At 36.7% G+C, this 51,460-nt stretch overlaps 1 protein-coding gene and 3 long non-coding RNA genes across 18 annotated transcripts; 1 reads left to right on the plus strand and 3 right to left on the minus strand.

The window, feature by feature from the left end:
• Positions 1-1,557: 1,557 nt before the first annotated feature.
• Positions 1,558-3,711, minus strand: LOC113081239 (DNA-binding protein inhibitor ID-2-like). The gene is made up of 3 exons (XM_026253312.1): positions 3,302-3,711; positions 2,929-2,989; positions 1,558-2,313 (listed from the first exon to the last, which is right to left on the minus strand). The coding sequence occupies exons 1-2, from the start codon at positions 3,635-3,637 to the stop codon at positions 2,933-2,935; spliced, it is 393 nt and encodes a 130-aa protein (XP_026109097.1). The 5' UTR covers positions 3,638-3,711; the 3' UTR covers positions 1,558-2,313; positions 2,929-2,932.
• Positions 3,712-23,889: 20,178 nt separating this feature from the next.
• Positions 23,890-40,815, plus strand: LOC113081236 (uncharacterized). 15 transcript variants are annotated; one of them, XR_003282128.1, is made up of 19 exons: positions 23,899-24,340; positions 24,723-24,884; positions 25,993-26,192; positions 26,278-26,318; positions 26,468-26,515; positions 26,765-26,824; positions 27,755-27,948; positions 28,071-28,145; positions 29,070-29,151; positions 30,160-30,230; positions 31,622-31,696; positions 33,799-33,972; positions 34,190-34,282; positions 34,387-34,733; positions 35,011-35,121; positions 35,483-35,632; positions 37,076-37,201; positions 39,290-39,395; positions 40,774-40,815. It is a non-coding gene; the product is annotated as an uncharacterized LOC113081236 (long non-coding RNA). The 15 variants fall into 15 exon arrangements; XR_003282131.1 differs by lacking the exon at positions 27,755-27,948 and adding an exon at positions 35,222-35,325 and having other exon boundaries at positions 23,902-24,340; XR_003282132.1 differs by having other exon boundaries at positions 23,905-24,340; positions 27,944-27,948.
• LOC113081237 (uncharacterized) lies at positions 31,628-33,262 on the minus strand. The gene is made up of 3 exons (XR_003282142.1): positions 32,665-33,262; positions 32,057-32,131; positions 31,628-31,678 (listed from the first exon to the last, which is right to left on the minus strand). It is a non-coding gene; the product is annotated as an uncharacterized LOC113081237 (long non-coding RNA).
• Positions 36,147-39,279, minus strand: LOC113081238 (uncharacterized). The gene is made up of 2 exons (XR_003282143.1): positions 37,972-39,279; positions 36,147-36,181 (listed from the first exon to the last, which is right to left on the minus strand). It is a non-coding gene; the product is annotated as an uncharacterized LOC113081238 (long non-coding RNA).
• Positions 40,816-51,460: the final 10,645 nt, after the last annotated feature.

A 51,460-nucleotide genomic window follows, 5' to 3' on the forward strand; every position in this document is an offset into this window, starting at 1 on the left:
CTGAGATCCTCAAAGTATCCTCTGACACGTCACCTTCGGTGAAGAGCGTGAAAGTATCCTGTAGGCAACGTAGATGGATCTAGAGCAGTCGTAGCTAATTATTGTTTTGTGGTGATGCATGCCTAAATACACGTAACAGTGATTGTGACATTTCTAAATGTTAAGTGTAGTTTAATGTTGTGGGCTTCATTCACTTCCGTCTATCTATTCCTCATCCACCATTTTATATTTACATATATGTGGTGTTTCCATACAGTATTAGTAGTTTAATTACATATTAATATCACCAGATGTATGGCTATAAAGCATTTTGGAATCACAGCTGTAGAAGGACATTCAGTAGTGTCTCCCAAAAGAAAATATTGTAGTATCTTGTCATGGTAAAGCATTTAACACTTGTGTAAACCCCTTAAAAGGTATGAATATGAACATTCAGTCTGGCTTTGTGTTGTATTGCTTTGTCCTGCATGCTCTCTTTGTGCTATAGTTACAGTAGTATATAAGCAGTGACAAGCATGTGTCAGACTGCAGTCCTAAATAGCCAGTAGAAAACTGCATGCCCTGTGATGCTAGTATTTAGCAGTTAACAGTACTATTGGCAGCTGTCCTGAAAAGTAAAACGTGTTTGGTAATGCTTGTCTTCAACGTGGAATTAAATAAACCTGCACTGACAGTATCCATATTTTCTTGAGTCTTTGTTTGAGGAAGAAAATTACTGAAAAAACACTTGATGTTCTCTACACACTCGTGCAGAAATGTGTTCCCACGAAACAATTTGGTAAGTGCAACCTTGAGCAAACTTATTTTTGTACGGTGAATTACAGATGGGTGGCACCAGTAGTTCATGGCATTACAATTATATCCCACACTTACGAGTGGCATTCAGTGTGTGAATTACTTATAAGTCCCCATGAATCAAAATGTACTTTATTAGCGCACATTGGTAGTCTTGATATGAACAATTAATCCGTGCAAGTTACCCCTGAAATTATTTTACTTTTGCTAATCTTTAATCAAAATCTGATAATTTGCTCCCGCTCTGGGAATGGCATTACTTTTCTGATGACGTCAGTTTGACGGCTTGGGCAGAATATCCTTAAAACACGCCCCTCCAACAGTTAGACAGAGGAGGAGCGCAAAATAAACCACGCCCTCTATTCAACATTCCGTTTCAGATGGAAATAAGTCACTACCACTGATCTATATATATATATATGAGGTGCAGCAACTTCCGGTTAAAACTTTTTAATAAAACACCCTTTTTGGTGGTTTGATTTGATAATGACAGTATTTAGTTTAGCGAAATCCCGGACACCAGCTGATTTCATTGGTTAAGGCTCGTAAGAGGGGTGTGGTTAGGGGGGGGGGGGTGCATTTGGTGTAGACATCCATCACTATGATTGACGTGACCTATTAAATCTTTAGGGAAGTTTTTGCTGACCATCGGTTTGTGGAGGGAACCAAGATACATTTTTTTCATCCATGTACCACCCCATATAGAGCCTGACTGTTATGAGCTGGAATATGGTTACCAAACGCAAGCACAAAGGGTACTTCTATTTTCAAACATTTATTTAGTGTGCTTTTGAGTAATTGTAATTTTTTGTGGTTAATGAAACATTGGAAGCTAAGACCAAAGGTATAAATGGGTGAAAAAAATAGAATATCCTATACCCATCCATCCCCGAACCCCATTGTCCCAAACCCCTCATAATCTGAACATTACACCCTTTACAATTACAAGAAGTAGTTTCACAGCCTGAACGGTAATAAGTTAATAAGCTTTATGCATTAATGCATTTGCAAAAATGAAAAATACAACAAAAGCAATGCATTTGTAACTTTTTGTAACATTTGTAACTGACAAGGACACAGCATTTAATTATGTACAGTATAAAAGTGCCATTTACGTTATAATTATAAAACTTTCTGTAATATTATAAACATCACATTTTCAGCAGAAAGAAAACAAAAGTACATTTTTACAGAGTCCGCAGCCTTTGGCGAACTGGATTAATTAACGTTAGAGGAGTTAAAATGCGCGCTCGTTTTGCGCAACATCTTGACAACATAACCGCAAGGTGAAAAAAAAAATCCTGCTTTGTGAGATTTCTTGCTTAATTACGGTTTTCTTTTATCTTTCCAGTCTTTTTCAGTCTTGCTTTGGAAGAAAGAATGTGAAAGTCCGTGTATAACTAACTCTTTATGTCCGTTCGAGGGAAATCCTTTGTCATTCAAGACGAAGTCCAGGCGAATGACATGAAAAAAAAAAAAACACAAAAAGGCCCTGTTTTTGCTCCACGACCGAAACACCTGCAAAAGATTGTGTGAGAGAAAGAGAGAGAGAGAGAGGGAGAGAGAGAGAGAGAGAGAGAGGCGTGTTTAGAGAAGGCAAAAGGACAGAGATCCGGACAGACTGGCGCCAGGGAGGAAGCCACAGGACGGTTTTTTTCGGACTTTTAACCAAACAGTAACGAAATACCGGGTCCACACGAGCATCTGACCTTCTTGATAGTACTTTAAAATAACGTAGCTATAAGCAAAACATGGTATTAATAATAAACAATCAAAAAATTAAGATAAAGGTCACTCATCTTGTACGACTTTCTTCTGTGCACCACAAAAAATATTTTTTGCTCTTTTTGTGCGTCACAGAAAACATTTTGATTGTTTTGATAATCAAACTTTAATGACATTTCCTCCAACTGTAATAAAACAACGTGTTCTATATTAATCATTAAACCATGTCTGAATTACTTAAAGTATTAAAATGTATCTTTGTTTTAGTCCCGTACATAATGCATAATAATAATTATGCGCAGGTGCACTGCACAGCTGGCAAACAGCCCAATTGCCCCACGTGCAAAAGTTTAACTTTGTTACAGCTTCTCACGTGATACCATCAGTTTCGTAAAGCATCTAACTTACCGTTTCAACGAGACAGGGCTATGAGGTCATCTGAGTTGATCTCTCTTTGAGGGTTACTGGGCTGTTAATTAACAGAGGTAAACAATGATTTTCATTGTCGCTGCCAGCACAAGTTACATTTCAAGTTGGTGTTATATACATTATGCATTTTTAAATTAATGCTGATTGCATTGCATACTGTTTACTTTTTTCTTTTCTTATTGTCTCTTACTGATGCTGAAATAACACTTCATAGGCTACTGCTGTCATTTCACACTTCAATAAATGTATTATAACTGCGATGTACGATTTACCATTAGGGTAAGCTAATATAAATTACTTTGACCAACCAGCACGATAAGTCGGGATGAAATGTTCTATAAACTTGACTTACCTGGAAGGAGATGATGCTGATATCAGCTCCGAGTGATCTGACAGACTTTTTTGAAGGGCTCTGTCCGAGGATCTGCTGTTGCGGGTTCTGGTCCAGTGCGATCTGAAGATCCAGAATGTAGTCTATGACATGCTGCAAGATCTCCATCTTACTCACGCTCTTGTTCTGCGGTAAACTCGGCACGAGCTCCTTCAACCTGCTGTAGCAGTCATTCATGTTGTACAGGAGACTGAGTGGGTCGTCCGAGGAGCTCTTGCTCCGTAAATTGCCGAGATTATGCTCCGAAAAATACAAGGCGGGTTTCCTTATGGACCTCACCGGACTGACTGCCTTCATGGTGGATAACGATGTTGTGGTTAATTTCAGGGCATGCGATTCTCTTACAGATCTGCGCTGGAAGCTTGTTGTCAATGCGTTTATATAGCAACCCAACTGGGTTTGTTAAAAGGCATAAAGAATTAAGCGGATTGGTCGATGAGACGACGTCATTCTGTGAACCGGGGCATCAACATTGGCCAAATTCGCAGCACGTGAGCACCTCCCACATCCTCTGCACTCTTTCCTCGTGCTGAAGAGTATCTGAGCAACTGCGTGCACAGAGGTAGAACATCACATGTATACATAATGGAACGGGATGATTTTTGCAAGGGATTTCCATTTGTAACTTCTCATAGCATCAACAATCAAGTGATATTGAAAAATTTATTAACCCCAGATGTTTTTTTTCTTCTTATATATATATATATATATATATATATATATATATATATATATATATATATATATATATATATATATATATATACTGTTACATCGATCCATAGACACTGGAACTCTGATTTAGACTAGTTTTGCAAGTTCTAGTAGTAACTTTTTACGTCAGTTAGATTAAAAACGTACATTGATCTGATTTCAATCCGAAAAGTAAGACTCATTAGCCTACCCATTGACCTTGGCTAACAAGTTAGTCTGACTAGTTATTCTTAAAACGTAGTCTTAACATATTGGCTAAATTTATGCAACTATATGCACTTGGAATTGTAACGCTGTTTGATTCGTGAACGAACCGTTCTTTTGAGTCGACTATTCTTAATCGAAATGGACGAGTTGAGCGGTTTCGCGGAGATTCAGAAAACGCATAACTTTCGCTGTTAAGCCTATTGAAAACTTCGGGGTTGCGTTTCAGTGTAAACGGACCAAAACGGAGAGTTTCGAAAATGACGGCGTGGCTTCATGACTCCCAATCGATAGCTAATTTCAGCCGCCTTGTAATCATTAGTTACTTTGAGTAAGAATTCCACCTCATCTTCTGCGCCAGGAGCAGATTTCAACCTGTCCCTTTCCCCCTCATCTTTGACTGGGTGTCTTTTTTTAAGCCTCTTGATAATCGTCATCTCAAGCACTAAAGTCAAATACGCATTGTTTACCTGGCTTGGCACTATTCACTCACTTTTTCATCCACAGTAACAGCAGTACACTATTTGCAGGTCAAGTGTAATGCTTAGGGACACAATCCTGATAAAGCAGGATCAGCTGTTGTCTAGTCTCTGGGTCACCCCTACCTGAGACTGAACCTGTAAACACTGTCCATAAAGCGATCTCATAAAAATACAATTCTTATAAAACGAAAGTTACATGCTACATTTTAAAATGCTATTTGTGTGATGGAATATTTCCTATGTACGTCACAGTGACCTTACTGGCAAAAGTTTAAAAATGTAAAATATTTCTGTAGTGTTAGAATGGGAAATGTTTACTGGTTTTATTATGCAAAGGAAGAGTCTGCGATCCATCATGATGTACTAGTATCTTAAAATTACACAGTGGTGAATGTTTTTTGACCTTTTCCTCCTGAGACTATCAGTGGTGCAAACACAAAGGAATGTGTCTAACTTTACATGACTGAATGGCATCCCTTGGAGCATCACACAGAACTAAGAGCTAGCCTTTCTGGCTCTCTCTGTGCCCATTACTGAAGTACACAAGCCAAAAAGAATAGAGTTTCAGGATAATGTTCTTTTCTCAGCTGTTTCAAGGAAATATGAGCAGAAGAACATGTTTTCTCAACCCAGAGTGCTCCTGAAGTCATGCCAATTTTCAGTCAGTGTGTATTCTGAGAAACAGTCATTTCCCATATCAACTTATGATCCCACATTTTGGCTCTGTACCCTCTGTTTGTGTGTATTTGTAGGATGAGGTTGAGTGCCAATAAGTTACCACTACAAAATGCTGCATTATTAACAGTGTAAAATAATCTTTTGTGATTATTTGTAAATCCAGTTCAGTATTTGGGAAGATAGGCCTCGTAATGTAATTAAAAACTTTAAAATAAAATTGTAATTATACACAGTATCACAGCCCAATTGATTATATGTCAACCACATATTAATGCACATTTAACTGGATTTAATTTGTTACCTAAAAAATTTTCAGCAAAGATATCCAGAAGCAGCAGATGCATGTTTCTACATCTATCACGTCAGATCCAGTCAATGGTCATGCCCTCGGGTGCAGTCGTTTACATGCTCTTTTAGTTTGAGTCTGAGAGATTCCTCAGGCATGACTTCACAGGACAGGTGCTGTCTGACTTGCAGCCCCAGAACTGTGTCGAAGCATGAAAGGTGGGAATCAGAAGGATCATTGAAAGAGAGATTTAGATACTACCTCTAAATTGACCTTAGACCTGCATCAGGTATCCATGTGCTTAAAACACATACGTCATTTGAAGAAAGACTGAGGGTTTTGCTCAAAAAGAGTGATGTGGAAATATACTTTCACACTTTAGGGAAGAAGTCACACCTGACTGTTAGTAAAGAATGCAAGAGGAAGCTAATGTAGTTGTAGCTTTCATTGCTGATGATGGTTTGAGCAGTCTTTCTATACCTGACCTCCAAATGACAGCAAATAAATATATATATGGTGCTCAACTACACTTAACTTACTTAAGGGAGGAAACGTTTTATACAAAAAAATACTATGCAAATACTATGTTATGATATTTTATAATTACATCAGAGTGGTTTTAAACAAATGAACAATCCATCAACCATATCTTAAAACAGTATCTTGAATCTTAAATCGGGCAAATTTATTCAAACCAAACCAAAATACAAAAACAAACCTAACTTAAATAAACATCGTACTGGGACTCGAATCGATTAATCATTTTGTAATCTGCTCGTCCGAACGAACCAGTTCTCTATAACGAACGAATCAAATGCCGTATGTCAGAGAGCCATATAGAAGAACCAATTCACTAGAATGAAACAGGCTTCTCAATGCTGCATAAGAGACCGAGAGAGGGGTGGGGGGAGAAGACAGCTTTGGAACCGACTGGCTAGAATTAATTGGATGATTCAACGCTAAGAGGATAGGATCCAGTGATTCCAACAACCTGACTCACTATAATGAATAGGACTTTCCAGCATTCCTTTTGAGTGCGAGAAGACTGTTGAGGTGGAACCGGTTCACTAGAATGAACTGGAGTGTCTAACAATATGTGTGTAAGAAAGTATCTGTTTAAGACGAGATGACTCAATAGAATGAATTTGGTAGCACTTTATTTTACAGTCCTGTTCCCCATGTACATACTATGTACTTATTATAGTAATTACAATAACTATGTAATAACTAGGTACTAACCCTGAACCTACCCATAAACCTAACACTACCCCATGTAGTTACCTTGTATTACCAGAACCTTTTTAGATAAGTACACTGTAAGTACACTATAAGTACATGGAATTACACGTACTGTAAAATAAAGTGCAACCATGAATTTGGTAAATTAATTCACTTAAACGAATTGGAATGTTAAAAAATGACTTGTTTGGATGAGCTGACTCGCTAAAGACAAATAATAGGCTGTCTTTACAATGCAAAATATGACAGATAAGATCCATTTATGTCAAACCAATTCAGTAGAATGAACTGGACTTTTCAGCGGAACATATGAGAGAGAAAGGTGTGAGCGTATGATTATTCACTCAGACATAAAATAACAGCGTGTTAGTAACCCGACTAAAAGTAGGTCGTTACTAGAAAAACTGCATTATTTTGAAAGCAGCTTAATGTCATGCTACAGAAAAATGTATTCCAGTTAGAGACAGTAAGTTATCTACTTCCAGCACTGATGCGCACAAACAAACTCTGCAAGTGCTTCAAATGTGTGCCAGAGTCACCTAAGGCTCTTTGGGTTTCCCCACCCATTTCATCAACAACAAACCAGAAACTTCTGACTACACAAATACTTAAACATTATGACAAAACCACATTGCTACATAACTGTTTCCCTTCCAGAGGTCTTAGCTATACCTTTTGACTGTCTTTGAACACAACTCCTCATACAGTACGTGTCTTGCTTGCGCTCATTCTTGAAGTTTTCCTCCTCTGGTGTTCAGCTTAGTGTGGTAGGTTGAGTGTCCAGGTGGGGAGCCTATATGTGGGTGTCATGGGGAGTGTGCCTAGTTGGGGGGCTGCTGGTGGTTGTTGAAGATGGGGAGGGCGTTGCCCACAGGGAGAACACCTGCTTACTCTGCCCCGCTATCACCCCCCTTCCCTCACCTGCCCCAGCTGCATGCTGCGGGCATCTGCCCACCTCTGGGTAATGGAGCTGTCACTCTTGCTGGCTGCTCACCACAAAGGCATGACCTAATTTATCTGTCCTGTCTTCAGCTCACCAGTACATCCACTGTGAGTCTATGTGTTTCATCAGTCTTAAGTTCCGTATGCTGTAAGACTGCCTTTGTCCTTCATCGAGGTGAAGTGAAGTTTCAGCAATGTTACTGATCAGTCATTTTAATTAACAAGTTGGAATTAAATCCATAGCAGGGTTGGACAAAATTAAAAAAGGGTGCTCCCTTTCAATTAATTAGATATGATTTGAATTGGCCACACCCACAGGAAGTTTAGAATTTGAATTTGAATTGAGATTACAGGAAGCTGGAATTTACTGAATTCCAATGCGTGTTTTCTTTTTCAGGAGCCTTGGTTCAGTTTTTCCCCCAAAGAGATTTTTTTGAACCAACTTTAAAAGTTATAAGCAATGAACCAAACCAATCAGATACTAGGTTAATCACAACATTAAGATCTGTGATTTAGAGCAAAATGGTATTTGAAAATTGGACAAAAATACAAAAAGTTTCAAGTCTTTGTACTTGAATTTCAGTTCATTTTGATCCTATATCCCCACATTCAAATATGAATTATAATTCTATAATTCTGAATTCTGAATAATTCTTTGTATATTTCATATTAAAAACTGAGAAAACATATTCTGTATTAGTGAATGGTTGAGCATTACATATTCCCATTGGATGTCAGACCGGGTTGGTTTTGATGTAGGTGGCTTCTGTGGAATTGAACTGGCAGATAAGGTTAATCTTTATGGCTGTCCTCACAACTGATATCAATACAGGGTCAACTGCATATGACATTAGAGCCTGCAATGAGAACATGCGTTATATTGCTCTTTATACCATAACAAGCCTCTACTTTCCTTCTGTCATACACACACATGCATTCACACACCTTTATTCTCCTCCAGCATTTACAGTAGAGGTCATCTAACAGATGGGCACCAACCTTGAATTGTAACTCTTGTGGTTTTGAAGTCTGTGCTCTGCAGTGTGCATGATACTTGAGCGTTCTCTAATGTCACTGTCACACTGCTCAAGAAAAAGCTTAATTCACACACCAGCACTACTCACAATATGCAACATTCCAGCCTTCAGATTTCCAATCTAAAGATGTTGTGTATTAACAAGAAGGAATGAAATGGAGTAGTGTTACTCACTCTACACCAGAAGGACCAGAGCTCTTCAACTGGGTGTGAATGAAATGTAATAAACTCGGCAGGAGTGGCTGTATGGGCTGCTGGAAGTTTATAAGCAGAGATGATTGCGGAGAGATGAAATTAATGTCAAATCTTCCAGATACGTGGCATCTCTCTGACATGCAGTCATCATTTAGGCAGCTGGAAACAATAAAAACTAATATTGCATACAGTCCAGCCACCAACTTGGAAGGCTGAATGTGTCTCCGAGAAAGCAATAAAGCTGTTGAAATGTTGCCAGATTGTAGTTCATCTGATGGAAAACAAAACAAAGTTGATTTCTGTGGATATCCTAATGTTTTGAAACAAACTTAAATGGTGCTGTATACATATTTATAAAAAATATTTGGGGGCAGTTTGCACCATTAAATCATATTAAACACATCATAGACTTAAATTCTTCCAGTCAACGGCTTCATCCATAAGCAGTTAACTTTGTTAGCAGAATTTCAAAGCTTCGTATAGCCATTATGTTTTCAATTATTTTTCACCATTTTTGCTTGGTGTAATGCCATTTTAAGAGATTTACACTGACAAGAGGTCATATTCTGCACCTGTGATTCACCATTGTCATAATTAGTTAATGGTCTTGCGATGACGGTGAAAGCAGAAGCTTCTCGCTTCCTGAGTAAGTGCCATTAGAAGCCATCTGTGAGGTTCCTCTGTCCTTATGCCATAGAGCGTCTGTCATAGCTCTCCAAAAATCATAGCACTGTTTGAAATCCACTTCTACTGCATTACCACTGCCAGATGATATCAAATGCAATGTGCTGTGCTTACACAGACTAAACATTTAAGTGCCACATATAAGCTACAAAATGCAATTTTATTGCTTATGGCTGAAAAGGCGCATAAACCATTATTATTTTTGAACAACTATAGATGCAGTAAGATTATAATATTTTTGAATTTTAATTCAAATTTATTTCCTATTTAAAATTTAGACAATTATACGTTTTATTTATGTTTACAATCACATGCATTATCTGGAATAAAACCTCACTAAATGTACAGATCTAAGGTGAATCTAATGTTTACATACTAAATCAGGATTAGATGTACATTAATAATTTTAGCTCAAAGCTTCAGGTTCTGCTTTCTGGCATCTCCATTTCAAGGAACAAGGTCACCTCAGAAGTCATGTCTGAGAACCTTCTCTTGGCAGACCATTCATAACAGTTTGCATTGAATCAGAAAATGATGAATTAAAAGTCTAACAAATTAAACAATTTATTTTAAAGATATATCCAGGGTAGAAACTGGAAGTTGATTTAAAAGTTGTGGATTATAGGAGTGAGTATTGAGGGTGAGACCTTGCAAAGACACTGGAGACACTGAATCATGAGACAATAACTCAGATTTCAGTGAAACCCACACTATTATGTCAGAACAGAGAAAGTGCTGGAGATGGTCATTTTGAGGCATCCTGGATTTCTGTACGGACATATTGGGCTCTGAATAACACTGCTTCTAATTAACTGTCTTTAGGGTGAGGTGATTATAAATGCATCTTAGCATCTACATAATAGATTTAAACAGAGTCCAGCTGACTCTAAAGATGGACAGAGTGCTTATCTCAAATCTGTTTTTATTTCCAGGACGATTTGGTCTCCACCCTGGAATGGTGTGTTCATTTCCCTGGGCAAGGACATCCGCAAATGTGTGTGCAGAAGGCATTGAGACAGATAATCTAATCTGCCACTGAGCACAAGGAGGGAGGTCCCCATCCCAGACAGAGTGTTTAAAGTTCTGCCATCCTCTTTTTTAGCATTCAAACCCGTATGGATGTGGTGAACTACTGACATTATCCTTTTTTAACATACAAAATCGTACCTTCTCACTTCTCTGTTTGCTCAGGGGTCTTGAAAACAGTCTCTGTCCTCTCTTTTCCTTCCTTGGACGTTGTATAATGTCCTGTCTGGTGTCTGCTTATCATCCACAGACTGTCTCTCACATTCCTGAGAGTTAGCACAGGCACGGTGGATGTCGAATAACTGCACGTTTTGGTGTGTGTGTGGCTCTTATCTGTGAATGGAGGGAAGCGAACAAAGTGAGGAAATGGCTGGTTAGGATTAACCTTCCTGCAATGCTAAGGAGTTGGGGGGTACTCAACATTTTTTTTCTTCAAATTGCCAAAGGTACGGCTTTGGTACTGCATTTGGGACACCTGTGGCCCTGTTCAAACCTGATATGAACAGTGTTAATTGTTGAAGAACAGGTTCCCTTTCAGTCGGTTACTCTTGACGTCATGTCAGATGACCAACGAATTTGGATATTGCTTCAATAGACTAGTCTACTTCAAGTGTAAATTAAATGTTGCTTACAGAATGAGCATAAAAATGCAGCAGAAGCTTCTGGCTTATCAGGCACAGGGTGTGCCTTGCCCATACAGGTTGCAAGCTCACTCAACTATTCATCCTCCTGGACACTGGCTTGTGGCACCTTGCTTACAGATATTTGTAGAGCTGCAGACTGGGTGACCCCAAATCATGTTTGCTAGATTCTATAGGAGTGTCCGGCACCAGGCTTTCACTTGCTGAATCCTTGAAAACCGGTAGAAGGCTGGGTTCCATATGTAGGGGATGGAGATTTCGCAGTGTCCCTGTTCCAAGTGGAATGTGTACTATTCACGACAATGGTGAACAGAACTTTTTGTTGCAAGCCCTGGCCTACACCAAAAAGGGGCGCATGGTGGTTTGCACAGGGCACTGGAAGGGGCAGCATCCATGGCACTTTAGTAGGAATCCCAATTCGTTTGTCATCCAACATGAAGTCGAGAGTGACCGACTGAAAGGGAACGTCTATGGAGTTCCCTGAAGGAGGATACGGGGATGTCATGTTGGATGACAAATGAATTTGGCTTCCTACTAAAGTGATACCAATTCATTGGTCATCTGACGTGACGTCTCCATTCACTCCTTCAGGGAACGAGGGTAACCATACATAACTGAGACGTTCCTCCAGATCTAATTCACAAGAGAACACTTTCCCAAATTTTTGGATTTCCCTTAAATAAAGTCCTATTTAAGAAATACTTCTTTTAATTGCCTTTAATGAGCTGTAATGATTTCCATATCTGATAAACTCACTAAATGATGGGTATTTTTTCACTGGCTTTAAGCCCAGCCACAAAACCAATATTTTATTTCCTTACAAGATATGTTTCATGTTAAGTGTCTTACATGTTGTTTCTTCTGTCAGTTCCAAGAGTCCCTCCTTTTCTGTGTACTCTGAAAAAGAACCTTCAACTGTTTCACAGTTGTTGTTACACAGGAATGGTTATATTTTCTTAAGCTAGAAATGTGTACTTTCTGCATGACCAGTGTCACCAAATAGAATTGCACAAATAATCATTCAATAAGTTTGCCTTGAATTCAGTGTTGTTTTTGCTAACTAGATGTTAATTTAGATAAAGCTGAAATAGAACTAGATAGTAAAGTTTGTTTTCAAACTTTAAGTTGGCTTGAAAAAGCCTGGCCAGAAAGTTAGAAAAATGTAGAAAGTTTGAAAAGCTTAAAAAGTTTTAAAAATGTAAAAGTTTGAAAAGTTAAGAAGTTTAAAAAAGAAAGTGATTAACATATTACTAGCATTATAAGCAAGTGACTACCATGTCGTTAGCATGATTAGCAAAGTTTTTAACATGTTTCTAGCATGTTGAGAGCATGATTTTAGCATGATTAGCATTTTGCTAGCATGTTTCTAGCATGTGACTAGCATGTTTCTAGCATGATTAGCATGTTGCTAGCATTCCACTAGCATGTTTGTAGAATGATTAGCACGTTGTTAACATTTCGGTAGCATTTTGTTAGCATGATTTGCATGTTTACTAATATGTTTGTAGCATGATTAGCATGTTGCTAGCATGTTGCTAGCATGTTTGTAGCATTATTAGCATTTTGCTAACATGTTACTAGTATGATTAGCATGTTGCTAGCATGTTGCTAGCATTTTTGTAGCATGATTAGCATTGTTGTTAGCATGTAACTAACATTTTGCTAGCATGATTAGCATGTTGCTAGCATGTTGCTATCATTTTTGTAGCATGATTAGCATGTTGTTAGCATGTAACTAACATTTTGCTCGCATGATTAGCATGTTGCTAGCATGTTTCTAGCATGATTAGCATGTGGCTAGCATGTCTCTAGCATGTTGTTAGCATGTTTCTAGCATGATTAGCATGTTGCTAGCATGTCGCTAACATTTTGCTAGCATGATTAGCATGTTGCTAGCATGTTTGTAGCATGATTAGCATGTTGCTAGCATGTTTCTAGCATGATAGCATGTTATGTTCTAGCATGTAGCATGTAGCTAGCATGTCTCTAGCATGTTTCTAGCATGATTAGCATGTTGCTAGCATGTCGCTAACATTTTGCTAGCATGATTAGCATGTTGCTAGCATGTTGCTAGCATGATTAGCATGTTGCTAACATGTTTCTAGCATGATTAGCATGTGGCTAGCATGTCTCTAGCATGTTGTTAGCATTTTTCTAGCATGATTAGCATGTTGCTAGCATGTTGTTAGCATGTTTCTAGCATGATTAGCATGTTGCTAGCATGTCGCTAACATTTTGCTAGCATAATTAGCTTGTTGCTAGCATGTTTGTAGCATGATTAGCATGTTTCTAACATGTTTCTAGTATGATTAGCATGTGGCTAGCATGTCTCTAGCATGTTGTTAGCATGTTTCTAGCATGATTAGCATGTTGCTAGCATGTCGCTAACATTTTGCTAGCATGATTAGCATGTTGCTAGCATGTTTGTAGCATGATTAGCATGCTGCTAACATGTTTCTAGCATGATTAGCATGTGGCTAGCATGTCTCTAGCATGTTGTTAGCATGTTTGTAGCATGATTAGCATGTTGCTAGCATGTCGCTAACATTTTGCTAGCATGATTAGCATGTTTGTAGCATGTTTGTAGCATGATTAGCATGTTGTTAACATTTTAGTAGCATGATTAGCATGTGGCTAGCATGTCTCTAGCATGATTTTCATGTTGCTAGCATTTTATTAACATGATTAGCAAGTGACTAGCATGTCGTTAGCATGTTTGTAGCATGATTAGTATACAACTAGCATGTTGCTAGCATGATTAACATGTGACTAGCATGTGGCTAGCATGGCTAGCAAGTGACTAACATGTTTCTATGCTAATCCAGGTAAAACCAGTTGATTCAGTTAGAAACCAGCTAAGACCAGCGTGACAGTGGCCAAAACTACTTTAAAACCATGTTAAAAGCATGTTTTTGACATGATTATCAAGTTACTAACATGTTGTTAACATGTTTCTATGATAATCGAGCTAAAACCAGTTGATTCAGTTAGAAACCAGCTAAGACCAGCTTGACAGTGGCCAAAACCACTTTAAACCATGTTAGAAGTATGTTTCTAGTCTGATTAGCAAGTTACTTGCATGTTATTAACATGTTTCTATGATAATCTAGTTAAAACCAGTTGATTCAGTAAAGAAAACCACCTAAAACCAGCTAAGACCAGCTAAAGCCAGCTTGACAGTGGCCAAAACCACTTTAAACCATGTTAGAAGTATGTTTCTAGACTGATTAGCAAATTACTAACATGTTGTTAATATGTTTTTATGATAATCTAGCTAAAACCAGTTGATTCATTAAAGAAAACCACCTTAAACCAGCTAAGACCAGCTAAAGCCAGCTTGACAGTGGCCAAAACCACTTTAAACCATGTTAGAAGTATGTTTCTAGTCTGATTAGCAAGTTACTAACATGGTATTAACATGTTTATATGATAATCTAGCTAAAACCAGTTGATTCAGTAAAGAAAACCACCTAAAACCAGCTAAGACCAGCTAAGGCCAGCGTGACAGTGGCCAAAACCACTTTAAAACTTGTTAGAAGTATGTTTCTAGTCTGATTAGTGAGTAACTAGCATGTTGTTAGCATGTTTCTATGCGAATCTGGCAAAAACCAGCTAAAAACAGTGGATTCAGTAAAAACCAGCTAAAACCCAGCTAAGACCAGCGTGAGAGTGGTCAAAACCACTTAAAAACCAGTTTGGGAGACTAGCCAAAACAACTGATCAGCTTAGGCTGGTTTTAGCTGTATTCTCAGTAGAGAGTTTTTAAGGTTTGCCCTGGTAGTAGACAGCTTAAATATATTATAAGCCTTATTTTTCAAAGTTTGTACCCCCGTAATGAAAGTCTATGGGATTTAAGGTGGTTTTGGTAGTCTGGTTTACGAAAACCATAAGCCGAATCAGTTAGAAAAGATATAGCAACCCGAGTCAGACCAGTCTGAAGGTCTGACCCAAGTTTGGTGGTTCTAGCTTGAAAGCTCTAGGAGGAGATAGTGTTTAAAATTTGGCTCAGAAGAATAATAATAATAACTAGAATTAAAAGTTAGTGAACTAACTTTGATGTTGGCTTGGCCATCTTGGCCATGGAGCAAAAGAGCCAAAGTACTTGTGTGCCCAACATTGAGTTGCCCCACTGCAAAATTAATACACATAATAATGCCATAAAAAATACACCTGCAACAGTCTTTTTCCATGCTCCCTTGCTGTTTTCTTTTTTTTAATAAAAAGCCTGGGCTATGATAACAGCTATGACAGGGTTGTCTAGCTGGATGTGAAATAAGTCTTGCCTATTTTTCTCGTGTATGTATTTCACAGTCCTGCCACCGTTGCGTTGTGGGCAACGACACACAAGATTACGGAAACAATGCATTTTAAATCAAGGAGATCATAAGGGGTCCAAGCACAATGGTTTGTATAGATGATGCAGTTACACACTGTTTAAAATTGTTTAATTTGTACTGTATGTTCATTCTATTTATTTATTTGTGCTATTTACATAATGTTTACTTTTTTTAAGTTTGTTTTTGTTAATGTAAAATAGCACTGCATAGTCTTCACTGTAAGATAAAATACACAATCAAACCAAAATGTATTCAGACACCTTCAACATTTCTCACATAATCACAGTTTATTTGCTGTAGTTTAGAAACTGGTAATAATATATGACAATAACTCAGAACAAATTCATCTTGATAATTTCGGATAACTTTGATAAAAAGATATGTAATGGAATCTACCAAAACTTCAGACTGTCAGTATGACAATATTTACACAACTATCAATACTTTGTTGAACAGTTACCAAGCAAGAAATGCTTAATTTGGTTCAGTCTGTGGTGTGAAAAGGTTGCATTAACAATTAAAGAAAGAAACACTTAAGCAAAACATGGGCAGGTCCTTAATTATTATTATTATTAAATCAATTTCACTGGTAGCCTACTGTATGAAGAATTAGTGGGTATAATATTTCACAGATCACTATTTTGCCATACTCACTTACATAAATGAACTAGTGGCCTGCACCCACTAGTAAAACAATTCTATCTTATTTTTGGATTGACTTTGGATAAATTCTTGTACTACAAGGTAATTCAGTCAAGAGCAGTGAGTGATTACTTTCATTTTCATACATTAAAGACACTGACAGCAGAGCTAGTAAATTAGGCGCGGTGCCTTTAAGAGACAAACGCATCCATTATGATGATACACATCCGATTTTTTTTTTGCAAATCTTTACTTTCACTTAAGACATAACCACATACTTATTCGAACACACTTTCCAACACGGGTATTTCGACATATTTTGTATGTATTTGTTGTCGGTACAAAAGCAAGAAGACTTTGAGACGCGTCTCTGCTTGCTCCCTGAACAACACCGCGCTGCTGAATTGAGCACTTTTGCTTTTCGCTCTTTTTTCTGTTTATTTAAACTGCGATTTGAATTTGTTCGTTCAGGTCCAGGAGGAAGTGAACGTCCTGAACGACAGCTCTGTTCAGTGTTGCTGTCCCTGTCCGCGATACGCGCGGCTCTCTCTCGTGCACACGCGCCATCAGCTGCTCAGTTCAGTTTCCCGCAGCGCGGGGCTGAAGCCAACTTGATGTGTTGAATGCTCGGAGCACGTTATAAAACGTATTCTTAAAATACACATTTCTGTTTTAATAAATGGTCATATTAAATCATAGCATAACACATAAGTAGGTACAAAAATAATCAGTGATGCATGCGACCCTTTTGGTCTCAGTGTAGCTCCCTGCTTTACCATGTTATGCAACGCTGAGCAATTGCTGCGACGTTAAGCCTGACAGAGAAATCTCACAAGCACATATAAACACTCATTTTCATATGTGTAATATATTCTTCTAATTGTTTTGTGCCGTTTCGCTGCAGTGTTTTAATGTGAAAGGCTGTAAATGTGTACTTCAAGTGTTCAGACAAATACATCGCGAGCTCATCTGTGACGTTCAGCATGATGATTCAGTTAGAAACCAGCTAAGACCAGCGTGACAGTGGCCGAAACTACTTTAAAACCATATAATATATTATTCTAATTGTTTTGTGCCGTTTCGCTGCAGTGTTTTTAATGCGAAAGGCTGTAAATTCTCTGTGGACTTCAAGTGTTCAGAGAAATACATCGCCAGCTCGCGAGCAGTTGGCTGCCGCGAATATATAATGTTATTACTTTAAACAGTTCAGAAACATCTGAATTTAGCTCTTGGTGTGTTCTAACGTGTGGATTGCGTGTAATCGCGTTTTTAAAAGGTCTTAAATAAGAATGAATTCGCTAGTTCTCGGCTCCGTGTAGACAGCCTGGGCTGAGCAGCAGTATTTTTAACCAGTTTAAAAGTGAAACGAAACCCGACTCCGCCCCTAAATGTCATTGCAACTGTAGGGGCGCAATTTTTTCTCAGACAATGTAAGTCTATGGGTAATGAATTTTGACATTTAAAAATTAATAAAAAACAACTTTAAGTCTGATCAGTCTGAAAAGATATAGCAACCAGCACCGCTCTATCCCGCAGGTGTCTGCCGAGTTTGGGGCTTGTGGCTTTAAAGCCCTAGGAGGAGTAGCGTTTAGAATTTCTGTCAGAAAAATAATAATAAGAAAAAAAAGAAGAAGTTTAAATAGCATAACAGTATGTTGGCTTGTTGCCAAGCCAACATAACTAGAATTAAAAGTTAGTGAACTAACTTTGATGTTGGCTTGGCCATCTTGGCCATGGGGCAAAAGAGCCACAGTACTTGTGTGCCCAACATTCTTGAGTTGCCCCGCTGCAAAAAAAAAAAATAATAATAATACCATAAAAAATACACCTGCAACAGTCTTTTTCCATGGTCCCTTGCTGTTTTCTTTTTTAATAAAAAGCCTAGGCTATGATAACAGCTACGACAGGGTTGTCTAGCTGAATGCGAAATAAGTCATGCAAAAACCATAATCTCCTAAATACCATTCAATTTAATGTTATTTTAATAGTACTGACAACATATTTTAAGTTATCACACTACTGAAAAATTAAAGAAGGGACAGTATATATAGTATACTTCGGTGAGTCAAGAGCTAAACAAAAAGTCCTGTTTCATTACAAAATACTGTAACTTTTATAAACGTTATGCTATCACCACAAAATTTTAATTAATATTTATTAAAAAATAAATATTTCATAAAACTGAAACTTAAATATATTATTTCTATAGGCTATACAAAACAGAAAAGAAAAAAGACTAAATAATAAGGCTGAATAAGCTGATCTATAGCATGTTAAATGGTGGTTGCCTGTCTATGAATGGTACACCCCTCTAAGCACACAGAAGTGGTTTGACCCAAGTCCTCAGCAGCCAATGACACTGACCTGTTCAAACTGATTTTTAAGGCATACTTCACGTGTATTTCACGTGTATTTAACGTGTATTTAAAACGTGAAATATAGCTGATTTTTCATGAGTAAACAACGCGTATTTAACGTGTATTTGACCCTCTTGGCCTTCCATACACATTAGAAGGGAGACGTGAAAAAAGGACATCGCGTACTTTATCACAGAATATTTGTTCGGCAGCACTTGTTTAGTTTAAAAGTAGACATGTCAAACTTTCTATAGATATATCTCTCATGTCTCTTCGTTGAGTATTCATGGAGTTACAGTTCATTTTAATGACGTGTTTGTAAATGAAGATCAGCGCAGACAAGGTTGAAGACAGCACACCTTGTTTGTTATCTTTATTTTATAAGTGCACAAAGTTTTGTTGTTATTGTGTTTGTATCCAAAAAAAGTAGACCCTTTACAGATTCGATTGATGTATTGCTCTTATCTGTACGTTTAAAACTGAAAATGTAATTTAAGTAATTGTCAGGGTTATCAGCAGAAAATGACTCAAAACGCGTATATGCGTTAATCGACTCCAGAGTTAAAAGGCTGTCGTGACTTTTTTTCCTTCCAGTATTCATAAGCTGTATCGCGCTGTCAAATTATATGTCATTTTGCACACATAAACATCTCAAAAACACCTGAATTCTGCTCTTGTTGTGTTCTAATGGGTGGATTAGTGCTGTGATATTATTTTTGGAATCTCTTAAAAAATGCTGATGAAGTGCTCATTTCTCTCTCTTCTTTCTCTCTGTTCTTTGGTCAGAGACATAATTTATTAATGAGATATCTGACCCGGTAATAATAACATATGTTGATTTGGCTTGTCAGAGTAAATGAAATGTGTAGCCTATTTATTTGTCTGATCTCGCCCCAAACGCGGCTGTCATGTGACTTTTTTTTCCCTTCGCGATGTCAAATATTGCATTTTGCACACATACACGGCTCAAAAACCCCTGGATTTTTCTCTTAGTGTGTTCTAATTGGTGGATTGTGTGCATTCGCAGGAATATTTATTTTAAGAAGCTCTTAAAAAATATATATAAATGACTTTACCATGTTGGGACGATGGATAACAATTGATGTGAGGTTCAGCCTGACAGATAAAATCTCACAATCACATATAAACACTCATTTTCATGTGTATAATATATTGTTCTAATTGTTTTGTGCCGTTTCGCTGCAGTGTTTTAATGTGACAGGCTGTAAATTCTCTTCAAGTGTTCAGAGAAATACATGGCGAGCTCGCGGGCAGTCGCGCTGCTGCGAATATATCATGTTATTACTTTAAACAGTTCAGAAACATCTGAATTTAGCTCTTGGTGTGTTCTAACGTGTGGATTGCGTGCAATCGCCGATATTAATTTAATTATAAAAGGTCTTAAATAAGAATAAATTCGCTCGTTGTGAGCTCCGTGGAGACAGCATGAGCTGAGCAGCCGTGATTCTTCTCTCGTCTGTCTGACTGCTCTCTGCCCAGACATCAAGTATTCATAAGCTGTATCACGTTGTCAAATTATATTTCATTTTGCACACATAAACAGTTCAAAAACACCTGAATTCTGCTCTTGTTGTGTTCTAATGGGTGGATTAGTGCAATTCGCTGTGATATTATTTTTGGAAGCGCTTAAAAATGCGGATGAAGCGCTCATTTCTCTCTCGTCTTTCTCGCTGTTCTTTGGCCAGAGACATAATTTATAAATGAGACCTGACCCGGTAATAATAACATATGTTGGTTTAGCTTGTCAGTTTATATAGCTAGCCTATTTATTTGTCCGATCTCGCCCCGAAACGCGGCTGTCATGTGGACTTCAAGTGTTCAGAGAAATACATCGCGGGCTCGCGGACATTTGGCTGCCGCGAATATATCATGTTATTACTTTAAACAGTTCAGAAACATCTGATTTTAGCTCTTGGTGTGTTCTAACGTGTGGATTGCGTGCAATCGCCGTTTTAAAAGGTCTTAAATAAGAAAGAATTCGCTCGTTGTGAGCTCCGTGGAGACAGCAGCAGTGATTCTCTTCAAGTGTTCAGAGAAATACATGGCGAGCTCGCGGGCAGTTGCGCTGCCGCGAATATATCATGTTATTACTTTAAACAGTTCAGAAACATCTGATTTTAGCTCTTGGTGTGTTCTAACGTGTGAATTGCGTGCAATCGCCGTTTTAAAAGGTCTTAAATAAGAATGAATTCGCTCGTTGTGAGCTCCGTGGAGACAGCCTGAGCTGAGCAGCAGTGATTCTTCTCTCATCTTTCTGACTGCTCTCTGCCCAGAAATCAATTATTAATGAGCCCTGACCCTGTAATAATCAGATATGTTGGTTTAGCTTGTCAGTTTGAGGGAAATTGTATTATTTACTTGGTATTTTTAACCGGTTTAAAACTGAAACGAAACCTGACTCCTCCCTTTAATCTCGGTTATTGCAACTAGGGGCGCATTTTTTCTCAGTTAATGTAAGTCTATGGGTAATGTATTTGACATTTAAAAATTTATAAAAAAAAAACTTTAAGTCTGATCAGTCTGAAAAGATATAGCAACCATCACCGCTCTATCCCGCAGGTTTCTGCCAAGTTTGGGGCTTGTGGCTTTAAAGCCCTAGGAGGAGTAGCGTTCAGAATTTCTGTCAGAAAAATAATAATAAGAAAAAAAGAAGAAGTTTAAATAGCATAACAGTATGTTGGCTTGTTGCCAAGCCAACATAACTAGAATTAAAAGTTAGTGAACTAACTTTGATGTTGGCTTGGCCATCTTGGCCATGGAGCAAAAGAGCCAAAGTACTTGTGTGCCCAACATTGAGTTGCCCCGCTGCAAAATTAATACACATAATAATGCCATAAAAAAATACACCTGCAACAGTCTTTTTCCATGCTCCCTTGCTGTTTTCTTTTTTTAATAAAAAGCCTGGGCTATGATAACAGCTATGACAGGGTTGTCTAGCTGGATGTGAAATAAGTCATGCCTATTTTTCTCGTGTATGTATTTCACAGTCCTGCCACCGTTGCGTTGTGGGCAACGACACACAAGATTACTGAAACAATGCATTTTAAATCAAGGAGATCATAAGGGGTCCAAGCACAATGGTTTGTATAGATGATGCAGTTACACACTGTTTAAAATTGTTTAATTTGTACTGTATGTTCATTCTATTTATTTATTTGTGCTATTTACATAATGTTTACTTTTTTTAAGTTTGTTTTTGTTAATGTAAAATAGCACTGCATAGTCTTCACTGTAAGATAAAATACACAATCAAACCAAAATGTATTCAGACACCTTCAACATTTCTCACATAATCACAGTTTATTTGCTGTAGTTTAGAAACTGGTAATAATATATGACAATAACTCAGAACAAATTCATCTTGATAATTTCGGATAACTTTGATAAAAAGATATGTAATGGAATCAACCAAAACTTCAGACTGTCAGTATGACAATATTTACACAACTATCAATACTTTGTTGAACAGTTACCAAGCAAGAAATGCTTAATTTGGTTCAGTCTGTGGTGTGAAAAGGTTGCATTAACAATTAAAGAAAGAAACACTTAAGCAAAACATGGGCAGGTCCTTAATTATTATTTTTTTAAATCAATTTCACTGGTAGCCTACTGTATGAAGAATTAGTGGGTATAATATTTCACAGATCACTATTTTGCCATACTCACTTACATAAATGAACTAGTGGCCTGCACCCACTAGTAAAACAATTCTATCTTATTTTTGGATTGACTTTGGATAAATTCTTGTACTACAAGGTAATTCAGTCAAGAGCAGTGAGTGATTTACTTTCATTTTCATACATTAAAGACTCTGACAGCAGAGCTAGTAAATTAGGCGCGGTCCCTTTAAGAGACAAACGCATCCATTATGATGATACACATCCGATTTTTTTTTGTGCAAATCTTTACTTTCACTTAAGACATAACCACATACTTATTCGAACACACTTTCCAACACGGGTATTTCGACATATTTTGTATGTATTTGTTGTCGGTACAAAAGCAAGAAGACTTTGAGACGCGTCTCTGCTTGCCCTGAACAACACCGCGCTGCTGAATTGAGCTCTTTTGCTTTTCGCTCTTTTTTCTGTTTATTTAAACTGCGATTTGAATTTGTTCGTTCAGGTCCAGGAGGAAGTGAACGTCCTGAACGACAGCTCTGTTCAGTGTTGCTGTCCCTGTCCGCGATACGCGCGGCTCTCTCTCGTGCACACTGCTCAGTTCAGTTTCCCGCAGCGCGGGGCTGAAGCCAACTTGATGTGTTGAATGCTCGGAGCACGTTATAAAACGTATTCTTAAAATACACATTTCTGTTTTAATAAATGGTCATATTAAATCATAGCATAACACATAAGTAGGTACAAAAATAATCAGTGATGCATGCGACCCTTTTGGTGTAGCTCCCTGCTTTACCATGTTATGCAACGCTGAGCAATTGCTGCGACGTTAAGCCTGACAGAGAAATCTCACAAGCACATATAAACACTCATTTTCATATGTGTAATATATTCTTCTAATTGTTTTGTGCCGTTTCGCTGCAGTGTTTTAATGTGAACCCAGATAGCACACGTACGTCGCGGAGACGTCTGTGCGATGTCGTCTTTTGCATCTGGCAGATGTATATTTTAGGGCGTTTGCTCATCTGGCATACGTCGCCGAGACGTCCCTGCCAGCTGTTAAGACGACGCCTAGTCTATGTATTCCAGACGTAAATAAATTAGAACGTCTAGGATCCGCTCTTTAAACGATGTTAATCAGATGTTCATACGTCTGCAAGATGTCTGATTGATGTAGGATAGACATCATTTTATCAAAACTTCCCCCTCCCATTATTTTAATAAAATACCTTTGCGATGTTTTAAATAATCCTCCCTCATGCACGTTACAATTACCAAACATAATAATTAATAAATAAACCACACGATCAACTAAAGAACATACATTTGTTGATTTTATTTATATATATATAAAAAAAAAAACAGGCAAAAAAAAACATTTGATTTATACAAAACAAGATAACAGTTTATGCCAACAACAATACACTATTTGTAACATATATACAGGCATTCCAAAAAAAAAAAAAAAAAAACATAAATTAAATCCTCCCTGGGGCCAAGCGTAGGAAATCTTTAATACATTTTTCCGCGTCTGCTTCGGTTGGAGACAGAAGGACGGGGTTCCTCATAGCTGAAGCTGTATGTTAAAAGAAACAATTACAAAAATGTAAAAAGATCGAGCAACCTGCTTTCACTTATATTGCAATGAACGTCAGATATTTTTTTTCTTTATCTGGTTCTTCTGAATAAATTGGACAAAGTTATCTAAATAGCATAAAGAACAAATAATATTAGCTGCTGGTTCGACGCCAACAGCCAAACAAGAAGAAGAAGCACGTGAACTATGCACGTGAGTTAGGGTGCATGCGTCAAAGCTCTTCCCGCGTTATTCAACTTAACCATGTGCCCTGCTGTGCAGAATACACGTCTAGATTAGTTGCAAGGGAGGATTTGCTTAAGGTACGTGTATATTTTAAAACTAATTGTTGTGTCAGCGATCGGTTTTATAATAGCTTCCAAATTAAGTTGTGTATGATGACTATCACCTGTTTGTTAATTAGCGAGTAACGTTAACGTTATACCATAAGTTGTTTCGCGTGCGTTTTGGTTGGGCAAATGGATTTCTAAAGGGGTTAACTGATGTTTTAAGTCTAATTTAAGTTTTTCACAAGTAATTTTTTCTAAATATTTTTGATAATGGCTGATGCCACGTCAGGTTATGTTTAACCAATTTGAAACCTGTTATACATTATTTTAGTTGTACTGACTAATGTTGTAATGACAGCTCCGCCATTAATTCTATTGCTTGTATTTGTACAACATTATTGAACTTGCCTACTAGGAGTGCTCCGATGTGTGATTTTCGGATGCCTCTCTTGTCTCCCCTCCCGCACCAGTTCAACTGTCGGGCGACGTCAGTGGAGAACACCTTGGAGCAAATCCTCCATACAGTTTTCTTCATGCTCGGCCCGCCACTGATGGATAATCTGTTCACCTTCAACAGGTACATTTTAAAGTAATATTTTAGCATTAAATTGACCTGTATTCTATACACATCCAATTAAAAGATTGGAACAATTAAGATTTTGTAATTTTTTTTGTTTTGTTTTGTTGAAAGAAGCCTCTCATGTTCACCAAAGATGCATTTATTTTATTGAAAATGCAGTATAATTTAATATTATGAAACTATTTATAGGAACTATATTTAACTATTTTAAAATATAACTTACTTTTGCGATGCAAAGCTGAATTTTCTCAGCAGGATATGATCAAATCTATATGCTGATTTGCTGCTCAAGAAACATTTATTATTATTATCAAAGGTGAAAATGGTTGTACTGCTTCAAGTTTTTGTGTAAACCATGGTGCACTGCTAGAACAGTGTTATATATTTTGCTGACTTGTGTACTTACATTATCCGATTCCCAAATGTTTCGAAGAATGTTTAAATCCAGAGAAATAAGCAATTTTAACTAGTGACACAAACCGTGTCCATATGTTTTAATAGACCGGTGATGACCACACAGTAGGATTATAATAGAACTTTCAAATACATCTAGTATGATACGCCAACATAACATCTGATTTTAACCACTGCAAATCAGCGTTATTTCTAATTTTCAAAGATTCCTCTAAAAAATAATTAATTATGGTTTCCATAAAATATAATGAGTAGCAAAAACTGGTTTTGATGATAATTGACACTGATAAGATGAACCATTATTAATAACTGCCATTAATAATTGCTATTAACTGATCAGCATATTCTAATGATTTTCGAAGGGTCATGTGACACTGGAGGCTGGATTAATGAGTATATAAAAATATTTTAAAATAGCTTATTATTGGAATGTTTCAGAGTATTACTGTTTCTGTTATATTTTTCATAAATTTTATACATTAGCAAGTAAATGCAGTGCGCATTAGAGACTTCTTTCAGCAACATTTCAACTTAATCATTCCATGCTTTTGACTGGTAGTGTGTAAACATGCACACACATGTTAGCACACAAACAGTTTGTTTACATTTTGTTAGTAGTTGTAGGTTTGACGGTTTCAGTGATTCTTACCATTCTCTGCATAAACCCTCTGTCTACCAATCTTTGTTCCAGCCTATCTAGGTCTGCAGTAGATGCTAGAGGAAAGACACCACCCTCTTCCTCTTCAGCTATCTGCATTTGGGGTACAACACGCCTGTTCCCCACTAGAGACTGGACCAGTGAAGTCAGATGGTTGATCTTCATGTCCATTTTCTCTAGTGTTTCCAGAATTGCCCTTTCTACAGCTGCAATACATAAGATAATTTAACTTGGTATGTAGCTTTGATGAATGAAATGATGCATTTTGCAACTTATTTAAATTAATAAATAACGTACGTGTACATTGACTTGGTACAGTACTCAAGACTGGATTTTCCTGTCTCCCACCAGAAGTACCTGTAAGTATAAATTTACTGTAAGGTTTTAAATGTTAGATGTAGTGTTACATGCATCTGCCTTGATGTTATCAAAAGAATGTCACATTATTTAGGGTAAAATGTTTACCATTTTCAAAAAAAAATTATCCTGACCCTTATATGCATTTCAGTGTTTTCTGGTTTGCTAAAGAGCCTCACTGGAGCTCAAAATGGAGTTGGTAAGTAAAAACTTAAAGTAAGCTAATGATGATGGTTTTAACATCAATAATAAAAAAAAAAATGGGTAACTGGGTAATGGGTAAAAAATGGGTAACTGGGTAATGGGTAAAACACAATAGCCCTAGGACGTCGGGCTAGCGATTTTGCGAGCTCTGGGAATGTTTTCTGTAGTCCATATCTTAGTTTGATTTGTTCTTGTGCACAGTTACATTAAACCTTAAAGTTAAGATAATCTTTGTCTTGTGTAGCCAGGCCTTCAGGCTGACAACAGAAGGTCTGAACCCCTTTGATTGGCCAAGGACTACCAGGTAAAGCAACCAATGACGATTCATTGTGTGTAGCATCATCTTTAGGGGCATGCAGATGAAAAGTTGATGCCACTCCAGTAAATGACTTAGTTTAGTTTATCATGGTACGCACTTATTGTCAAAGTTATAAATAGGGCTGGGTATAGAGTTTGATACTTTTTAGGCACCAACCGAAATGCCACGATACCATCGAGTATCGATAAAACGTCTTGTCATTCGATACCAAACTTCGATACCTAAGGGGTTAATCTTGTCAACATCAGTGAGCCAATAAGCCTGCAGCACTAGGTGTTTTCGACAAGAAGCGGCAACGCGCAGATCGATTGGTGTTGACATCCGCGAGAGCAATTCAAAAACCTAAAAAGCAGTCTGCTCTAACTCTCTTGGTCCTGCAAGGAGCTGCGTCAAATCGAACACACCTACTTGTTTACTCCGTTTACACTCCGAGAGATGTGGCTCACATGTAAGGCTGCAGCGTGAAAGTGTCCCAACCCCCTTATATAACCTAAAAATTAATTGGAATTTAATACTTTGGGTTTCGTTAAATTAAACCTACAATATAGTAATGTACAACTAACTGGACTCCCTGTGTAATTTATGGCACTAGCTGAAATGTTTTATCCATTAAATAATTTTGGTTATAGTTCATTTAAGAGAGACCAAATTTGTTCAGTCAATCACTGTTTACTAAAGAAAGCAATTTTGATTATTTTTTTCTCCTGCTATACTAAAATCATACCTACCATGACTTCAAAACCAATGGTATGTACCAAATAATTATTATTTATTTTTTTTGGTGTAACTTCATTTAAATTATTTTTGGAATGTGATTAAAATAAACAATAATGCTGTCATGTCCTATTATACCCTAAATTTTTATATAACATTAAATCCATAACAATATTTAATATGATTTGAAATGGTGTGCAGTTTGATTTAGTTCAATTCTACTAAAACGTGCAGATTATTGTACTTTCAGAACAAACTGCTTCCTGTGAATGTTGCAGTCCATCATGTCTGTATTCCTGGACATTGTTCATGTTATCAGACATTGTGTTTTTCCCCTTCTTAACTTACTCGGTGTTCTTCCTTGGTGTGCCCCTGAGGGTCTCAGGACAGAAAAGGTTTGCTCTATGGATTAAACAGATCATGCATCTTATATTATCTGTTTTTAAATGCTGTAAATGAAGTTTTTCTCATTTTCATCTCCTTATGCTAATTAATGTTCTTGTACCTTGTGTGTCAGGTGGATGAGCACTCCAGCCGTCACCATGATGGTCTGCCTGAGAGACGCCCACTGGAGCTGAGAAAGATGGACTTGGTGAGATTTGCTTGTTACTCAGACAAGTAAATGCACATTAAAATTCTAGCTAATTGAATTTCAGAAAATAATAAAAACAAAGAAAAATATGAATTCAAATCTATTTTTAAAGTAAAATCATGGCATCAATGCCATCCAGAAGAAAATAAGTCAGTAAATGGTAGGTAACATGTACACAATCAGTCAAAGCTTTTTGAACAGTAAGATTTTTAATGTTTTAAAGAATTATCTTATGTTCACCAAGCTTGCATTTATTTGATCCAAAATACAGTAAAAGCACTATTACTGTGAAACACATTTTTGCTATTTAAAAAAAAAACTGCTTTATACAATAGTAGGGGTAGAGATCTTTAGTCACCTTACTATCCGTTCCGATTCTGGGAGTCACGATCCGATTCCAGAACGACTCTTGATCTACTTTTCCCACCTTATTAATTAGTTTACCAACTTGAGAATCTTAAAATCCTTTAAATATATAAAATATTTAAATATTCTTACATAAGTAATTTTACAAATTGAAAAAAATAACTAAAACAGTTGTATGTAAAGAATTGTAACCTAATATAACATAACTAACTAGCATTCATTATAGTATATTTATCTGTCTAAATCATCTTGTCTCACTTACAGATTTGACTGGTAAATGATAAAGAATGATAGCCTTTTGTATTGAATTGCATTGCATATCAGGGATGACAGATTGATAAAAAGACATGCTATTTGTGACTAGATGTAACTTTTGATACTTTCCAGTTAAAGTGTCTCTCTGATTGATTTAGCCCTATCAGTACGGCTCCCATGAAAAAAAAGAAATAGTGAAGACCTCTGACAGTCTTACAAACATTTAGTAAGAATGTAGTAGAATTAGTAGAATGTCATGTTACATTTTATGTTATGTAACATTTTCACTGTTTACAATGGCAGGGCCTGCCATCTTGTCTTTTTGGCTTGTTGTTTCTGATTGCACTTTAACCTCAAGAGGGAAATCCCGATCAAATCCCAGAAGGTAAAATCAAAACAAAATTAAGTTATAACTTGTTTTGAACAATTTCTTTGTCATTTGAATATTGATTTTTTTTATTTTTTTATAGGCCATATCACCCAGCCCTACTAGGTTATTAAAAAGCTGACTTTTCACAGTGTATGCTCCTAAACCAGGGGTGGCGAATGTTGGTCCTGGAGAGCCGCAGCCCTGCAGAGTTTTGCTTCAACCCTAATTAAGCACACCTGAACAAGCTAATGAAGGTCTGAAGGGTTACTAGAAATTTACAGGAAGGTTAGTTTTAATTAGGATTGGAGCAGAACTCTGCTGCGGCTCTCCAGGACCATAGTTAGCCACACCTGTCCTAAACCCTTCTTACCCAGCTATTCATGGTAGATATCCATTTTATCATGTGTTCATTTGTGTCATTTCAGATTACAACACCTTTATAGCGATTAAATGTAACTTACTCAGTGTTCTTCCTTGGTAGTCACCTGAGGGTCTCAGGACAGTAAAGGTGTGCTCTACGGATTAAACACAAAATATTATTCCGTTTTAGATTGTGTGAAGGGCTGTGAATGCTGCGGTCACAAGACTTTGAGCATGCAAAGTTTCCTTGGATGCTGCAACAATTGTGATATGATGTCATGCTCTGCAGTGTTGTTTTAAAAACTAAAAAAAAAACTTAAATTCAACACACAACGCATAATAATAAATTTAAAATTTAAAATCACACAGTCTACTCCACTTTCCTGCAGCGCTGCAGTTTTACATACATGTTCTTTTAATTCAGCTATTATGCTGTGATGTATCAAACTGCTATTGGTCATACAGTTTCACGTGATGTGAATTTGCAGGTCAAGAGTTCAGCAAGCTTGAACTTTAAAATGCAGCGAAATGCGAACCTTTTCACAAAAGCTTGCGTTTCCGATTTGATGCATTCGCATGCATATTAATGGAAATCAATGGAAAGAAAAGTGCAGTGTGATCGCCCCTTTATTCTATTTAATGTTCTTGTACCTTGTGTGTCAGGTGGATGAGCACTCCAGCTGTCATCATGATGGTCTGCCTGAGAGACGCCCACTGGAGCTGAGAAAGATGGAGTGGGTGAGATTTGCTTGTTACATTTTGCAAATTAACAAACTAAGGCCTGCAACACACTCAGCAGCCAGAATTCTGTTTTATACATTTTTGGGGTCTAAAATCATGAGCCATGTGAAATCATGCAGATCAGTATAAGAAAATTTGAGGGGAGTGGGGTTGGTGGTCATGATGTTCGAAATCCAGGGTTTTTCCTGGGTCAAAAATGGTCTTCGGTTGTGGCTGACGGTCATCCACACAGTAAAAAGAACTCTATCCACGTGATTTGCAAAATACTACAATACATTTTAAATAAATGCAGTGAAACAGTATGTGAATTTTGCTTATCCTATTAGTTAATGAAATATAAAAATAATCACTGTCAAAAAGGGCTGGAACAGAATATTCGATTATTTGAATATTCGTTTGGTGGGTTGGCATTCGATTTTCAATTTTGAGACTCGAATATTCTTTTTCATTCAACCTTGAATATGAATTGAGTGAATGTCATGATCAACGTGAGGCATGCCGCTTCTAGCTCCAGGGTTCGTACAAGGTGCTTAAAGTGCTTGAAGTACTTGAATTTCACTTTTTGAAATTGAAGTCCTGGAAAACCCTTGAAAACAACCATATTTTTGAGAGGGTACTTGAAAAATACTTGGATTTTTAAAGGGCAGTATATAAGAAATAAGTGTTGAATTAACGGGGAAGTCGTGGCCTAGTGGTTAGAGAGGCTGACTCCTAACCCTAAGGTTGTGGGTTCGAGACTCGGGCCGGCAACACCACGACTGAGGTGCCCTTGAGCAAGGCACCGAACCCCCAACTGCTCCCCGGGCGCCGCAGCATAAATGATACCCACTGCTCCGGGTGTGTGTTCACGGTGTGTGTGTGTGTTCCCTGCTGTGTGTGTGCACTTTGGATGGGTTAAATGCAGAGCACGAATTCTGAGTATGGGTCACCATACTTGGCTGTATGTCACTTTCACTTCACTTCATTCTTTTTTTCAGTTGGTGCAATTCAACATGCTTTTTTGTTTCAAAGACATTTGTCATTCATTTTTTTCCATATATGTGTATGTGTGTGTGTGTGTGTATTTATTTATTTTTATGTGCAGCCTCAGTACATTGTATCGTTAGACACTTGATCGATGTATCTATCCATATCGATGGGTCCTTAATAACTTTGCAGTTATTTTGCAGTAATTATTCACAAAAAAAGATCAAGCACAGATTTATGTGCAATTAACTTACTCTGGGCTCTTCCTAGGTGGTCCTCTGAGGGTCTCAGGACAGCAAAGTTGTGCTCTATGGATTGAACACAAAATGTTGTTCAGTTTTTAAGATTTATTTAAATGTTGTGAATATGTTTCAGATTTCCTTTATCCATGATTATGGTCTTTTACCTTGTGTGTTAGATTGATCAACACACCAGCCGTCTCCGTGATGGTCTGCCTGAGACATACGCAGTGGAGCTGAGAAAGGTGGAGTAGGTAAGTTGAATCAAGCAGTTTAAGTCGGTTTACAATGGTTCATAATCTTAAAGGGACAGTTACTTACAAATAAAAAATGTTTATTGTATAAAGTGATTATGACTCTTCAGAAGATTGGAATTAAACCACTCATATTGTATCCATTATTTCTACAATCTCTGTATGGACTATGGAAATGTAGGAACAGAAATCCCTGTGTTCATTGAAGACATTTTTATTTGTGTTTTGAAAATAAAGTTTGTGGGTTTAGAATGACATGAGTATTCACAGAGGTTTCTATGAATGAACTAACCCGTTAATTGCATCAAATGCTGATCTTCCTTTAGCTTTCCAGCTAGCCAAATACAACTAATTATTTACCTTGAAAGCTGGGGAGACTCTCACACCAGTTCTGCTGTTGGTCTTCCATGTCCCTTTGTTGCTGATTGACAAATGCTGTTGACAATTGGGGGGGGGGGGATTTCACTTTTGGTGTTCTGGCTGTTATGCACCTTTAATCTTACTTATTTCATACTGGGTCATTCTGTGTCAGATCAGCCAAATTTCAGAAACTTCCCTGAATCAAATTTGATATTTCCAATATTTTTTTTCTGAAGAAAGAAAAACCAAAATATTGAATGTCACAGATTATTGTTTTTGTTTTTTTGACATATGCAGCAAAGATTGCTGAAGTCAACAGATTTTACTAATAAAGCTACCAATCTTTATGTAAAAAAATAAAATAGCAATGCTGTTACTTTTTAATTCCCTTGTAATTTGGCTGATAAATCTTAATTTTGACCCCCCTCTAAAAAATCATGGATTACACAGTAGATATAAATCCATGATATTCATTTTTTATTTATTTCAACAGGGAACCACAAAATATATATATATATATATATTTTACTTTCAACCTCTGGTTGAGTCAACATGGAATGTGTACTTTTATTTATAGTATTCATTTTTTTATTATTATTTTTCATTACCTTTTTTGTTGCGTTTTGGAATGGCTGGAGGTTTTGGTGCAGGTGGAACACTTGCTTTGTTTGCAGCTTTTCTTTTTTTAATGGGTGGTTGATCTGCTGCCTCTTCATCTGGCGAGTAGATATGATCGGTACTTGTTTTCTTTCTAGGAAAACAAAGATAAAATAACAACTGCACACATTCATTGCCTCTTTGTGTTATGTAGCTCATAGAAATGTGCTCAATAAATGTTGTGCTTTATTTCTCCTTAAAGGGTTAGTTCGCCCAGAAAATAGAATTCTATCATTAATTACTCACCCTCATGTCGTTCCAAACCCCTAAGAACTTCGTTTCATCTTCAGAACACAAGTTAAGATATTTTAGATGAAATCCAAGAGCACTATAGTGGTTCAGCTTTAATTATGAAGTGACGATAAAACTTTCAACAATTAATTTTTTTCTGTGTCAGTCTCTGACATGCATTCACGAGAGGTGCTGATGCAGGAGACAGCATTTTGACAGAGACCCGAATGCGCTATTTTAACAATGACTTTAATACCTTTCTGTGGTGGTAGTGGCATTGATGTCTATGGGGTGTTTCATCAGTAATATCTTCATTTGTGTTCCAAAGATGAACGAAGGTCTTGTTGGTTTGGAATGACTGTACCAGTCACACTGAAGCTCCTATTCAATAACTTATACCATGGTCTGTCTGGATATTCTGATTGGCTGGCAGGTATGTATTAAAACAGTTTATACTATGGGGCCGTTGAATGCTTGAATCTGATTGGCTGACAAACGTTCTGAGGTGTGCAATTATTTTCTGGGAAATGCACGGCGAACGTAGTTCCAGGCAACTGAAAAATAGTGAAAAATAAAAATAATAGAAAAATACTGCATATCTGAGGTGTAACGCATCACAACCTCGGGTGTGCATTATTTTTCTAATAATTCAACTGCCTGTCGTCAATTATTCCTTAATGCACAGGTAGTTCCAAGTCAGTTTATATCACTGTTCTGTATTAATGCGCTGATTTCATTGACTTTCAGGAGCATAGAAACTTGTTTTTAATGCTGTCCTGTGATTTTTATTAATAAAATAGCTTAGATACTGGATTAGGGTAAGGGATAAGCTAGCTCTTACCTGACTCATGCAGGATTCTTGCTCTGTGTCGGGTCCACCCTTTCTCTGGCTGTGGTGCCTCCATTGTCCTAACACTCTTCAGCAACCTGTCAAGGTCTTTATATGGTGGCCACCAGGAGTAGCCATCTGCATACCAGGACTTGGCCGCTGGGCCAGTCGTCCCTTCTCCCTCAAACTCCACGATTAGGTACATTTTTTTTTTCTTTCTTTTTTTTTTTTTTTGCAAGTCTGAAACCCATATTGTTTATTAACTGATTAATTTTCAACAATGTAATTGAAATGCATGAACTATGAAACAAAAAGTGCTGATAAAGAATTACTCCGTATGTAAAAGAGGAATTGAAACGAATTGATTGTGATAGGGGACAAGAAAAATTTTGCTCTCTATTTCCTCAAACTTGCAGAAATCAACTGTTGTTGAGAGGTCATCCACTAAATGAATGCCAAGTGTAGAGGATGGCAGTGGATAGTCAAACAAGGATTCCTGGTGGTTGAAGGTATTGTAAGCAACATAAATTTCATCCCTTAATGAAATGATGTTTTGCAGCTTAGCAACTTTGCCGGCAATGCAAACGTGACTGTTTGCCTGATCCAATTTCAGAGTGTGTTGGCTTGTTCTCAACTCTTTATAATGTGTCGCCTCATGGAAGGATGCAGGTAGAGGACCAGTCGCATGTGGTTTTTTGAGCAGATGTGGCCTGGTTTTGTGAGTTTTTTTGCAGCATCTTTGCATTTCTGAGAGTCTTTTTACTATTTGACTGAGTGGGCATGTTGGTTTCCTCCGAAGTCTTTTGAGTTTGTTTAGGTGATTCTCATACTTGAAAGCACTGAAGTTGTCAAGGACACCATGCTTTTTCGCATCATCTGCAAGATGTACAAGACAGTGTGCATTGTAGGACAAGAATTGTGGACCATACAGTTGACCAAAGTGAGAGACAACGAGCACCAGTAAGTCATTGGCATAATCACAGTATTCTTCAATCAAACTGTTGTTGCACAGGATGAAGATTCCCTCAAAAAGTAGCAAGAAATTTTTGTACACCTGTGTGTTAAGGAGATCTTTCATCATGACAGGTCCGGTATACAGTAAAAACTGCCTAAACTCTGTTGTCTTCCACCTATCAATTTCTCTCAGTGCCCTTGGTTTCATTGCAAACTCCATGGGCACACTTCTCCGAGCATTTAACAGTCTTTCTGACAATGTGTTTATTTGAAATCCTGACAGCCTACAAGTCAGAGGACCCATCTTCAGCCACAAGAGAAGAAGCCGTCTCATGATGGTGCATGTAGTCGAGGGGGAGACCAGAGACCATGTTTAGGGATGTTTCTTCAAGAGGTGATGGACCATGATGATGATCAGCATCTGTCTTATTTCTGAAGCTCTCATTAGTTCTTAAAGGCATGTCAGTTCTTGGAAATGTCATTCTGTTTTCTAGGTACAAACCATCCTGTGTGCATTTTTCACATCCATGATAGCCTGTGTGACCTTTAACATTTTTCAGGAATGCACGGACAGGTGCATCACAGACCATCGAAGAGAGTATTAAATTTAACATCACTCCATCAAATTCAAATCCTTTAGCTAATTAATTTACTTCAGAGATGAATTCTTGAAGGTACTCTGCTAGGGATGTAGGTTTACTTGTGCCACAAAATAAACCTATTGTCACTGGTTCCTCTTGTTTGATGTTTTGCAGTGTCCCTAGGATGGGCCAGAACTGTGATGCTGAGCTCTTATAAAGTGGCAAACCATCAATGCTGACCTGAAGCTCCGGCGTGTGAATGTTGTGCAGAATGTCAACATTCTGATGTAGCACCTCTGCAATTGAATTCAGCACTCCGAAATGGTAATACTGGCCACCAGCCTTGTCTTGTATTTCAGGGTTTAAACGCACAGTTCCAAGCATTGTCCTCGAATCTTTTGGCAGATTTAAACTGTGTAGCCGTAGAATGTTGAGCAAAGAATTCAATGCCACATGTGTGATTTTGTGTTCAGTAGCCCAGGATGCCAAATCATAATTTAATGAATTTGGATCTGATTCTGATTCTGTGTCTGATTCACTGTCATCAGGAACACATCTTCAGTCTCATCAACATGAGAGAGACAGTCCATGAATGTATCTTCATCATCATTTTGACCTTGACCGGTTTTACTGTGCATCCAACCCAATTCTTTCCCCCAAGTTGTTGCCTGTATTGTCTGCAGTTGCTGATCCACCTTGTCCTTTGCTTTCCGTCTTAGTGTCCAATAGGATGGTTTATTTGAAGCCATAGTATAAAGACCTTAATACAAACAAACCTATTTTTTTGTTGTTTGTTTACTGGCCTACCAAGTCATATGCATTAACATAATGTACATACCTTTAGTTGGTTGACGGATGGTAATGGATAACTTTCTGTAGTCAAATTAAACAAAGGACAGTTAAATGCTGAAATTTAAAATGACTACATAAATATACTATTACATATCTAAATTTTAATCAGAGATTGACAGTCTTCTGTAATTGAGGTTTAAACATAGATTAAATTCTCTTTTCATCACATAGTGTTCTTTTAAAAACATCAGTTGCACCTAAGAGATCTGTTCACATATAATTATACATTTACACAGACAAAAGTTCGGTACTGGTTAGATTTTCATGTGTTTGAAAGAAATGGTATTACGTAAGACTGTTTATTTTATGAAAATACATTTTCACTGTAAATATATTCAATGTAAATCTTTTCACAATTGTGTGCATCAAATCAGCGTATTAAAATGATTTCCAAAGTATCATGTGATCACAGAAAAAAGGTAATATTGTGAAATATTTTTGGAAATTAAAAATATAGGTGTCTTATTTTAATATACTTTGATATATAATATATAATATATATATATATATATATATATATATATATATATATATATATATATATATATATATATATATTAATATATAATATAATTGTTCTGAGATGCAAAGCTGGTTTTTCAGCATCATTACTTCAGTCTTCAGTGTCACATGATCCTTCAGAAATCCTTCTAATATGATGATTTATTATAAGTGTTGGAAATAGTTGTGCAGCTTAGTATATGTGTTTTATGTATTTATTTATTTTCTTTTGAAACCAGTGAACATTTTTCAGGATTCTTTGATAAAAGTTAAAAACAACAGCACTTATTTAAAATAGAAATCTTATGCAACAATAACAATAATGCCGTGCTTGGTGTCTATCTAATCTTCAGGTGAGAGTTGAATGGCGCTTAGTGTCTCGCGAGATTTTAATTGGGTTTCTTCTGTTTCAAGCAAGGCATTCGATTGGATGGTAGGTGCTGATGTCGCGCTGCAAGAACAACATGGCACGGGTTCAAAGCCTTATTCAACTGAGAAAATTGATCAGCGTCATGGTACAAGCGAAGTCTGAATGGTTTGGTAAGGTGAACTTGAAACGAAATCCCGCAACCGTGAGTTTGTTAAACTGTTGTCACTGAACAGGACTTTTTGTGATTTCGTGTATGTTAACTGGACATCATATACGTTTAGTGCTTGTGTAACTTGATCCGGGCCGCTGTTATTACGTTAGCTCGGAGCCTCTGTTCATGGTTGACTTGCCTTACATTTGTCAGAGCTGGTGGGTCTAAATCAATCCGAGATAGCCCATTACGACGTCCAATACTAAAGCAAACTTGTAGGAATGAATGAAAACTAGTGAGCAATTTCGAAAAGTCGCTGAGTGTAAATCTTACTTGTTATTGCGGTGTAAAATAAAAGTGCATTTGATTGTCCACTTAGTTTTTGGACCATCACAAATGGGTGTCCCTGAAAAGTATACTATTTGAGGGTACAGAGCGATGGATTTTAGATTCAGTGCAAGTGCAATGTATAGCAACATTTTACATTTCTACGTTATATTCCTCAGTACCAATAGGCCATAGCCAATCAGTATTGAGCAGGGCAGCGCTTCAGATTATCCCGCCCGACCGATGATTGGATTCGCTCAGAATGGCGTTGAAGTGAATTTGATGACGTACATCAGCTGTTTTCGCGAGGGGAAAAAAGCGCCCTTAACATTTCGGTATTTAGTTTAAGTTAGGTTGTTTGTATTTAAGTGTATGTGTTTACATGTATAATGATTCTTATCTCGAATATAATCAAACGTAAAGATATCAAAAGGCTGATTACTCCAAATAAATGTTACTTACCAACCACTTGACGAACTGACGACAAACTACAAACAAACTTAAAGACGACTAATTAACTTTTAAAACAACAGTAGTAGAAAGACATGTAATGAATGAACAGGAACTTAATATATACAACTGGTTCTATTTACAGATTATTAATGTGGGGAAAATAATCAAAAAATGTTGAGGGTACAGTAGGCTGAGGAAATCACAACGGTCATCTGATAAAAATTACAACGGCCATCGCATATATGTAGCCTACGGTCACGTGACATTCATTCATATATATTTTTTTAAATTTATTTTATTATTTTTCTGAGCTTAATACAAGAAACACAATGTGTTCATGTTTAGAGTTGTTATAAATATTGCTACAGTTTAATGGTTTAATATTGCTTAAATCAGATGTTTGTTTGTTTTTTTAGGGTGAGGGTTACCTCAAGGACATAATGTCAAAGGTTACTTGTTTGCTACCTCTGTTTATTTGTAAATTTAATGGGTGTTTTTTTTCACCATATGTTGAAGATATTTTAAAATTTGTTTATTTTATTAGTTATTATATTTATTAGGCATTTTAAGTTTAATTTGACAGTCAGTACTAAAAGAGTATGAAAATATTGAAATGTGTACATTTATTGTTTTCTCTCTGTGTGTCACATTACACTTGCCCTGAATATTTCAGTGCCACACAATTTGCCACAGTAGCAATGGTAATTTTTATTAATTATTTTTTCTCTATATGAAATTGGATATTTGGCAGTAAAGCGCTCAAGTTAAGTTGGGTGAAATATAAATTTGTTTAAACAACATCTGTGTTAAGTCTTAAAAAAAAATATATATATATATATGAAAATATTTAGTATTCTGACAGCTTCTCCGAGTTGGGTCTTTATAGCTTTTGCTTTTCTTTATATTTGCTCATTAAAACTCACCATATTCCATAGTACTAAACATTTTTTAGGTCATGGTAGCCACATGTAAAACCATGAATGCCTCTTCACTACACAGTAAGAAAAAAACAACTTTTCTCTACAAGTCTGGTAATCATGAAAAACGGTAACCTGAACACATTTAGTATAGAGATAAATGCAAAAATTACCATAGCTTCATAACAAACAATTGTTATTATATTCTATTATTTCTGTAACCATTAATACAGGTCCAGTCCTGTCTTACTGTGGATGTTGGATGTAGTGATTTTTACAATGGCAACCCACAGACTCAATGTGGACACCTTGTTGTAAAACACTTTTTATTATTATTATTAACTGTGTATTATATTTATTCCTTTTGATATATGAGTAATGTGTCTGGCACACATTTTCTTTTTCTCTAGTTTCCCTGTTTCTTCTGCCTTGGCTGCACCAGCTGTGGAAACCAGACCTGGTGAGGATTCTCTCCTCCATCCTCAACTATTGAACCTCTTATATCACTCGGATGAGGTAATTAATTAAAGATTGTGTTGTTGATCAGTGAATAGTTTGTTTTAAGCTGCAAATAATTTTAATATTTCTGATCAATTTGATAACCACTATATTTAACCGCTATATTCAGGGTGTCTGCAGGTCCTCAAAAAGTCTTTAAATGTCTTAAATACTTTTTAAGGCCTTATATTAGGAAAACACTATTTAAATGTCTTAAATTCAGATAAGATGGGTCTTAAATATATTTGGTCACTTCAGTCTGATGGACCTAATGACTGTTTATAATCATTGGACAGACCGAAGATTTTTTTTTTCTTCCCCTGCGTCATCAGAGTGAATTGAAGAATACAAGTTTGAATACAATATGCGTCATTTCCGATTCTTCTTCCTGTATCCAAAGACTCAAAAGACCAAGATTCCTTGCGAATAGAACATGCGCAGAACACACATTTTGATGGGGATATGCCGAAACGCGTTTACAAGACCAAATATTCGGGTTAGAAAAGGGCTACCCCAGGTATAATATCCCGGTTTTTAAAAACCGGGATATGAGCATATCCGGGTTTTTGCCGGTGTTTACATGGCCGTGCGCGACTGGGTTATTGCTAATATCCCGGTTTTGAACGGGTTATTGGCTGCATGTAAACGTAGTCATTGAAAACACCTACAGAGTGTATGCATTACGTGTGTTCATTTAGAATGTGCACTGCATGATTCAGTCTATTAAAAGACATCGGGGGAAGAACATGTGTATATTAATACCTCTTAAATATAGTTAATCAATTTTGGTAAATTTCACATGGCAGAGTGCCTTTTTTTTCCTCAAAAAATTACCATATATAAATGTAGTAATTTTTTTTTTTACAACAGTTTCATAAACTATACGTTCTATTAAGAGACTTACGTTTTTGCACTATTTCACCAAAAAAATAATTCCAAACAAAGCCACAGTGCTGTTTTGCGTGTCTAAGCAACATGAAGGCTTTTTGTTCCTGAATGAATCAACTGTTTTAATTACTCACTTATTAACAGTTACCTGCTGTCACCTACTGGTGGTTTTTAATGTCAGATTTAAAGTATCTTTTTAATTCAATTAAATTCAAGTTTATTTGTGTAGCGCTTTTTACGATACAAATAATTACAAAGCAACTTTACAGAAAATTAAGTTTCTAAAATATTTAGTAGTAGCTTATAAGTGGTGACTGTCAGTTTATGTGCATATGACAGGATTTTTCAGAAAAATTAATCAAAGACGTTGTCAACCAGACAATGAACATTATTAACAGCAATTATTATATAATGCAGTCACACTTGTAGCAATATTTGTTAGTTCTGTTGTTGATTCAGGGTCAGCATCATCTGAGGTCCTCTTAGGGTCAGCATCATCTCTTCTCAGGTGTTCTGGAACCAGACTGGAGCTTGTGTAAATCCTAATTACCACGGGATGAAGATCCCAGCCGAAACAGAGAAACAAATAGAGACATCATAAGCATAGCTGGTAATGTTCCAACACAGTAAAATTAATTAGTTTAACCCAAGCTAAAGAATAATAATGTATTTTATATGATGTGATGCTCTTTTTGTGAACATTGTTACATAAAATGCTCTTACTGTTTCTTTTCTTCACCCAATACTTTAGGACAGACCAGCCTGTGATCTCCTAAGACACCCAGATTCAGCCCTGGTCACGATCTGTCCCACACCTGTGTCTCCTCACAGTCCATCACCAGTGTCTGCACCCTGCATACTGCCAATAATATGGTGTTTTGTTCTGGAGAGAGATGCCATTCACAACATAATCTCTACACAATATCAAACTCAAATAATTTAGTCTTGCCTAACAGTTTCCCTGATTTGTTACTGTTCACAATGTAGCATGGTCTTGCCTACCTTTGTCCATTCAGTTATTAAAATGTTTTTAATATTTGTATTGAATATATCTCAAGGTTATTATTTAAAAGCAACTTCACTTGATCTTTCCCTAGAAGAGATAATAGGTGTGTTTGACTTGAAGCAGTGCTGTGCAGACCGATCGAAGTATGACATCACGGTACCATGAGAGCAATAAGACGGCTTAATATATAGGTCCTTCTCAAAAAATTAGCATATTGTGATAAAAGTTCATTATTTCCATAATGTAATGATAAAAATTTAACTTTCATATATTTTAGATTCATTGCACACCAACTGAAATATTTCAGGTCTTTTATTGTTTTAATACTGATGATTTTAGCATACAGCTCATGAAAACCCCAAATTCCTATCTCAAAAATTAGCATATTTCATCCGGAATTTGAACATTGAACATTCCACATTTTTAATGCTGTGGAGGTAAAGAACTACATGAACTAAAGCCATGAATCACCCCTTAATTATAATAATCAGGGTGATCAATTCTGTCAAATTCAACATTGCTCCAACAGCCCTGTCTGTAATTAAGCAGTGCTCCTGAAGACCACAAATAGCAGGTTCAGTAGTGTTTGAGAAGGCTTGAAGCTGAACTTTCCAGGAAGTTATATAGTTATGTAGACAGGTAAGTGTTGATGGGACTAATTATTGAGTAGAGTATTGCTCAGAATTATTCTGGAGTTCACTTATAGGCAGGATGTACAGTAATTGCATTAAATACTGTATAGACTATTGAACATTTGTCTAAAACAATAGTGAATTTAACAAACATCTCAAGTTTAACATTTAAAAGTGTGTAAATAGTACAGTAATGTTATTACACTTGAAGTACAAAATAATCATACTGTAGTTTATTTGGAGTAACTTGCTCAACATATATATATATATATATATATGTGTGTTAAGTACAATCACTAATCTTGAAATGTTGAACACTTAAAACCTACAAATAGTCAATGATCTTAACGCGCTGTACAAAATAACTTCCACACGCGTTTATCTTCATTAACAGGGACAGTTGGACAAACCGATTTAAAAGTGCATGATGGATTACGTTGTTAAAACATTTTGTTGTGCTTTTGTTCTAGTTTGTTTCCAGTAAAGTATGTCACCTTTTGTCTGATCATTTAGACATTAATGTTAACGAAAGCGCACAGTGTCATTCTGTGCACATAAGTAAAGAAAAAGTGTTTGTGTCTCCTTGAAAACATCAATGGAATATAATACATTTAATAAATAAATGTATGTCTACAAAATAATGTGATGTTTGCTTTTAAACATGCTATATACGTTCTTGTACTAAGAGCAAATCACAGAACATGGATTTTAAATGATCGTTATTTCTTCAAGTATTTCCCTTTAAATTAATCAAGTATAGCAGATTCCAGTTCTCGACGGACATGCCGGCATATTTCGGGTGATAAAGATACGTCGTATAGATGTCATTTAGAGGTAGGGTAGACGTTTAATTTAACAGCTCAAACAGACGATCTACAGACGATCAAAATACGACTATAAAAAAGGAATCCGATGTTTATCAGATGATGCGCTCTTCAGCAGACGTCTCCGCGACGTACGTGTGCTATCTGGGGAAAGGCTGTAAATGTGTACTTCAAGTGTTCAGAGGAATACATCCCGAGCTCATCTGTGACGTTCAGCATGATGATTCAGTTAGAAACCAGCTAAGACCAGCGTGACAGTGGCCAAAACTACTTTAAAACCATATAATATATTATTCTAATTGTTTTGTGCCGTTTCGCTGCAGTGTTTTAATGCGAAAGGCTGTAAATTCTCTGTGGACTTCAAGTGTTCAGAGAAATACATTGCCAGCTCGCGGACATTTGGCTGACGCGAATATATCATGTTATTACTTTAAACAGTTCAGAAACATCTGAATTTAGCTCTTGGTGTGTTCTAACGTGTGGATTGCGTGCAATCGCCGATATAATTTAATTATAAAAGGTCTTAAATAAGAATAAATTCGCTCGTTGTGAGCTCCGTGGAGACAGCCTGAGCTGAGCAGCCGTGATTCTTCTCTCCGATTCTTCTGACTGCTCTCTGCCCAGACATCAAGTATTCATAAGCTGTATCACGCTGTCAAATTATATTTCATTTTGCCCACATAAACAGTTAAAAAACACCTGAATTCTGCTATTGTTGTGTTCTAATGGGTGGATTAGTGCAATTCGCTGTGATATTATTTTTGGAAGCGCTTAAAAAATGCTGATGACGCGCTCATTTCTCTCTCGTCTTTCTCGCTTCTTTGGCCAGAGACATAATTTATAAATGAGATCTGACCCGGTAATAATAACACATGTTGGTTTAGCTTGTCAGTGTGAATGAAATGTGTAGCCTATTTATTTGTCCGATCTCGCCCCGAAACGCGGCTGTCATGTGGACTTCAAGTGTTCAGAGAAATACATCGAGCTCGCGGACATTTGGCTGCCGCGAATATATCATGTTATTACTTTAAACAGTTCAGAAACATCTGAATTTAGCTCTTGGTGTGTTCTAACGTGTGGATTGCGTGCAATCGCCGTTTTAAAAGGTCTTAAATAAGAATGAATTCGCTCGTTGTGAGCTCCGTGGAGACAGCCTGAGATGAGCAGCCGTGATTCTTCTCTCGACTGCTCTCTGCCCATAAATCAATTATTAATGAGCCCTAACCCCTGTAATAATCAGATATGTTGGTTTAGCTTGTCAGTTTGAGGGAAATTGTATTATTTACTTGGTATTTTTAACCGGTTTAAAAGTGAAACAAAACCCGACTCCTCCCTTTAATCTCGGTTATTGCAACTAGGGGCGCAATTTTTCTCAGACAATGTAAGTCTATGGGTAATGTATTTTGACATTTAAAAATTAATAAAAAAAAAACTTTAAGTCTGATCAGTCTGAAAAGATATAGCAACCAGCACCGCTCTATCCCGCAGGTGTCTGCCGAGTTTGGGGCTTGTGGCTTTAAAGCCCTAGGAGGAGTAGCGTTTAGAATTTCTGTCAGAAAAATAATAATAAGAAAAAGAGGAAAAAGAAGAAGTTTAAATAGCATAACAGTATGTTGGCTTGTTGCCAAGCCAACATAACTAGAATTAAAAGTTAGTGAACTAACTTTGATGTTGGCTTGGCCATCTTGGCCATGGGGCAAAAGAGCCACAGTACTTGTGTGCCCAACATTCTTGAGTTTCCCCGCTGCAAAAAATTTAAAACAATAATACCATAAAAAATACACCTGCAACAGTCTTTTTCCATGGTCCCTTGCTGTTTTCTTTTTTAATAAAAAGCCTAGGCTATGATAACAGCTACGACAGGGTTGTCTAGCTGAATGCGAAATAAGACATGCAAAAACCATAATCTCCTAAATACCATTCAATTTGATGTTATTTTAATAGTACTGACAACATATTTTAAGTTATCACACATTACTGAAAAATTAAAGAAGGGACACTATATATAGTATACTTCGGTGAGTCAAGAGCTAAACAAAAAGTCCTGTTTCATTACAAAATACTGTAACTTTTATAAACGTTATACTATCACCACAAAATTTTAATTAATATTTATTAAAAAATAAATATTTAATAAAACTGAAACTTAAATATATTATTTCTATAGGCTATACAAAACAGAAAAGAAAGACTAAATATGAAGGCTGAATAAGCTGATCTATAGCATGTTAAATGGTGGTTGCCTGTCTATGAATGGTACACCCCTCTAAGCTCACAGAAGTGGTTTGACCCAAGTCCTCAGCAGCCAATGAAATTGACCTCTTCAAACTGATTTTTAACGTGTACTTCACGTGTATTTCAACGTGAAATACACGTTAAATACCCGCTGATTTTTCACGTGTAAACAACATGTATTTAACGCCTTAAACAATATTGGATATAATATCGGAGTAATATAGTATTTTAAGAAGCTATTAAAAAAATATATAAATGACTTTACCATGTTGTGCAGCGCAGATAAATAAATAATATTAAATACGTGTTGCCTACGCATGAAATACACGTATTTAACGTGTTGTTGACGCGTTAAAATTCACATGTATTTGACCCTCTTGGCCTTCCATACACATTAGACGTGAAAAAAGGACATTGCGTTGTTTTGATATGGATTACTTTATCACAGAATATTTGTTCAGGAGCACTTGTTTAGTTTAAAAGTAGACATGTCAAGCTTTCTATAGATATATCACTCATGTCTCTTCCTTGAGTATTCATGGAGTTACAGTTAATTTTAATGACATGTTTGTAAATGAAGATCAGCGCAGACCAAGGCTGCAGACAGCACACCTTGTTTGTTATCTTTATTTTATAAGTGCCCAAAGTTTTGTTGTTGTTATGTTTGTATCCAAAAAAAGTAGACCCTTTACAGAGACACGTTAAGATTCACGTGTATTTGACCCTCTTGGCCTTCCATACACATTAGACGTGAAAAAAGGACATCGCGTTGTTTTGATATGGATTACTTTATCACAGAATATTTGTTCGTCAGCACTTGTTTGGTTTAAAAGTAGACATGTCAAGCTTTCTATAGATATATCTCTCATGTCTCTTCGTTGAGTATTCACGGAGTTACAGTTCATTTTGATGACGTGTTTGTAAATGAAGATCAGCGCAGACCAAGGCTGCACCTTGTTTGTTATATTTATTTTATGAGTGCACAAAGTTTTGTTGTTATTATGTTTGTATCCAAAAAAAAAGTAGACCCTTTACAGATTCGATTGATGTATTGCTCTTATCTGTATGATTAAAACTGAAAGTGTAATTTAAGTAAATTTCGGGGTTATCAGGAGAAAATGACTCAAAACGACTACAGAGTTAAAAGGCTATCGTGACTTTTTTTCCTTCCAGTATTCATAAGCTGTATCACGCTGTCAAATTATATTTCATTTTGCACACATAAACAGTTCAAAAACACCTGAATTCTGCTCTTGTTGTGTTCTAATGGGTGGATTAGTGCAATTCGCTGTGATATTGAAGCGCTCGTTTCTCTCTCGTCAGAGACATAATTTATAAATGAGATCTGACCCGGTAATAATAACATATGTTGGTTTAGCTTGTCAGTGTGAATGAAATGTGTAGCCTATTTATTTGTCCGATCTCGCCCCGAAACGCGGCTGTCATGTGGACTTCAAGTGTTCAGAGAAATCGCGAGCTCGCGGACATTTGGCTGCCGCGAATATATCATGTTATTACTTTAAACAGTTCAGAAACATCTGAATTTAGCTCTTGGTGTGCTCTAACGTGTGGATTGCGTGCAATCGCCGTTTTAAAAGGTCTTAAATAAGAATGAATTCGCTCGTTGTGAGCTCATGTAGACAATGCCTCCAGCAGCTGACCAGCCGTGATTCTTCTCTCGCCTGACTGGTCTCTGCCCAGAAATAAATTTTTAATGAGCCCTGACCCCTGTAATCAGATATGTTGGTTTAGCTTGTCAGTTTGAGGGAAATTGTATTATTTACTTGTATTTTTAACCAATGTAAAAGTGAAAGTAAACAAAACTCCGGGTATTGCAACCAGTAGGGGCGCGATTTTTCTCAGACAATGGAAGTCTATGGGTAATGAGTTTTTACATTTAAAAATTAATTTAAAAAAAACTTTAAGTCTGATCAGTCTGAAAAGATATAGCAACCAGCACCGCTCTATCCCGCAGGTGTCTGCCGAGTTTGGGGCTTGTGGCTTTAAAGCCCTAGGAGGAGTAGCGTTTAGAATTTCTGTCAGAAAAATAATAATAAGAACTAGAATTAAAAGTTAGTGAACTAACTTTGATGTTGGCTTGGCCATCTTGGCCATGGGGCAAAAGAGCCACAGTACTTGTGTGCCTAGCATTCTTGAGTTGCCCCGCTGCCAAAAAAATAAATAAATAATACCATAAAAAAATACACCTGCGACAGTCTTTTTCCATGGTCCCTTGCTGTTTTCTTTTTAAATAAAAAGCCTAGGCTATGAAAACAGCTACGATAGGGTTGTCTAGCTGAATGTGAAATAAGTCATGCAAAAACCATAATCTCCTAAATACCATTCAATTTAATCTTATTTTAATAGTACTGACAACATATTTTAAGTTATCACACATCACTGAAAAATTAAAGAATTTTAATCAAAATTTTAATTAATATTTATTATAAAATAAATATTTCATAAAACTGAAACTTAAATATATTATTTCTATAGGCTATACAAAACGGAAAAGAAAAAAGACTAAATAATAAGGCTGAATAAGCTGATCTATAGCATGTTAAATGGTGGTTGCTTGTCTATGAATGGTACACCCTTCTAAGCTCACAGAAGTGTTTTGACCCAAGTCCTCAGCAGCCAATGACATTGACCTCTTCAAATTGATTTTTAACTTGTACTTCAAGTGTATTTCACGTGTATTTAACACGTGAAATACACGTTAAATACCCGCTGATTTTTCATGTGTAAACAACACGTATTTAACGCGTTAACTAATATTGGATATAATATCGGAGTAATATAGTATTTTAAGAAGCTCTTAAAAATATATATAAATTACTTTACCATGTTGTGCAGCGCCGATAAATGAATAATATTAAATACGTGTTGTCTACGCATGAAATACACGTATTTAACGTGTTGTTGACGTGTTAAAATTCACGTGTATTTGACCCTCTTGGCCTTCCATACACATTAGATATAATGAGGGAGACGTGAAAAAAGGACATTGCGTTGTTTTGATATGGATTACTTTATCAAAAAATATTTGTTCGGGAGCACTTGTTTAGTTTAAAGGTAGACATGTCAAGCTTTCTATAGATATATCTCTCATGTCTCTTCGTTGAGTATTCATGGAGTTACAGTTCATTTTAATGACGTGTTTGTAAATGAAGATCAGCGCAGACCAAGGCTGCAGACAGCACACCTTGTTTGTTATCTTTATTTTATAAGTGCCCAAAGTTTTGTTGTTATTATGTTTGTATCCAAAAAAAGTAGACCCTTTACAGAGACACGTTAAAATTCACGTGTATATTTGACCCTCTTGGCCTTCCATACACATTAGACGTGAAAAAAGGATATCGCGTTGTTTTGATATGGATTACTTTATCACAGAATATTTGTTCGGCAGCACTTGTTTGGTTTAAAAGTAGACATGTCAAGCTTTCTATAGATATATCTCTCATGTCTCTTCGTTGAGTATTCATCATTTTAATGACGTGCTGTGAATGAAGATCAGCGCAGACCAAGGCTGGAGACAGCACACCTTGTTTGTTATCTTTATTTTATAAGTGCACAAAGTTTTGTTGTTATTATGTTTGTATCCAAAAAATGTGGACCCTTTACAGATTCGATTGATGTATTGCTCTTATCGGTACGATTAAAACTGAAAGTGTAATTTAAGTAATTGTCGGGGTTATCAGGAGAAAATGACTCAAAACGCGTATATGCGTTAATCGACTCCAGAGTTAAAAGGCTGTCGTGACTTTTTTCCTTCCAGTATTCATAAGCTGTATCACGCTGTCAAATTATATTTCATTTTGCACACATAAACAGTTCAAAAACACCTGAATTCTGCTCTTGTTGTGTTCTAATGGGTGGATTCGTGCAATTCGCTGTGATATTATTTTTGGAAGCGCTCATTTCTCTCTCGTCTTTCTCTCTGTTCTTTGGCCAGAGACATAATTTACGTTATAAAACGTATTCTTAAAATACACATTTCTGTTTTAATAAATGGTCAAATTAAATCATAGCATAACACATAAGTAGGTACAAAAATAATCAGTGATGCATGCGACCCTTTTGGTCTCAGTGTAGCTCCCTGCTTTACTACCATGTTATGCAACGCTGCAATCGCTGCGATGTTCAGCCTGACAGATAAATCTCACAAGCACATATAAACACTCATTTTCATGTGTATAATATATTCTTCTAATTGTTTTGTGCCGTTTCGCTGCAGTGTTTTAATGTGAAAGGCTGTAATTTCTCTGTGGACTTCAAGTGTTCAGAGAAATACATCGCTAGCTCGCGGGCAGTTGGCTGCCGCGAATATATCATGTTATTACTTTAAACAGTTCAGAAACATCTGAATTTAGCTCTTGGTGTGCTCTAACGTGTGGATTGCGTGCAATCGCCGTTTTAAAAGGTCTTAAATAAGAATAAATTCGCTCGTTGTGAGCTCTAAGAGACAATGCCTCCAGCAGCTGACCAGCCGTGATTCTTCTCTCGTCTGACTGGTCTCTGCCCAGAAATAAATTATTAATGAGCCCTGACCCCTGTAATCAGATATGTTGGTTTAGCTTGTCAGTTTGAGGGAAATTGTATTATTTACTTGTATTTTTAACCAATGTAAAAGTGAAAGTAAACAAAACTCCGGGTATTGCAACCAGTAGGGGCGCGATTTTTCTCAGACAATGGAAGTCTATGGGTAATGAGTTTTTACATTTAAAAATTAATAAAAAAAAAACTTTAAGTCTGATCATTCTGAAAAGATATAGCAACCTGCACCGCTCTATCCCGCAGGTGTCTGCCGAGTTTGGGGCTTGTGGCTTTTAAAGCCCTAGGAGGAGTAGCGTTTAGAATTTCTGTGTCAGAAAAATAATAATAAGAAAAAGAAGAAGTTTAAATAGCATAACAGTATGTTGGCTTGGTTGCCAAGCCAACATAACTAGAATTAAAAGTTAGTGAACTAACTTTGATGTTGGCTTGGCCATCTTGGCCATGGGGCAAAAGAGCCACAGTACTTGTGTGCCCAACATTCTTGAGTTGTCCCGCTGCAAAAAAAATACCATAAAAAAATACACCTGCAACAGTGTTTTTCCATGGTCCCTTGCCGTTTTCTTTTTTAATAAAAAGCCTAGGCTATGATAACAGCTACGACAGCGTAGGCTACGACAGGAATATTGGATATAATATCGGAGTAATATAGTATTTTAAGAAGCTCCTTAAAAATATATATATAAATGACTTTACCATGTTGTGCAGCGCCGATAAATAAATAATATTAAATACGTGTTGTCTACGCATGAAATACACGTATTTAACGTGTTGTTGACGCATTAAAATTCACGTGTATTTGACCCTCTTGGCCTTCCATACACATAAGACGTGAAAAAAAGGACATTGCGTTGTTTTGATATGGATTACTTTATCACAGAATATTTGTTCAACAGCACTTATTTGGTTTAAAAGTAGACATGTCAAGCTTTCTATAGATATATCTCTCATGATTAGCATGTTGCTAGCATGTTTCTAGCATGATTAGCATGTGGCTAGCATGTCGCTAACATTTTGCTAGCATGATTAGCATGTTGCTAGCATGTTTTGTAGCATGATTAGCATGTTTCTAACATGTTTCTAGCATGATTAGCATGTGGCTAGCATGTCTCTAGCATGTTGTTAGCATGTTTCTAGCATGATTAGCATGTTGCTAGCATGTTTCTAGTATGATTAGCATGTTGCTAGCATGTCGCTAACATGTTTCTAGTATGATTAGCATGTTGCTAGCATGTTGCTAGCATTTTTGTAGCATGATTAGCATGTTGTTAACATGTAACTAACATTTTGCTAGCATGATTAGCATGTTTCTAGCATGATTAGCATGTTGCTAGCATGTTTCTAGCATGATTAGCATGTGGCTAGCATGTCCTAGCATGTTGTTAGCATGTTTCTAGCATGAGTTAGCATGTTGCTAGCATGTCGCTAACATTTGGCCAAAGTTTTGTTGTTATTATGTTTGTATCCAAAAAAAAAAATAGACCCTTTACAGAGACACGTTAAAATTAACGTGTATATTTGACCCTCTTGGCCTTCCATACACATTAGACGTGAAAAAGGATATCGCGTTGTTTGATATGGATTACTTCATCACAGAATATTTGTTCGGCAGCACTTGTTGGTTAAAAGTAGACATGTCAAGCTTGCTATAGATATATATCTCATGTCTCTTCATTGAGTATTCATGGAGTTACAGTTCATTTTATTGACGTGTTTGTAAATGAAGATCAGCGCAGACCAAGGCTGCAGACAGCACACCTTGTTTGTTATCTTTATTTTATAAGTGCCCCAAAGTTTTGTTGTTATTATGTTTGTATCCAAAAAAAGTAGACCCTTTACAGAGACACGTTAAAATTCACGTGTATATTTGACCCTCTTGACCTTCCATACACATTAGACGTGAAAAAAGGACATCGCGTTGTTTTGATATGGATTACTTTATCA

Source organism: Carassius auratus, unplaced genomic scaffold (genome assembly GCF_003368295.1).
Source record: "Carassius auratus strain Wakin unplaced genomic scaffold, ASM336829v1 scaf_tig00033505, whole genome shotgun sequence".
NCBI lineage: Eukaryota > Metazoa > Chordata > Actinopteri > Cypriniformes > Cyprinidae > Carassius > Carassius auratus.

Excerpts from the sequence above, each read along its gene's own strand:
- LOC113081239 (XM_026253312.1), bottom strand. The coding sequence starts at position 3,637 with ATGAAGGCAGTCAGTCCGGTGAGGTCCATAAGGAAACCCGCCTTGTAT. Across the intron at positions 2,990-3,301 it reads TCAGCATCATCTCCTTCCAG|CCCAGTAACCCTCAAAGAGA; the intron begins GTAAGTCAAGTT and ends GTTAATTAACAG.